Source organism: Sarcophilus harrisii, chromosome 6, assembly GCF_902635505.1.
Source record: "Sarcophilus harrisii chromosome 6, mSarHar1.11, whole genome shotgun sequence".
Taxonomy (NCBI): domain Eukaryota; kingdom Metazoa; phylum Chordata; class Mammalia; order Dasyuromorphia; family Dasyuridae; genus Sarcophilus; species Sarcophilus harrisii.
Window position 1 is genome coordinate 244,527,182 of NC_045431.1, and position 68,308 is coordinate 244,595,489.

At 59.3% G+C, this 68,308-nt stretch overlaps 1 protein-coding gene across 1 annotated transcript; it reads right to left on the reverse strand.

Annotated features, from left to right (window-relative positions):
* Positions 1 to 9,401: 9,401 nt before the first annotated feature.
* Positions 9,402 to 44,316, reverse strand: DAGLA (diacylglycerol lipase alpha). The gene is made up of 20 exons (XM_031943656.1): positions 35,607 to 44,316; positions 35,067 to 35,278; positions 34,859 to 34,960; positions 34,380 to 34,518; positions 32,435 to 32,522; positions 31,771 to 31,905; positions 31,090 to 31,167; positions 29,521 to 29,614; positions 27,041 to 27,187; positions 26,497 to 26,777; positions 25,437 to 25,520; positions 25,088 to 25,165; positions 24,879 to 24,959; positions 24,615 to 24,757; positions 23,422 to 23,490; positions 23,073 to 23,145; positions 21,733 to 21,929; positions 21,445 to 21,574; positions 13,652 to 13,839; positions 9,402 to 13,337 (listed from the first exon to the last, which is right to left on the reverse strand). Exons 1-20 carry the CDS (start codon positions 35,699 to 35,701, stop codon positions 12,416 to 12,418), a joined length of 3,336 nt encoding a protein of 1,111 aa, XP_031799516.1. The 5' UTR covers positions 35,702 to 44,316; the 3' UTR covers positions 9,402 to 12,415.
* Positions 44,317 to 68,308: the final 23,992 nt, after the last annotated feature.

The window sequence follows — 68,308 nt, forward strand, 5'->3', positions numbered from 1 at the left end:
TAAGAATGGCTCTGGTTTGGGACCCGTTTTTTCTTTCCCTGGAGGAAGGGAATCCCGAAATTGGGGCAGGGGTTGTGTGGAAAAGCCAAGTTCTTTTTTCCATTTGAATTTAAGGGCGATTTCCCCACCCAGCCAGGGAGGGGGAGGGGTTGGATGTGGGGGGGGGTTGCTAGTTTCCCAAGGAGGAGGGGAGTTGGGGGGGGGGTTGGTAAGGGAAGTTTCCCAGAGGGTTTGGGAAGGGTTTGTTTTTGGGGGCTTGTTTTTCAAAAGGGAGGGAGGGTTGTTAGGTTTCCCTTTGCCCGGGTGGGAGGGGTTTTTCAAAAATTTTTAGGGCCCTTTTTTTCCCGGGATGAGGGTGGGGTGGCTATGGGTTAGCAAGGGCTTTGCCCTTGGCCCAGGCGGGGTGGGAGGTTTGTGTTTGGGGGGAGGAGGAGGCCTTTTATATGGGGGGTTTTGGCCGGGCCCATTTTTTTCCGGTTGTTTATGGGTTTTTATTCCCCTTTCCTGCTTCCTCAGGAAGGGAGGGGTTTGGTTTGGGAGATTTTCCCAGATGAGAGGGTTTTGTTTTCCTTTCTGGTTTAAATGGGGTTTTGGGGATTGTGTTTTGGGGCCGGGGGGCAAGAGTTTGGGTTGGGGTGTTTTCCCTTCCTTAGATGGGTTGTGAGAGGGAACTTTTCCTCAGGGAGGGAGAAAGAGAAAAGGGGGGGGGGTTTTGGAAGGGGGGATTGGGGGGGATTTAAAGAAAAGGTTTTGGCCCTCCTGGGCCCAGCAATTGGTACTGGGTATTTTGGGAGGAAAGTTTTGGGGAGGGGCGGGGGTTGCCTTCTTGGGGGTTTCCTTTTCCTTTCTCCTTGGGGTTTCCCCTCAAGGGGGGAAGTTGGGATTCTGGGTTTGGCTTTGGAAGGTGGGGCCCTGGACGCTTACCTCCCGGTTGGGAACAAGCAGGAGCTCTCCTGGGATGTAGAGGGATAGTACAGGAAGGCAAACGATCTCCGGAGATTTGGGCTAAAATAGGTGGGAAAACTGGGAGGAAAGGGAAGGGAAGAGGAGCCCACTGCCCCTTTTACCCCCACATCTTGCCTCGGAGGGGGCAGGGAAAGCTGGGCCTGAACCCAGGAGTCCCGGGCTCCCACGCAGGTGGGGGCTGAGGCACTGACACTGTTGGGGTGGGGGGTCCCCAGAAGTATGCGTGTGTGAGACCAGGAGGGGAAACAACCTCTAAGTCTCCCAACGACCCCTCCCAACGGGACCCCAAGAGGTGGGGAAGAAGTGGGAACTAGGGAACCAGGCAGGGGGTTGAGGGGGGCCCCAGATTGGGCTGAGAATTGGGGTCCCCCAGGGTCGGGGTTGGACGAGCCCCGGCTGGTTGGCTTCCGGGCACATCTAGTTTCAGAGGTTTAAGGAAGAGAACCTTGGCCTGGGGCCGGGGCAAGGTAGCCGGCATCGGGGAGGGAAGGCCGGGGAGGGGGAGCAAAGCGAGGGGGGCCTGACCCGGCTGATTGAAAGGGCAAGGGGACGAGGGGCCGGGACAGCTCGGGGGGACCCCTGGAGCCTTGGGCCTCGGGCGTTCGGGGGGGAGGGGATTTGGGGGGCAAACGGGTGGGTTGAGGGGGCCGGGAGCGGGGTGCCCCCGGATTCTGAGGAGGGGTGGGAGGGGAAGGGCCAGGCTCTCGGAGGGAAGGGCGGGCAGGCGGGCCGGAGCCTGGGGGAGGCCCGGCACTGGGGGGGCCCCGGCGGGGGCGGGAGGGAAAGGTAAAAGGCCGGGGCGGGCTCGCCGCTCTCACCTTTCGAAAAATTGCAGGCCCTGTCTCATCCACCCCTATTGTCCGGGCCCAAGTCCGGGGGCGGGGGCACCCGGCGCCGGCGGGAGGGCGGCGGCAGCAGCAGCAGCAGGTCCCGGCCCCGGCCCGGCCCGGCGCCCCGGTGCCTCTTGCCTCCCTGCCCTCCGCCGCGGGTGCCCGGGCTGTCCGCGCCCTGGCCCCCCGCCCGCGCCTTCCTGCCTCTCCCTCGGGGCCCGCCCTTCCCCCGTGCGCCCGCCCCTCCCCGTGGGCCCGCCCCCTGGCCCGCCCCGCGTTCGGCCGGGGCAGCCCGGGAGGGGCCCGCGGCCCCGCCGGGTTCCCGAGGGTCCTGCAGGTTTGGACTCCAGCCTTGGGGACCCCCTGGGGCCCACCTCGGGCCCTTGCCAGAGGTTGAAGGTTTCCCCCCCCCCTTTTACAGATGAGGAAACAGCCCCAGAGCTGCCATCAGAAGCCCGCTCTTCCCGGCGGCAGCTCTGGCAGGGGCCCCTTTGGGGCCTTCTTCCTTATCCTCGCTTGCCATCCGAAGGGGGAACACAAAGGCCCCTGCCCAGCCGTCAGGGGGGACCCGGGCCCTGGTCAGGCTTCCCAAAGAAAGGAGGCTGGGCGGCACCCCCTTCCACCTGGGCGTCTAGGAGAAAATGGGGCTGGGGTCTTGTTGGGTTCTCTTGTCCTTGGGGCTGGTTGGGCCCCCCTGCTGGGATTGGGTTCTGGAATCCCAGAGGGGGGTTATTTGGGATTTTTCAGGTTTCAAGGCCTTTTAACCCTTAGGGATGAGGGAGGGGAGGACCTTGCCTTACTGGAGGGTTCTTTGGCCTGTCCCTTGCCATTTTTCCTGGGCCTTTAAGATGGGAAATTGAGGCTTTGCGCTGTCAGGTGGCAGAGGGGAGGCCAGTCCCGCCCTGGCGCGTGGTGCGAGGTTGGGGGATGGAAAGGGGAGCAGGCCCATTCAGATGTGGGACCGGGGGGGAGGGTCAATTGCTGGGCCGGGCCCTGGGGCCGGGGGGGGGGCCGCACCTGGGCCCTATTCTCCCCGAAAGCCGGGCCCCCGAGGTTTGTCCCCCAAGGCCTGCCCGGCCCTTTTTTTTTTTAATTGGAATTTCAGTTTTTGTGCCCCGGTGGCCTGACAATTCTTTCCGGGGGGAAGGGGACAGGGTGGGGGGAGGGGAGGGGACACTAATAGGCCTATTCTTTCCGGGCTGAACAGCCCAGGAGGGCTCTCTTCCTCCGCCGGGACCCTGAGGAAGACAATTGGCATCTCTGCAGCCGCCCTTCCCCCAGGCCCGGCCCCGTAGCCAGGCCCGGCAGCCACCCCTGGGCTTCGGGAAGGGTCCGCTGCCCGCCACGCCCCCCTCTCCTCTCCATCCCCCTCCCCTCCCCAGTCTGCCTTGCCTAGCGTCGGACCGACCCCGTCGGGGAGTCATTTCTTTGGCAAAGCCCGGTCTCCCTCAGGCAGGAGACGCCTCAGGCGGCCGTGGGGACAGAGCCGGATTCGAATCCCGGCCCTCCCCCTGCGGGCCGCCAGGGGGCCCGGACCAGCCCACGCCCCGGGAGCCCTGCCCCCAGCTTCATAAGCCACGTGACAATGGAAGCTAGTTCTGGGGGGACTGGGTGATTAAGAATAGAGTCGCGGGGCCTGAGTTCGGGAGATCCGGAGAGTGCGTGGTTCGCGTTCAAATTCAAGGTCTCCTGCCACAGGAGCCCGGGGAATCCCTAAAAGATCACGGAAACCTGCTTTATCGGGGGCTTCCCAGGATGAAAGGGATGGGGGAGGGGGCGGGGAGACGGAGACGGCCGGCCCAAGTTCCTGGGGAGGGAGGGGAGAGGTTTGATTCCGGGGGGAGGAATTTTGGTCGTTTCCTTTCCTTGCCCGGACGGGTTCCGGACGGAGGAAGGGTGGGGGGGCCCTTCCCTCGGGGGTTTCCCGGCCCTTGGGGTTTGGGGAGGCCTTGGGGAGTGGGAGATTTTCCTGGGCGGGGTTTTGGGGGTTTTCGCCTTGGTTGGAGGTTGGGAAGCTCCGGCCAAAGGGAGGTTCCAGAGGGTTGGGGGGCACAAGGAGGATTTTCCCCGCCCCCCTCCCTTGTTTCTGTTTCTTCTTTCAGGGTTTACACTTTCCCTCCCGCCCAGGGGGGGTTGTGAAAGGTTCAGGCCTTGGGGCCGGGACCCGGATTTTGGAGGGAGGGAGGGGGGGGCCCGCTCCCAAGAGGACCAAGCTTTGGTTTCGAGGAGGGGGGTTTCCCGCTTTTTGTTTGTTTGGAAAGGCCCCCCGTTGATGGGGTTTCCCCGGTATTTTCTTTCAGTCCGGGGAATTTGACTTTGCCCCCTGACCCTTGTTTCGTCTTGGGCCATGGACCCAAGGGAGAAAAGGAAAAATGGGGGAAGGAAGGAAGGGGGTAGGGGTGGGAGGGAGGAAGGAAGGGAGGGAGGAAGGAAGGAAGGAAGGAAGGGAAGGGAGGGAGGAAGGGAAGGAGGAAGGGAGGTAGGGAGGAAGGGAAGGAAGGAAGGGGAAGGAGGGAAGGGAGGGAAAAGGAAAGGAAGGGAGGGAAGGGAGAAGGAGGAAGAAGGGGGGAGGAAAAGTAGGAAAGGGAAGGGAAAGGGAAAGGAAGGAAGGGAGGGGAGGAAAGGTGGAAGGGAAGGGGGAGGGAAAGGGGGGAGGAAAAGTAAGGGAAGGGAGGGGAGGGGAGGAAAGAGGGAAAGGGGGAGGGAAAGGAAGGGGAAGGGAAAGAGGAAGGAAGGAAGGGAGGGAGGAAGGAAGGAAGGAAGGGAGGGAGGAGGAAGGAAGGCAGGGAGGAAGGAAGGGAGGGAGGAAGGGAGGGAGGAAAGTAGGAAGGGAGGGAGGGAGGGAAAGAGGAAGGGGGAGGGGAGGGAAAGAGGGAAGGAAGGAAGGGAGGGAGGGAGGAAAGTAGGAAGAAGGGAAGGAGGGAAAGAAGAAGGGAGGGAGGAAGGAAGGAAGAAAGGGAAGGAGGAGGAAGGAAGGGAGGGAGGAAAGTAGGAAGGAAGGCAGGGAGGAAGGAAAGGAGGGAGGGAGGAAGGCAGGGAGGAAGGAAAGGAGGGAGGAAGGGAGGGAGGGAGGAAGGGAGGGAGAGAGGAAAGTAGGAAGGAAGGGAGGGAGGGAAAGAAGAAGGGAGGGAGGAAAGAAGGAAGAAAGGAAAGAAGGAAGGAAGGGAGGGAGGGAGGATGGTAGGAAGAAAGGAAGGAAGGAAAAAAGAGGAGGAAAGAATGAAAGGAGAGAACAAAGAAGGAAGGCAATACTTATTAAGGGTCTCCTATGTGCCAAGCACCTTATAAATATTATTTCATTTATTCCTTACAAGAGCCTGGGACGGACAGTGCCATTATGATCTCTAGTTTACCCGCGGAGAAAGCAAGCAGAGGACCTGCTCAAGGTGATACAGCCAGTGCCTGAGGCCGGATTTGACTCGTGCTTTCCCCCCTGTACAAGCTAGTTGTCTCTGGCGGAGATGCTGCACGATCCGGGAACCAGAAGGTGGGCTCTCTTTCTTTAGGTTTGAGTGAGAGTTGATGCAAAAGGCCCGGGGCCCGGGGGCGGGGAATCATGGGTAGCCGGGGGCATGTGAGTGTCTGCACATGTGCCGGTGTTTATGTTGGAGTGGGGGGTGGGTGCTGTCTGCCACAGTGGGGAGAGATTCCCCCCCCTCCCCCCCAAGGCTCTGCTAGTGAGGAGCACCCACGATACTCTGGCAACACATGAGCAGTAAGACCCGCCCCTGGCTCAGCACCTTCTTGGACTCCCCTCAAAACCCGCCTTGATCCCTTTCTTCACTGGGCCGTGGCCAGAGAGGCAGCGGGACACACTCCCAAACTCCCTGGCTGGGGTGGTTCCAAGGCAGTCCTGGAGGCTCATGGGAGCTGGGACAAATCATTTAACCTCCTTCCTATCCATTCCCTCATCAATAAAAACATTTTAATTTTAAAATGCTCCATAAGTGCTTCCTGGCCGGGGGACCCACTAAGTCGCTTCTTTGTGACTTGGAGCTGGAAAAATGGGGCTGGGGGGGGGCAGTCCCCAGTGAGACCTGAATCTTGAGGCTTGATGTGGAGCATTTCTAGTTCCCTAACAGACATTCACGGCGGGGCCCCCTTCGATGGAAACATCTAGCCCTCTGACCAACTGTGACTCAATTCTAAAGGAGTCTAAAATGAAGGAAGGGAGGGAGGGAGGGAAGGAAAGAGTAAGGAGGAAGGAGAGAAGGAAGAGATAGAGAGGGAGAGAGACAGAGAGAGGAAGGAAGGAAGGAAGGAAGGAAGGAAGGAAGGAAGGAAAGAGTAAGGAGGAAGGAGGGAAGGAAGAGATAGAGAGGGAGAGAGACAGAGAGAGGAAGGAAGGAAGGAAGGAAGGAAGGAAAGAGGAAGGAGGAAGGAGGGAAGGAAGAGATAGGGAGAGAGACAGAGAGAGGAAGGAAGGAAGGAAGGAAGGAAGGAGGGAGAGAGGGAGACAAACAGACAGATACAGAGTCAGAGAGAGGAAGGACGAAAGGGAGGACCCCAAGTCTAGGGTCTCTTCCATCTCCACCAGTCCAGTTCTCCCTGGATGTGTCAGCGGGGCCGCCCAGGGGTTCTTCGAAGAAGGGACCCCATCCTGTGATTAGGTCAAGCCAAAGGAAGAGTCAAAGTTGCTCTCTGCCACCATGAAGGCTCCCTGAAGGGCCTAGCAGCGCCACCTGCTGTCTGAAAGGAGAACATTCTCCCTCTTTGAATTCTCTGACTCATACATAAATTTAGAGCCAGAAAGAAGAGCAGAACCCAGCCCTCTCACTTAACAGAAGAAGGAAACTGAGGCCCAGAAAATCGAATGACTTCCTCGAGGCGGTGAGCCAGGATCTGATCCTAGTGCTATGCATGGACCTCAGAGGCCATGTTATCCAACTCCCTCATTTTACAGAAAAGTAAACTGAGGCCCAGAAGTTTATAAGTAATTTGTCCAAAGTGCTACAGGTCACAGCCAGGATTCAAACCCAGGTCATCAGAGCCCCAACCTTGCGGATATCCCGTCACACTTTGCTGCCACGTCGGGAGGCATTTTAGGAGTTGTCTGGTTGGGCACAACTGAAACTAAGGGAAAGGTGGCTTCCCTAGGCTCTTAAGCTCTCAAACATGGCAGCCTGGCTGGGACTCACTTTGAAACTGTGGGTATTATAAAGCTAGTTGTAAGGAGGGACTGGAGAATGTTAAAGGGAACCTTAGAGATCCTTGTTCACCCTAATCTTTATTATTGAAAAGGAAACTGAGTTTTCATGATCATCCTATCCCATTGTCCTCTTCTCTGTCCAGTTGATCCTTCTGTCTCCCTGGAAAGATCTCCACCTTCCATCTTTGGTATATGAACCCCAGAGCTCTATTCTGGGCCTTCTCTCCTCTTTTTTCCTTCTCTTCCTCTTCCTCCTTATTCTTGTTCTCTCTCCCCCATCTTCTCTCTTCCTCTATTCTCCCTCCTCTTCTTTTTCTTTCATTCTTCCTTTCTCTCTCTCTCCCGTCTCTCCCTTCCCTCTTCTCTCTCTCCCTCCTCTATCTTCTCTCTCATCAGCTTCCATGGGTTCACCTCTCATTTCCACACAGATAACTCCCAGATTTGACCTCTTTCTCTCTCCCCCAAATTCTCGCTTCTCTTCTAAGCTCTAGTCCCGTCTCCAATTTGACCTCTGCACCCTGCAGCCCCAAAAGCATCCCAGCTTAATATGCCCATGACAGAACTCCTTTCCTTTGGGCCCGAGTTCCTTTTCTCCCTGCTTCCCTGATTCTGGCCAGGAGGCCGCCATTCTTCTAGCCAGCCAGCTTTGCAACTAGGAATTCCCATCAGCTCTTCCCGCTCACGCGTCATCATCCAATCAGTTGGCGAGTCTGACTCCTCAACATGACCCAGACTTGGCTCTTCCTTTCCACTCACCCCACAACCATGTCAGTCCGAGTCACACCCAGGTTATTCCAACAGTCCTACGGGCCTCCCTGCCTCCAGACTCATTCTTCACTTACTGCCACACTGATATCCTTGAAGCCCAAGCACAACTCTGCCGTTTCCTTGTGAAAAAAAAAAAAAAAAATCAGTTGTTTTCCTTAGGCTTTAGGAGAAAATGCAGACTTCTCTGGAATCTCAAGCCCTTGGGATCTGGCTCCAGCTTATCTTTCCAGCCTAATTTATAGCACAAACATTATGGTTGAACCCAAGTTGATATTCTCCATACACAGAATTCATCTCCCACCGCAGTACTTTTACATAGACTATCCCTGATGCCTGTTATGCCATCCTATCTCGCCTTTGCTTCTTGGAATTCCTCACTCCTTTCAAGACTCAAGCCAAAGGTCACTAGGTTGTTTCTTTCTCTGTATACAGAGACGTATGTGTATATGACATTTCGTTAGCTGTGAAAACACAAGTATATTTGGATCGCCAATTCCTAGAAAGAGGAGGAACAAACACTTAAATAGTACCTACTAGGAGCAAGGCATTATGCTAAGCTCTTTTATAAATATTTCATTTGATCCTCACAACCCTGGGAGGTAGATGATATTATAAGCCCCATTTATAGTTGAGGAAACTGAGGCAGAGGTTAAGTGACTTACTTAGGGTCACACGCAAGTATCTGAGACTGGATTTGAACTCGGGTCTTCCTGAATCCTGGCACACAGCACTTTAATAAATGCTGACTGATTGCTGTCCAAGGTCCTCCGATCAGATCCAGAGCTTACTAAGGAGTCTGGTCCCCTCATTTGACATTCAAGCAATCTAAGGCCCAGGGAAGTTTAGTCACACAGGTAGTAAACATCAGGCAGAATCAGATCCCAGACCTTCTGCTGCTTCAGGGTCAGAGGCTTTTCTTTGTACTACACTGTTGCACTGGAATATGGAGCTGAACTAATACTGGAACCCACTTGTGACTCCAAAGCCTGTGCTTCTCTTCCTAAGAGGCTGTCTGCATGGCGGGGATGGTGGGTGCCTGTGGGCATGCTCTGTCCCAAGTTCTGCCCTCTTCTCTCCAGGAAGCCGTTTTCCACTTTCTCTGTATTCGTTACTGTTTAATACAGGATCTGGCACAAAATAATACCCAGTATTTATAAAGCACTTTAAGGTTTGCAAAGTACTTTACAAATCTGTCATTCGAACTCTGGAAAGCAGATGCTGTTGTTGGGTCGTGTCTGATTCTTCGTGATTCCATTTGGGGTTTTCTCGGCAAAAACACCGGAATGATTTGCCATTTTGTTCTCTAGCTCACTTTACAGATGAGGAAACTGAGGCAAACTGTGCCACGTGGCTGTCTTCATTCTATACACAAGGAAGCTTGAGTTTCAGATTTAGTGTCTGAAGCAGGATGAGCTCGGGACCGCCCGCCTCCAAGTCTGGCACCACCCACTGTGCCAACCAGCAACCTGAACAAAGGCTTGATAAATGTTTGTTGCGCCCCCCAACCCCCCCCGCCCCACTTTTGGAAAAGGCCAGTCTGCTGAAATGGGCACAGAATGTAAGCTCTCTGAGTGGAAATGACTTCCTTTTGGTCTTTGATACCGGACCCCAGAACAGCGCTTGACACTGAAAAAAAAGTGTCCCCTCCTGTCCCCAGGGCCTGCTGGGAAAAGTCACTCACACCAAGCCTGCTTCTACAACCAGTTTATACACAGCTCTATACAATATACAGAAACCTCTATATACAGATAGATTTATAGAATAAGCTATATTAATTTGTCTCTCCTTTTTTACAGCATTATTAGTTTGGATCTTTCATACATTAGATACAAAAAAATCAGATGGGAATGGCACGTGGAGTGCGTGACTGTCTGTGGGGGCCACAGCGGGCGGGGAGGGGGGGCCTGGTTGCTTCCTTAGTGATTGCATATGGGGGTTCGGGCGGCCCCTGGAGAATGAAGCAGCACAGGGCCACTGAGGGTGGGGTCGGAGGGCAAAGGGGAGGGGAACTGTGCTAGAGGCGAGGGAGGGGTTAGAGGGAGGAGGTGGCTGCTCCTGGCTCCCTGCTGGTCCAGGGAAGAATGGAGTGACCCCTTACACCTAGAGGTTCTTCTCTGTTGGAGGCAGAGCCCCGGTGTCTCGGAGCTCTCGGGAACCTTCGGGAGAGAACCTGCTCCTCCCCAGCGTAGAGGAGCCTTGGGACCCGGGACCAGCCAACCCGGCCCTGTAACACGGTGTGGCTACAGCCTTTGGGGAGGCGCGGTGGGGAGGCCGAGGGTTCTGGAGCACCCAGCTAGCCCTGCCTCTGGGGCAAGAGTTTGGCGGGCCGAGGCAAGGGGGTGTGGGGGGAGGCGAGCCCATGGAGAAGGCTACCTCCAACAGACACTAAAACCCCCCCAGACGCAAGCTTATGGTGGGAGTGGAACCTTCCAAGCTCCAGCAGCTCCCTTCTGTACAGGGAGGAGGGCCGCAGGTGGGCCGGGGGCGCGGATGGGGCTAAGGACAAGCAGGCGATAGAGCCTCATTCCTCTCCCATAGGAGGCAGCAGCCGCCACGCCGGGCCCCACCCCCAGGCAGGGTCTTCTGCCACGGCCCCCGGCGGTCACTGCTCAGGTGCATCATGGGACGTTCCCTTCCTTTCAAAGTGCTCAGGATGGAAGCCCAGGAAAAACAGGGGCAGGGGGAGGGGGTGAAGGGAGGAAGGCCCCTCCGAGGGCGGCCTTCACTCGCTGGCTTCCTGACGCCTTCTTTGGGAAGAGGCCGGCACCCGAGCCATTCCCAAAGAGAAGCTCCGTGGAAGGGAACCGAGGCAGAGTCGGGAGTAGAGACGGAGATGCTCTACCCCAGCCCGGGCAGGCCGGCAGCCGCACGCCATGGCCGTCACCCCTGGAGCCGGGGAGAAAGGCGAGCAGAGGGAGCGAGGCAGCACCGCCGCCATTTCCTTGGACCCCGGGGGTAGAGGCCGGCGCACACACATGCATGAGCCGCCGGGCCGTACCGGCTGGCGAGGGCCGCGGGGTGAAAGTCTCACCCCTTACCCTCTCCCCAGGCGTCCCCCCAATTCAGCAAGGAAACAGACACCGGGCTTACCCCTGGCCGTGCCCCCGCAGGGGGGTGGCTGCTGGCGGGAGGAGGCTCAGTCTCTGATGGGCACCTCTGTGGGTATGGCAGCATGTGGGAGGCCACAGAACCCTCCTGTGGGGAGGGCCCTCAGACATCCCTTTCTAAGGCAGCCCAAGCAGGCCTTCATGCCCCTTCCTCACAGGGCAGTGAGCGGCGGGGGCCGCCTTCCCTTGCTGCTAACGGGGGCGAGGGCTAGCAGGGGGGATGGACGGGGCCTCCCAGCAGGAGGCGCTCCGGCGTTCCTCTCAAAGGGACTGAGAGCTGCGGCCTGGGAGCAGGTGGCCCGGCCACAGGGCGGGGAGGAGGTAGCAAAGGGTTTCGTTTCAAATACTGGCATCCAAGGTGTCTGGACACTGGGGGGGGGGGGGGAAGCAGGCAAAGACCCTCTCTCCAAAAGCATCCTGAGCTCTGGGAATGCATGCAGTTGGCAGGGAGGCAGGGAGGCAGGGAGGGAGGCCTACGGACAGCCCAGCAAGCAGCACACATGCCCACTTTCCCTCCTCTCTGAAGCGGTACAGCTCACCATGCAGCTGGGGCTCAGCTGGGGGGGTGCAGACGTTGGAGAAAGGGGTGAGGGGAGGGGGCGGCCCCCTGAGAGGGACCGGCGGGCAGCCCCGAGGCCGGAGCCAATGGGCCTATGAGGGAGAGGTCAGTGCAGAGATACCGGGTCCCGGGACCCCCCAGCGTCCCCCCCAGAGCCCATGGGATCCCTCCCCTTCAGAAAGTCCATCTCAAAGCCTCAGGTCAAACTCGTAGGGTCCCTTCAATGGGACATCCCCTTGAAGCAGAACGGGGCACAGGGCAAGTGCAACTAAACGGGGGGTCCCGGGGCTGAGGAGGGAGCTGGGCCCACAAGGCTCCTTCCTCGGAGGAGTGCGGGGGGGAGGGGAGCTGGGATGGGTGCCCCCCGCCCCAGGGAGCCCCCAGCTGCCCAGAGAAGAAAGGTTCCGGCTGAGCCCGTTGGCTTCTGTAAACACATGGTTTGTGACGGCTGCCCGAGCCCCTAGGCTGGCGACCCAGGGACGTGGGGGGTGGGGGAAGAGCCAGCCGATGGGGGCCAGGGAGGAGATGGAACAGTCAGAGAAATCAACTGCTATGACACCCGCCTTCCTACGCCCAGGCTCTGGGCACCAAGATGGGCTGGCAGGGCCCCAGCCTGGCGGGGGCCGGGCGGGGCCCACGGGAAGAGCGAATGACCATTCCTAGGAGCTCTGGACGGGCTGCTCCTGGAGGGGCAAGGGCGGGACGGGAGGCCAAGTGCCGCCCGGCCCTTTCCTGGCCCTTTTCAGACGTGTCGTGGCTTTGGTGGCGCCGGGCAGCTCGCCCCCCGCCCGGCTCATGGGGGACCCCGGGAGCCATCACCGACTGGGGCTGAGGTAGGGAAACGGACCCTGTGATTCCACTCTCCTGCGCCGGCAGCTCGGCCTCTCCCTCCCCAGCTGTGCGGGCGCCCGGGGACTCCGGCCGGCCCTCCGTGACGCTGCCGGCCATCGCCGGTGGTCAGGCGGGGACGGCGACCCCAGGCCCGGGTCTGCCGCATGCTTGGCGCGGTGGGTCCGAGCTCCCCCCACCCCCAGAACTAGAGGGCCGAGATCACGAGGTCCTCCTGCTTGGAGGGGCTGGCCGGGTGCCCAGAGGGAGAAGTCCGGATCTTGTCTGTGGCCAGGCACTCCTGACTGCTCAGGCCCGTGGGGGTCAAGTCCATGAGCTCTCCTGAGGAGCTGAGGGGGAAGGAGGGGGACACCGAGATGCCCGAGGACGGGTCAGTGGAGCCGGCGAAGAGCCGGGGGGGCTTGGGCACCAGGTTCGGCTCGTACTGGGCCCGCAGCAGGATCTCCTGCTCGCTCACCGACTTGGGCAGCGTGCCATAGTCGCCGCTGGGGCTCTCGGAGAGCATCATGCAGTAGAGGTCCTGAAACGAGCTGCTCTTGCTGTCCAGGTTGAAGAGGCTGTCGATGAACTCGGCGAACTCCAGGACCTGGGGGCTCGGCGACTCCCCCAGCCGCCCGTTGTGCAGGGTCAGCTCCCCCCTGGCCGGCGCAGGGGAAGAGCCACCCTCCTCCCCGCTGGAGCGGCGCCGTGGACTCCCCCCGGCGCTGCCGCCGCCCAGCCCGACCTCCAGCGGCTGCGTGTCCTGAGAGTGTTTGGACAGGCTGTCGGCGGCCAGCAGTTCTGTCCTGGAGCTGAGGGAAGGGTTCTCCTCCGGGATGGCCGGGTCGATGTAGAAGCAGTGGCCCTCGTCCCTCTCCATGACCGCGTGAAGGCTCGGGGAGCCCCGGATGCTGCGGAAACCGGAGGAGCGGCGAGAGTCGAAGCTGTAGATGGACTCATTGTCCGACAGGCTCTCCATGGTGGCGAGGGGGGCCCGCCGGTCCTGCAGCTCCACCGACAGGCGCTCCTGGGTGGTGAGCAGCAGCAGCTCCACCGGGTCCTTCCTTGCAGGGGACAAGGCCTTGGTCTCATAGAAACCCTCCAGGCTGATCTCGGACTGGGACTGGCTCCTGCCAATTGGGGTGGAGCGGGGGTGGGGGCAGGGAGGGCCGATTGGTAGGAGGCTCCTGGGCGGCAGTGGGCTCTGCCCCTCAGGAGGGAGGGGGAGGCTAGAGAAGAGAGGGCAGGGGTCTGGGACGGGAGGGGGGAGGGCACCGGGCGGGGCCCGGGTGGGCTCCACAGGAGGGAGGCGTGCTGGTCGGGGGGGTTGCCTGAGGAGGAGCTGTCCCTTTGCTGCCTTAATCTCGGGATGGAAGACTAGAGGGAGGCAACTGCCCCTTCCCCCCATTCGCTCCCCCTTGCCCCCCCCCCCCACGGGACTTACTTGATGCTGCTGCTCCTCTGGGCGGCTGGCGGAGGCTCCAGGGAGTGGATGGTGGTTCCTGGGGGGCCACTGGGCAGGGGCTGCTGCTGGAAGATGAGCTCTGGGGTCAGATCCACCTCGGTGGGACTCACCATGACCTTGGCTGCAGAGAGCAGGGCGGTCTTGCCTTTATTGTAGTTCTCCAGCACCTGGTGGGGAAAGGCCAGGCCTGAATCTCAAGAGGGGCTCTGGAGAGGCCCCTGAAATAAAGGGAGCCCCGGCTCACAGCTGCTGGCAAGCTGAAATCCAAGCCAGGGCCGGGGCCTGGAGTCTGGGCAGAGAGGACGCAGCCTGGGGCCTGAGTTCAAATCTGCCAAAGTTCAAACCCGGCCTCAGAGGCTTACTCCCTGTGAGTCTCTTAACCCCGTTTGCCTCGGTTTCTCATCTGAACATGAGCCGGAAAAGGAAACGGCCACCCCGGCGTTCCAGGGTCTTGAAAGGGCCGAACGACAAACGAGTCTTGGAGGCAGGAGAGAAGCTGGGCCCCGGTCCTGTCCCAGGCTTTTACTCAGAGGCTGATCACCCGCAAGGCACTCTCCTTTTCTGGGCAAGAGTCTCCCAAACGCCAAACCAGGGGCAATGGCACCGGCGTTCTTCTCGGCCCGCCGGATAGGGTCAGATGAGCCGAGGCGCTTTGTAGACCGTCAAGTCCAATCAAAGTCGGTCATTAGTGTTAGCGAATAGCAACTAATCCATACGGTAACATGACATGATACATTTATAACTAATATATTATTATCAACAATACCAACACATAGAGCATTATATATAGTATATGCAATTATAGCTAATATATTACAACAAATAATACCGACTAAGCCTCACTGCCCTTCTAGCCAAGCCCTCCTACTCCCAGTTCTCTATTTGGGCCCGGGCCAGGTCCCACAGAGGCCGAGGCTTCAGATCTAGGCTCAAGGACAGAGAAGAGCCAAGTGAGGAAAGCAGTCCGGCTCTGGAATCGGAGAACGGAGGTGCGAATCCAGGCTCTGCTCCTGACCTGAGTCACTTCCTTGTGCCTCAGTTTCTTCCTCTGCTGAATGAGATTGGACTAGGCCCCCTTGGCAGTCCGACAAAGCCCACGGACCCCTTTTAAGCACACAGTACAGGATTACAAAGGAAACCAATTAAACGAGGCAAGTTATCAAAACATTAAAAAAAGATTTATTAAGTGCTTCTTACCGGCCATGTGAGGAGTTCTCCAGAGGAACAGCCCTGAGACTAGACAATCTAAGGTTTTGTGGCCAACTAGCAGAGTGCACAGAGTAGGGGATTTTTTTTTTTTTTGAAAAATAAAAAGCTTTAATTTAGAAAAAAAAGGGAAAAAAGTAGGGGATTTTTTTTTTTTAAATAAAAAGCTTTAATTTAGAAAAAAAAGGGAAAAAAAAGATGGAGGTTAGCTTAGTCAGATCTTAACCTAGTGTCCACAAACTTGAATGGAAAGAAAGTCTGTCTTTATTTTTCCTAAAATTTAGCTTTTTCTTTCTTTATTTATTATAATAACTTTTTGTTGACATAACTCATGCCAGGGTAATTTTTTACAACACTATCCTTTGCGAGTAGGAGATTTGTAACCTGGGATCTGTGGACATTTAAAAAACTTTTCTGAGAACTGTATTTCAGTATAATTGGTTTCCTTTGTAATCCAACCTTCTGCTTTATGCCTCAGACACTATTTGGCAAAGGGGCCCATGAGCACCCCCAGGCTGCCCAAGAGATCCAGAGCTCACAAAAGGTTAAGACCCCCCCGGACAATATATTTTTCAGTCAAGGGCAACTCCCTGAGATGACCCAAGTTCTAGAGGAGCTTGGCAGATATCGTTACACAAAAAACCAAAATCTCGTGACGGCGGTGGTGTTTTTCATCATGATCTTCAAGAAAAAAAGTGCCCCGATTTCTCAAAGCCGTTCCCAATGGGGTCCAGAGACCCCAGCTCATGCTGCAGTCCCATCACTGCCTGGGAAGGTGTCTTCGACAACTTCCCCTCCCTGAGTTTCTTCACCTCTAGAATGAGGGCCTTTGGTGAGATGATCACTAAGATTCCTTCTAGCCAGAGCCGTAACTATCAGTTTTCACGTCAAGGAAAGAAACGAGCACTAAAACAAATGTTTAAAGAGAAATTCAGGTGGTGAGTGGGGAACCTAGGGCCCCATGAGGTCAGTGCCAGGAGGCCTGTGAGAAAAGCTGAGCTCGGGACGGAGCTCATGTGAGGAGAGAGCGGCTGTTGGGGGAAAGTGGGGGTTACCAAGCCACTGGTAGCTTTCCATTTTAGTGCCAGTCTTGTTGACAACTCCCATTTCTGTGCCTTTGAACTTGTCATCCCTCGTACCCGAAAGGCACTTCCTCTTTCCCTGCATTTGATTTCCTCAGCTGCCTCTTAAAGAACATCCTTCCTACTCCCTCTAGCTGCTAGTACTGCATGCCTTGAAACGGTCCATGCTTTGTATTTCTTTCTCAGAGAAAGCCCCTAGCATCCCCTAGTGAAGCATAAGCAGCTCGAAGACGAGATTTTCTGATTTTGTATCCCCAGGGGCCTATTTCAGTACCTGTCAATTAATCACAGAATTATCAAGTATTTATTAAGCACCTACCTACCATGTGCCAGGCTATGCTGGATGGTGGGGAGATAAAAACCAAAAGACAACAGTCCTGCCTCAAGGAGGTCACTTCCTACTTGGGGACGACCCCACGGACAGGCCCAAATCTTTCTTCTCTTCGCCTTTCCCTTCCTTCTTCAATCTGGCCCCCTTTCTTTTTCTTACCTGACTCCTGACTTCGTTACCACAGAGAAAACTTCCTCTGCCCATGAAACTTAAGAGCCTTAAAGCGTTTTCTGGGACACTCCAAAGTTAAATCACTCGCCCAAGTCATAGAGTAGCGGATCGAGTGAATTTTAGGCACCGGGAAGAGCTGATGCAAGTGCGTGCAGACAGTGTGGTGGAGGAGGCCCGGACCATCCAGCGTGAGGAGGCATGAGGTGGGCCGGAGCCTCGAGGGGGAGAAGGCCTTTCCAAGGCAAACAGAGGCAACAAGAAGCTCAGAGATTCTAATGAGTAAGAAAACGGAACCCTCACATCTGAACTATGGACAGGAGGGAGAAGAGAAGCATGAGAGTTGAGGCAGGGAGGCCAATTAGAAGGCTGAGGGCCTGAACTCTAGTGGAGAATGAGGGGAGAAAAAGGGAGAAATGAATTCAACTGGTACTGAACAGACAGAACAAATGAATATAAAGTGACTGGATAACTGGGGTGAAGGAGAGTGAAGATTCAGGTTGCAAGACTGGCAGAACGATGGTGCCTCAGACGGTACCAGGGGAGTCCGGAAGGAGTGACGGGGGCAGCAGTCTGTTGGCGTCCGAAGCAAAGGCAAGAGCTGTCAGAGCAAAGTACCCCCGGGTACTCCCAAGGGAAGGGGCCCAGGGGCTTGATATGTCGGCATGGGTGCTTCTGAGAAACGGACGGGGTCGGCAAGGGAATGCCTTCTGGGAAGGTGATGGAAGTGGGTGATGATAACGATGATAATAACAATAATGATGAGGATGAAGAAGATAATGGTAACGATGATGAAAACTGATGAAAGTGACAATCATGATAATAATGATTACACTAATGAAGATAATAACAATAATCTTAATGATGTTCATAATGATGATGGCTATGATAACAATGTTAATGAAAATGATAATGTACTATCAATATTAATAATGATAACTGTTAATAATGATGATGATAATGATAACAATGTTAATAATGATGATGAAAATGGTAACAATGTTAATAATGATGATGATAATGTTAATGAAGATGATAATTGTAACAATAATATTCATAATGATAATTGTTAGTAATGAGGATGATAATGGTAACAATGTTAATGAAAATGATAATGGTAACAATAATAATAATGATAACAATGTTAATAATGATGATGATATTGATAATAATATTAATAATGATGAAAATGATAACAATATTAATGATGATGCTGAAAATGGTAACAACATTAATAATGATGATAATGATAACAATGTTAATGAAAATGATAATGGTAACAATAATATTCGTAATGATAACTGTTAATAATGAGGATGATAATGGTAACAATGTTAATGAAGATGATAATGGTAACAATAATAATAATGATAACAATGTTAATAATAATGATGATAATGGTAACAATGTTAGTAATGATGATGATATTGATAATAATAATAATGAGAACTGTTAATAATGATGAAAATGATAACAATGTTAATAATGATGATTATAATGGAATAACTGTGTTAATAATAATGATAATGGTAATGATGTTAATAATGGTGATGATAATGGTAGCAATGTTAGTAATGAGAAAGGAAAAAAGGATGACAAAGGAAATGTTAAAAGATAAGGAACAAGCCAAGAAAAGAAAGGAACAATTAAAAAATGAAAGTTAGAATGAGAGAATGATTAAAATTTAAAAAGAGAACCAAAAGAAAAAGATAAGTTAATAAATGAGATAAAACTTAAAAAAAGAAAAGAAAAAGAGTTAATAAGGGAGATAAGGAGCAAGTTAAAAAGATGAAAGGCAAACAAGTTGATGAGAAGGTTAATGTTAATGAAGAAAGGAACAAAAGAATGAAAATGATAATGGTAACAATAATAATAATGATAATGTTAGTAATGATGATGATATTGATAATAATATTAATAATGAGAACTGTTAATAATGATGAAAATGATAATGTTAATAATGATGATGATAATGGTAACAATAATATTAATAAGTGTGTTAATAATAATGATAATGGTAATGATGTTAATAATGGTGATGATAATGATAAGTGTTAATAATGATGATAATGGTAACAGTAATATTAATAATGGTAACAATGTTAATAATAATGATGACAATGGTAACAATGTTAATAATGATGAGGGTAATGATAACAATGTTAATAACTGTAAAGTCCAGACTAGTTCCCTGGAGGCCTCAGCATCAGCCGGAGTCAGGATAAGCAAAAAGTCCTTGGTCCTTAGGGGGAGAAGTGAAGGGGATGGACAAGACTGCCACAAGCTCTCCCCGACCTCCCTTCTCCTCGTCCACCTCCAAAGGGACTCGGGTTCCTCTCTCTCCACCCCCTAATCCCTCCTTACAATTCTCCTAACCCCAAGCATTGAGAAGAGAAATTCCAAACATGCTAATAGAGTTATTGTCCGATAGGTAAGTAGCCTTAAGTGCTCGCTTGTCTGATCCGAGTGCACCTAGTCAGAGTTTCAGCCCTTTACAAATAATGAGGAAAATGGCAACACTGTTAATGATGAGGAGGGTGATGGTAACAATGTTAATAACGATGGTGAAAATGGCCACACTTAATAATGATAATGGTAACTAACTGTTAATAATGATGAGGATAATGGTAACAATGTTGTTAATAACATGAGGATGATGGTAACAATGTTAATAATGATGGTGAAAATGGCAACACTTAATAATGATAATGGTAACTAACTGTTAATAATGATGAGGATAATGGTAACAATGCTGTTAATAACATGAGGGTAATGGTAACAACGTTTAATAATGATGGTGAAAATGGCAACACTGTTAATAACGATGATCATTATGATGAAAATGACGCTCCCAACAATGATCATGCTACCGATAATGTTGACAATGATGATGACGAAGATACAACAAAAATGATATGATGATGTAAATGATGATTACAATGCTCATGATACTGGCGATAACGAAGATGACAATGATGAAGGCGATAATGATAATTCTGACAAAAATGACGACGATAACAATTACTAACAGCGATCGTGATATTGATAACAAAAATGATCATGATGATAATGAATGACAATAATGGTAGCCATCATGACGATGGCGATGACGCTATATCAGTGAGTACTTCTGCAGGGCCAGAAGGTTTACAAAGTGCTTCATGGGCATCGTCTCCTTTGAGGCTCCCGACTGTCCCTGGAGTCGGATGCAATTGTTGTTTCGGTCGGGTCCAGCTCTCCATGACTCTATTGGGGTTTTCTTGGCATGTTTGCCATTTCTTCCTTCAGTCCGTTTCACAGATGAGGAAACTGAGGTAACTGGGGTGAAATGACTTGCACAGGGTCACCCAGCTAGGAAGTCTGAGGCCAGATTTGAGTTCAGAGAAATGAACTCAGGGTCTAAATCTAGACCCAGCACTCTATGCCCTGCTATTTTGCAGACAAAAACACTGGCGAAGCCCGGGGGTTTGGGGACTGGTCTGAGGTTCCACTAGGAAGTGCTTGGGGCCAAATCCTGGCCGTGCTCTCATCTGGGTTCTCAAGGAAGGCCCCTAGGGAGGAGCCTGGGATCCCTTACCCTGCAGAAGATGCTGAGGGCATTCTGAGGCAACCCTGCCCATTCACTCCAAGTAGGTCAATCAAGGACTCCCAACTGTCTGGGGCTGAGCTTTCCACTTCTCTCCTCTGACCCATAATCTCCTGCCCAAAGGAGGCCTGGGGGCAGGAGAAGGAAAGAGAAGGAAAGAGAAGGACGAGTCCCTCTGTGGATGCTCCTTGGCTGCCCTGGTTCAAAGACCGGGCAGAGGGGGCGGATGAAACCCACTGAAAGTTTGGCCCAGAGAGGGCCGGTCAGTGGGATTCTGGGGAAGGAGGGGTCTGGGCCCTTGGGGATCTTCCTCGATTTTCCTCTCGGTTGTCCAGGCCTCAGGTTCCACCTCTATAGAATGAGTCGTGTCTCCTGGGGCCTTTCCGAGGCCTCGGAAGGAAACATGTTCGTGTAGGGGCTCAGGATCCCTCGGGCCAAAGAGCCCAGAACTTCGCCACGTTTGTGGGACATAGAGGGAATTAGCACAATTAAGAACAAGAGCAGCTCCCTAAGAGATCATTGGTCAAAGTCACCTTTCAAAAGAAGAAATGCCAACCGTCAGCACCCGGGTAAAGGAAGGCGCCAAATCAGTGCTGGGGAAATCAAAGGGGCTGCAAGGTTCCCGCTCAGCTCCCTCGGAGAGGCTGCGGGGACAGAGGGGAATGGAAGCCGGGGAGGGCTGGGCTGGGAGCTGTGACCTCACATTCTAGGCCAGGAGAGTCGCTAAGACGTATAGATTCTGCCAAACCACTGCGGTCCCCCAGCCCCGGCAGGCCGGGGTCTGCTGGGAAAGTCCCACGGGCACCAATGTACTTCCGGGGACCTTTGGTGCACTGGCAAAGAGATGGGGCGGAGAAGGTGCCCACAGGGCGCTCCCACGGACCCGGGGTGGGGGGCCCCAGGGCATCCTGGCCCATATTAAGAGGGGGAGAGTTAGGGTGAAGGACCGGTCAGTCACTGAGCTGTCAGAAATGAGAAATAGGCCCATGGGACCTGTGTGCAGAGCAAAGTGCGCAGAGCTGGGCGGCAGGGGTTTCCATGGAACCACTGGGGCACAGAGTTGGTGCAGGGGGAGTGGAGGGGAGAGGGAGAGGGAGAGTGGTCAGCGAAGGAGGGTGATGGGGAGGAGGAAAAGGAAAAGGGGGAGGGGAGCAGGAAGAAGGTGAGGAAAGGGGGAGGGGGAAGGTGAAGAGGAGGAGGAGAAAAGGAAGCGGGGGGCAGGGGCAGAAGAAAGACTGCTCCTCCATTTACTTTGCTTCACTTGTTCTATTGGGGGAAAGCGAGAGTCAGAAAGAAGGGGTAACAGGGTGGGAAAGGAGAGCGGGAAAGGAAAGTGCCCACCCCCGGGTGTGGGGGCCCCGGGCGGACGCCCTGGCCAGGGCTGAGTGGCTCCCCTTACCTTGTTCAGCCCCTCCATGACCACGTAAGGCAGGTGCTCATGGAGCATGGCCGGAGAGATGATCACTTCATTGAAGGCCTTGTTGTCCCCCCAAATCGCAAAATACGTGGGTTCTTCCTGCTCACAGCAGCTGGGTCAGATAGACATTGACAGGGAAAGGAAGAGGCGGGGATCAGAGCGGCCCTCTGACTGCCCGCTTCTCCCACCCCTCCCCTCGCTCTGGCTCTCATCTCTTTGGCCGGCCCGGGGGGCTCCCCCCTCGGCCCCATGGTGCCCGAGGGTACTTACCAGCAGTGCTCGGCTGGGTGGTTGTGCACCACGTGGATGATGCGGCCGGGGGGGTACAGGGGCGTGCTGGCCGACAGGGCGATGGTCAGGTCGCTGGGGTGGGTCCAGAGGCGGTTGCTGGCCATGGCGGTCACTTCAGCCTCCTCGGGGAGCTCCGACTTGGGGATGCACTTGGTGGCCCCGATGATGATGCGCCACTGGTTTGGGAAGAGGGCAGAGAAAAACAGGAGAGTGGGTGCAGGCGCCGAGATCCCGAGGAAGAGCTGGGGGAGGGTGGCGGGCAAGAGACTTAAGGGAAGGTGGGAAGCCCCCGGAGGGAGGGAGAACACTGCGGCCTCCCGATGCATCGGGCCGGGGCTCCCAGGGGCTGCCTGGTCCACCCATTCAATCCCTTCCTGTGCCTTTATGAAGCACCTACTGTATGGCAGGGATGGCTTTGGGGAGACAGAGATGAAACAGGGGTGGGAGCTTCTAGACTGGAGAGGGGGCATCCTGACCCTCTCTGTGGGTGCCCTGACCCTCTCTGTGGGTACGTGACTCTCTCTGGGGGCATCCTGACCCTTTTTGGGGGCATGTGACCCTCTCTGGGGGCATCCTGACCCTTTTTGGGGGCATGTGACCCTCCCTGGGGGTGCCCTGACCCTCTCTGTGGGCATGTGATTCTCTCTGTGGGAGCCCTGACCCTCTCTGGGGAAAAGCGGAGGCTGCAATGGCCGGCTCCTGGTCTCACAAGTCACAACAGCCTCAGTTCCCGTTTCTGTCCTGCCTGAAGGATTCCCAAGCACTTTCCCTATAACGAGCCTGTGGCCTAAATTGTGCAGAGGGTGTCCCACTGTGCGGATGGAAAGACTGAGACTTGGAGAGGTCACATAGCTCTGGAAGGCCAAGGCAGGATCTGAACCCGAGTTCCTTACTCCCAGAATGCTTGAAGCCCGAGCCCAAGCCCGAGCCCAAGCCCGAACTTCAGGATCTCAGGGTAGGAAGGAGCCCTGGAGGGCCTCTGGCCTCTAGCTTCCAGTATGGGGCCTCCCGGGGGCCTCGCTCGCCACCATCAGCCACGGGGCACCCTCTCTCCCTTAGGCAATCTTGGCTGCTCCCCCCCCCCCCAGGATGCCAAAAGGGAGGATCAGCCTCCAGCCTCTCCCCTAGACTCATGCTGCAGAATGGGGTTACCGGCTCTATCTCCCTCACCAAGTGACCTGTGAGGGGCGGCAGGTGAGTCTTAGTGACAGGGAAAGGGGAGCTCTGAGCCCTGCCCTTCCTCCCCGCCTCCCCATAGATCCCGGGGGGGAGACACAGGGCCCGGCCCTGGCGTGACAGGGCACCGGGGTGCCGCTCACTTTGGGCTTGGTGCTCCGCTGCAGGACGTCCAGGAGCTGCCGTCGGAACCCTTCGAGCTGCGAGAGGCCGATTCTGTGGGGAGAGAATGGAGGCTGAGTGCGGTCTTGGGGGCGGTGAGAGGGGCGGTACCCCAAAGGGAGCCGGTCCTAGGCCGGGCCGGGCAGGGGAGGGCGCTGACATGGTGGAGACTTGCACCGGTGCCCGGGGAAGAGATGGCGGGCATGAGACAGTCACTTCATCTGCTCACCCAGGGCGCGGGGGGTTGAGAAGAGGGCAGGGGGAAGGGGAGAGACACTGGCTGGGAGCCAGTGGGGACAGTGGCGGGGGCCGGGGGGGGGCTGCACTTGCCTGGGGACCAGGTCTTTGCCCAGGACCACGGCCGTCACAAACTCCTTGGAGTACTCCATGGCGTCCTCGCTGAGAAGGAACCCAGAGGCAGGAGTCAAGGGCCTGGAACCTGGGGTCACCGGCACCCCCGCCCCTTTCCAGATCCCTCCTGGGTCCTCCCGACTGGCCCAGACTCCTCCCCCTCACACAGGGAGCCTGGTCTCCCCGAGAGACCAGAGCCCGCCTCGGGTCCCTCTCGGACCCCCCTGGGAGGCAGGTTTCCTCTTGGACTTTTGATTTGTGGGGAGGGAACTTCTGGTATGGAACATCCCTTTGCCCAATGCATCTACAGCCTGGAGCTTCATCCAAGTGCTGCGAAGGCTGTGGGAGGGGAAGGGCGGCTCCCCAGAGCACCAAATCCTGACACTGACCAGCCGTGTGACCCCCGGGGAAGCCCCTCCCCCCGCTGCCTCAGTTTCCTTATCTGTCAAATGAGCTGGAGAAAGAGCTGGCCACGCCCTCTGGGATCTCTGCCAAGAAAAGCCCCAGGAGGCACGGGGGTCCCACGTGTGTATGTGTGTGCGAGTGTGAGTGTGTGAATGTGTGTGTGTGTGGCCCATGTGTCTTACACTCACTCACATACACTCACACACAACTGTTAGCTCCTTGAGGGCAGGGGCCATGGCTCCTTTTCTCCCTTGGTGCCCCTGCACTGGTCCCCATGACCCCTAACCCTGGGTTGCGCCCCTGGGTCCAGGGTCTCTCTTCCAAGCCCAGCCCCATGGGGGGAGGGGTGTGCACCTTCTGCCCTTGAGAGATGGGGAGGCTGAGGCGGGCCCGGCTAAGGGCTCCCCCGGCACGTGGCCTGAGGTTCTCTCGGCTGCACCGTTTCCTGCCTAACTCCTTTGGGGGGCAGCAGTCTGGTGGGGCGGGGGTCCCTGCCCGGGCTCCAGAGGCCGAGCCTCCTCTCCCAAGCTCCCCATCTTCCCCCCCTTGGGATTGGGTGGCGGGTGGTTCTCCAGGGCTCTGCACGTTCCCATTTCCGAGTTCCCCAGAGCTGACTCTGGCCCCGGGGCCCAGCCCCCCCCCCCCGGGTTTTCTGAGCATCGGCCCTCCTCCCTTTGCCAGGTCCAGACCCCCAAAGACGCATCGCAGCCCCCAGCGGCTCCAAGGGCCCAGAGGCCGCCTCGTTCCCGGCCGCGGCGTCCGCCTACCTCAGCAGGCCCCCCGGCGGGGAGTAGGCAAAGCACTTGAGACTTGGGTACTGAGGGCGCAGGAGGAAGGAGAGGATGGCGGCAGTGCCGGCCCCCAAAGAGTGGCCCACCACGATCAGGCCGTAGTGCTTGGTTCCTCTGCCCTGGGGGAGAGAGCAGAGGTCAGATGCCCGGCCACGACCCCGCCGAGCCACGCAGGGCATGGCTGCCCCCCAATCCCCGAGAGGGCATCCCAGGAGTGGCTGGGGCCCGCGGGCCACTCACCAGATCCCGCCCGAAGGCTTGCGAGAGGACCATCTCCTGCTCCAGCTTCTTCTTAATGTATTCGGCAGAGAGGACCATCCCCTATGAAGGGGGAGGGTGGGTCAGGGCGCCCGTTCTTCTCGGGCTCCAGAGAAGGTGACGCCCCCGGGGCCAGCAGAAGGGCAAGGGGTACAGGCAGAGGGCGCTGCAGAAAAGGGCCCGGGGCTTACCTTGTGTCCCAGCCACGTGCCGTGGTGACCCTCCACCGGGAGCCGCTCGGCGTCGCCCGTCAGGTCTGTCAGCGCGTCCTTGGAGGAGAATCCAGAGTTAGAGCCGCAAGAAGCCAGGGAAGGGGAGCTGGCGGGGAAGGGAACTTGGGGTCTCCCCCAAACTGCCACCGCACTGAGATCACTCTCTTTATAACAGCCGCCATCACACGGCTACCCGCCCCGGTCCCACCTCCTCGTTGTCCTCATTCTCCCAGGCCGGCCCCGGGCCTGGCACAGACCAGGGGCTCCCTAGGGCTCGGCTGCTTGCCGGGCAGACGCCCAAGGGGAAGGGGTGGCGAGGGCCACCTACCTTAGGGGACAGGGTGCCCCGGATGCTGATGACCACCTTCTTCTTGTCATGGTCCACAGCCACATAGAAGGGGGTTTCGTAGACCTGGAGAGGAAGCAGAGCCACCGAGTCAGAGAGGAGCGGGCACTGGGCTCCTCTCATGGCAGAGGCCAGTATTAGGGGGAAGCTCCAGAGGCCGCCCCCGAGGCTGGCCGGCTTCCCCAGCAGGCGCTCAAACTCAGCCCGTCACATTGGGCCTGCCCCGCAGCCATCCTCCTTCTCCCATGTCTGCTTGGGCTGTGCTCCCCTCCCTGCACTTGTTTGGGCTGTGGCCCCCCCTCCTTCCCTGTGCTTGCTTACACTGTGTCCCTCCTCCCTGTGCCTGTGTGGGCTGTGCACCCCCAGAATGCCCTGCTCTCTGCCCCCAGACTCATCTAGGCTATTCCTCAAGGCCCGAGCCTCCCCACAGCTGACCAGCCCACTCCCATCTCCCCGTCTCCGACTCCCCCGGGCCTTCTGCTGCGTCCCACACAATTTCACACTCTGCCATCTCCTCTCCCGTCCCGGGCTCCCACGGGCGCCCGCACTGTCTCCCGGCAGCCTGGGCGGCAGGGCCCCGGCTCTTCCTCCCCCCGAGCCCCTCCGTGCCTGCTGCGCTGCTTGGAGACTGCCCTGAGAAAGAGCTTGCTTTCTAGGGCTCCCATGGAAGATGGGGAGGGGGCGGGGGGAGGCGGGGGTGCCACGGCCAGAGAGGGGGGCCCAGGAGGAGGGAGGGGCCCGGGGCGGCGCCCCATCCAGGCTCTCCCACCATCACCTTCCCGGTTCTGGCCCCGGGCCCGCGGGCACCGCCAGCCCAGAGGGTGGGGAGGGGAGCCGGCCACCTCCGCCAGGGGCTCTTCGGGCTCAGTCTGACCCCTCAGCTCTTGGGCCAGAGAGGAGGGTGCAGGGAGGAGTCCTACTTGTTCCCCGGGGCTAGGACAGAGCAGGGCGGTCACTCGCTGCTGGCAGGGCCGGGGGGGCTGGAGGGGCCCGAGGCCCAGGTAGGTGAAGCGGGTCCTGTGTCCCCTGCGCGAGCCCTCACCGCATCGTGGCAGGAGGTGTAGACGATGTCCACCGAGCTCATGTTCTCGTCCAGGAAGTGGCGGCGGATGGCGATGGCGTTGCAGCCGCAGCAGTTGTCCTCCTCGATGGTGACCCCGGGGGCGAAGCGGGGGCGGGAGGGGCAGAGGCAGCACCTGTGGGGGACACGGAGGAGCATGGAGGCTGGGGAGGATGACAGGGCGCAGCTCCACCGCGGGCCACCAGAGGGAGCCAGCAGCCAACCCATGCTCCCCAGGAGCAGCGTCTCTGGCCTGCCCGGCTCTCAGGCAGGAGCCTTATCCAGAGCCCCACCAGAGGCCTGCTCTAGGGCCCCATGGCCAGTGCGAGAAGCAGGAGCCAGCCTAATTCCCCTAAATCCCCCCCAGGGGGCCTAATGACCTTTCCCCCCAGCCTCCCTCACGTTCTGGGGTCCTTGGGAACCCCGGGAGCCTTAAGGCTCATCCCTGGACAGGGAGGCTGGACATTGTCGGTCCCCCCCTGCACTTCCTCCCTCGCTGTGAGCCAGGGCGAGCCCCGCACCTCACCCGCCACATGGGGCAAGTTCCCTAAGCTCCTCGTGAGGAGCCGATAAGCGCCGTGAGCCACCAGGGCCCTGGAATCTGCAGTGACCTCATGGCTCTGGCTGGGGAAGAGGAACCTGCCCCCTCCCCGGGATGGAGGTGGGGCTTGTCCTTCCGGCGGGAAAGGGAGAGACTTAGCCTCTTGCTGACTCAGGGTGGCCAGGCCTCTGACCCTGGCCCGGTGAGGAGCCCGTCTAGACCCCGGGTGATCAGTTCTGCTTCACTCCTGGCTTACTACAAAGGAGGTTCTCTCCCTCTCTCTACTGAGGCATTTGGGGTTAAGTGACTTGCCCAGGGTCACACAGATAGGAAACGTCAAATTTGAACTTGGGTCCTCCTGCTGCCAAGGCTGGTGCTAAAGAAAGGGTCTTAGTGACTCATTGGTAAATGGCAGTAGATTTTTTAAATTTTAAAAAATTTCAAAAAATAGAAAAATCAATAAAACATCAAACAATATTTAGGAACGTGGCGGGGCCGAGCGCACGCTGTGAACCTGTGCTGAAGGATACTCTTTATCAAGGTCAGCCTCCACACCAACATGATCCAATCTGGCTAAAAACCCCCCAAGAAGGGCCTGGGGTTCCACCGCCGGCTACTGGGGCCTCTGTGGGACTCGGAGTTTCAAAAGGAGATAATGAGGTGCTTTATAAACTTGGGAAGAACTGGGGGTGGGGTGTATGTGTGAGTGTGAGAGTGTGTGTGTGTGTGTGTGTGTGTGTGTGTGTGGACATGGCATGGACAGGCCAATCACATTCGAGCTGGATGGGGTCCAAGGGGCCACCTGATCTGAACCTTTCACCCCAGGCCCCCAGCAGAGGAGCAGCCTCTGCTTTGGACGGCAAAGTCTTAAGTGTCTGAATGAGGTCCTGGCTTCCGCCTCCAATTGGGGGACGAAGCAGCAACGAAGGGCCGACCGGCTGTCCCTGAGGGCCGCTCATGGGGCTGGACCGGGACGGAAGGGCGGGGACCCTGGCTTGGGCACACACCCTTCCATCTGAGGGAGGCGGGGGTGCCTGGGACAAAGGGGCTGCTGGAGGCTTCCTTCAGCCTCCAGGGCTTGGCCGCAGAAGCTGAAGGAAAACATCCTCTTTGGGTTCAGAGCTTCCCTCTGGCACTCTGAGGTTTGGAGGCAGCTACAGGGTCAAGGAACGTCCAAGTCGTGGGGCGTGACCTCCAAGAGCATCTCACAAGAAGGAGAGGGGCCCCCTGGGTCAGCCCCGCCATGGCCCCCAGCCCCCGCCCTGCCCAGCCCCAGCCTCTCCCTGCCAGCTGGCATGTGAAGGCCAGGCCCACCAGCCCTGGGACCCAAGGAGGAGGAGGAAGCCTCTATGGGTGAAGGCCCACTTCTTCACCTGCCGAGGCCCAAATGGCCCAGTGCCTGAAACCTCGGGGAACGTGGCGAGCCACCCTCAGGCTGCCCGGCCAGAGCCACTGCTGACCCGGGAGCGGGTTCTGTGGCCTGGGCCTGGCATCTGGCCAGAGCTGGAGGGGAAGCCCCAGGCACCCTCTGAGCTCCCGGGCTGCCTCTAAGCCCAGCTCTGCTGTGGCTCCCACAGTGAATGTCTAAGGTCCCTCCCGGCTCAGTTGTTCCACAATCTGAGCCCCCTCCATCCTCTGCTCTCTGGTCTGGGGTCCTGCTTTAACCTTCTATGTGACAGTTTCTTGACTCCAACCTGAGTGTCCCGGGAAGCCCTCACTTTCTGTGCCGCCCCTGCCAAAGGGCCAGGGAAGGCTTCCTCCGGGGGCCCCGGATGTCCCCTTCTGGGCAGGGGGCAGTGAGCCCAGCGGCTTGGGGCTTCTGCGGCCACCACCGGCTCTGCACGGCCATGCCGTCTGCGGCTGTCACGCCAGCTAGCCCGGCGGCCCGGGGAGCTGTCCTAGTTCAGGGCCCCAGCTGCCACGGGAACAAGCAGTGCCCTCGTGGGGGAGGGCACAGTGTCCTGGCCCACTTAGGAGGGTCTGTCTCTGGAGGGGGAGAAGGAGGGGCAGGTGTGCTAGTGAGGGACGGCAAGGAGACAGGAGTAGGTCAAGGATGCGGGCGTCCGTGGGACACTCCGCTCTTCCAACCCGGATGTGATGCTCTGAAGTGGGTCAGGTGAGGGATGAGGGATGAAGATGTTTCATGGAGCCTCCCTCAGGGCCTGGGGAAAGGTGCCAGGGCTGGGGGCTCTGCTGGAAAAGGGCATCAGATCCGCACTTTTACTGTTGGTTTGCTTGGGGAAGAAAGGGAGGGAGGGAAGGAGGAAGAAAAGAAGGGAAGAAAGAGGAAGGAAGGGAAGGAAAGAAAGGAGGAAGGAGAGAAGGGAGGAAGGAAGGAAGGAAACGAAGAAAAGGAAGGGAGGGAGGGAGGGAGGAAGAGAGAGACAGAGGGAGGAGGAAGGGAGGAAGGAGGGAGGAAGGAGGAGGGAGGGAGGAAAGGAGGAAGAGGAAGAGGACAGGCTTACGAAAAGGGCCCGGGACCGGGTACATGGGCCAACCATAGGCAGCCAGGGCAAAGAGCATGTAATAACAGACCTCTTTGTAGCGAAGCATCTCATGCTGAAAGAGAGGAGGGGGCAGCGTCAGGCCCGGCCCAGGGGCAGCGTCAAGCCGGGTGGGAGCGGCCCCTCTCAGGGGCCCCGGCGACGGCCACCTCGAGGGCCGAGGTAACGGGAAGGACTTGAGCTGTCGTACGGCAGGAGGCCTGGGGGGGGGGGGGGGGGGGGGGGGGGGGGGGGGGGGGGGGGGGGGGGGGGGGGGCCAGAGGAGACAGTAATTGCATTTCTCTAATTATCTCTGTGCAAGGAGGTTGTGAATCCTACAGAGACCCGTCCTATTGCGTCAATCTCAGGATTAATGACTTGGGGACGAGGCCTTGGCACGGCATCCGGTTGGGGCCCGTCCCGAGGAGAGCCAGGCAGCCAGAACACGTCCCGGGTGAGTCCGAGGAGCCCAACTCCCGCCCCAGCAGCCGCTGACGGGGGGGGGTGTGTGGGTCCTAAGCCCCGGAGCGAGGCATCCAAGCCCAGGGGGAGGTGAGGAAGGCCACCGGTCCCCCCCAGGAGAAGGAGCCCCGCCCCTGTCCCCTTCCAAGCCCTGGGATAGGTGCAGAGGCCAGGGTGGGGGGACCCTGGGGGTCCCCGGGCCAGGCTCGCTCCGTGCTCCCCCAGAAGCCAGAGGCTCCGCCACCTCCGTGTGCCCGGGAGTCCCAGGTGAGGGGAGAGCAGGCGCGTCTCCTGAAAGGGGATTAGTCACCTTGTAAAAAGTTAAAAAGAGGTTATTAGTCATCTTGTAAAGTTAAATAGGTAGCTCCTTAATCAGGGCCCAGAGGGGCGGAAACATCCCTGTCTTCTCAGTCTGCTCTTCAGGAACAAGGGTAGGGAAGGCAATTATCTTGTGTGGAAGGAAGCTCCCGCCCTGGGACGGCTGCTGGACGCCCGCTGCCTCTGATGGGCCCTGAGGGCCGAGGCTCCCTGGGAGAAGGGTCCGGGGGGGACGAGGGATGGCGCCCCCTATGCTGGGCGGGGGGAGGGGGGAGGCCGAGACACGTGGGGACGGCGGCTTCGCGGTGGCGAGGCGCGGGAGGGAGGCGGGTGGCGGCCACGCAGATGGGAGCGGAGCATCCTTGGGGCCTGGTGGTGCCTACTCGGTCTCCCCGGCCCCGGATAGCGCTTAGCCCACACCAAGGGCTTAATAAGTTCTTGCCGACTGACTGAGCAAAGCCTTGGGGGGGAGGCCGGGATGGCATCTCCTCTCGTGGTCATAGTCAGGGTTTGGCCCTGTGGAACGTGCCCCGCGGCCAGGCCCAGGCGGACAGATGCGAGCTCTGAAGAAGGGCTGGGGGGCAGCCTGGTGCAGGAAGAGGGGCCGCGGCGGGGAGGGCGAGGGTGGGACCCGAGCCGCGGAGCAGAGCCGGCGCCGAAGGAGGGGAGCCCATCCTGCATGGGGAGTGAGAGGGAGCATGGAGTGGGCGGGGGCAGGGTGGGCTCGCGGGCCACACGGGCTCCGGCGTCACCGGGACCTTTCGGACTCACCGAGTTTTTGAGGTCCAGATACTTGGTGTTTCGGGTGACGGGCATCCCAGACAGGAAGGCCAAGATGTCGTTGTTGGCCTGTAACGGAGCACGGGGAGGGGCGCAGGTTACAGGGAGGCGCCCCCACCCCGGGCGGGCGTCCAGCGGCCGCTTCCTCTCAGAGCCCCCGACAGTCCTCCGTTCTCATGGGCCTCTCCCACGGCATGATGGGGAACACGGGCTCGTGTCCACCTCAGGCAGGAGCACCTGGGGCCTGTGCTCCCCAACAGCACGGAGCCCATCTGGGACTCAACTGTCCCAGAATCTCATGCTCCCACTGGCCAGGATTCGATCCTGGACCTGGAGGAGGCCCCATTTAGGGAACCCGCCCCCCCCCCCCCGCCCTCCGGGGCCGAGCCCAGGGATCGGAGGGAGCCCTTCAGACTGTCAGGAAGCTCTGCTCAGGCTCAACCTCCCTTGTCCCTGAAGGCAAGGGCACCAGAGCCTGAGGGCCCGGGATGGGGAGAGGCAGCCACAGCCCCCGTGGCTTTGAGCTTGGGGTCTCCTAAGGTCCCCGAACCTTGCTTAGCCTTTGAGAAGTACGCTCCCAAGGGGAAACCTTTGGGAGCGAGAGGAAGCCAGGCCATGAATGGGGGAGGCGGAGGGGACGGGGGCCTGGGAGGGGGAGTGGGGCCCTCGCACCTCGTCCAGCACCGCGTTGCGCTTGGCCCGCTGTCTCTGCCTCAGAAGCACCAGCCCCGCAATGATATCAGACGGCACGATGTCGAGGTCTCGGAAAAACTCCGCAAAGAGGTAGGCGATTTCTGAGTAGGCATCCTGAACATCCGGGGGCCGGTGGGGGTGGGGCCCGGGAGAGGGGGGAGATCCCCATCAGTCAGTCCTCCTCCAGGAAGCCTGCCCTGGGGCCCCCTCTTGCGCCCCATCCCTCGTGTCTCCTCTTCGGCCCCCGCTGAGCTCATCACCCATTCTCGGACGAGTGTGGGGCCTCCAAACTGGGCCCTGCCCTCGGGTCCCTCCCCACTCTGGTCCCCTCCCCACTGCTGCAGCCAGTTCCCCCCAGGGTTCCCTCGGGCATCAAGAGCTCCCTCTCTGGCCCTTCTGTGATCCCGCCACACAGGGCACCTGGTCACTTCTGACCCGGCCTTCACCCCGGCTGTTCCTGATGCTGGGAGTGTTCCCCAGCCCTCCTCCCCAGGCAGGTGGGGCCCTTCTGGCGGGTGATGTGCTGCTGCCAGGCGGGGGCAGTGCCCGCCCCCCCGAGGTTCTGTCACCCCCCTGAGGCTCTGCCCCCCCCCCCGCCCTGAGGCTCTGTGGCGGAACCAGGGAGGGGCGGACGGGCCCTCACCGACTGGGAGTCCTTGGTCCGCGTGCAGCAGAGGAACACTTTGAGCCGGCGTGACCAGCTGGTAGCCTGGCCCTCCTCGAGGCGGTGCCTGTGGGAGTCAGAGCCAGAAGGACCCGTCAGGGGGCCCCGATCAGGCCGGAGGGGCGAGGGGAGGCCCCCGGGAAGGGACCAGCAGCTCAGACCCCAGCCCAGGCCTGTCCAGCCAGGTTCTGAGCCCCCCCCCCGGGAGGCCTCTGTCCCCGGCAGCTCTCCCCACTGGCTGGGCCCGTTCTCTTTTGGAGGAGAAAGAACAGAATCCTCATCTCCTTTCTAAGTCTGAAGGAGACGGAGACCGGCTCTTAGCAGGACACCGGGCTGCTCCGAGAAAAGGGCGTCACTCCCTGCCTTCTCTGCCCCTGGCCTGGCCACACGAGCCACAGAAGAACCACTGAGTGTCCGGGGAGGCCACCGGCCTCTGGCTGCCCTGCCCGGGGTCGATAGGGCCTCCCAGGAGGGAAAGCTAAGGCAGAAAGAGTCCGAGGCTGCTCCTGGAACTCCGGGAGGGCTTGGCCGGAGCCAAGGACTCAGAGGCCCGAGCAAGAGCAAACTGCTCGTCCCCTGGAGCCGCCGGCTGGGCCAGGGCTCTGCTGGACCTGAGAGGGACCGGAGGGAAGAGCTTTCTGCAGGGCCACCTGGGGAGACCAGAGTCAGGCCCTGGGAACCTGCCCAGGCTGGGTCTTAGTGATCGCCCCCCCCAAAGGGCCCCAAGGTCTCGAGTTCCTGGGCTCCTCAACTGGCTGGAAACACTGGGCTCCTCAGAGCCACCTGGGGCTGCCAGGAGTTCCCTATGATCTGGGAGCAAAGGATGCTGGGATGGCTTCCCGGGCCTGCCCAGCACAAAGGCTGGGCCCTTATGCGGGGACCCGGAGCTCTCCAGGGGCAGCTGATGGCACCGGAGTGTTAAGTGACGGCCGGAGGCGGTGGGGACCAGCAGACACCTCTAGGGCCGCCAAATAACTCTTTAATTAAAGCATCTCAACCACAAAGCCCCTGACAGCAAGAGAGCACACTGTGCTTCCGGCCGCAGCCCTGGAGTGGGCAGGGTGGGCAAGAGCCCCTCAGGGAGGAGGAGCAGAGCAAGGAGAAGCCCCTGGGGAGGACGGAGCAGGGCAAGGAGGAGCCCCTCGGGGAAGGAGTTCTGAGCTAACCGGACACTGAGCTCATGGCTGCTGGCCTCAAAGAGACATGGAGGGGGCCCATGGGCAGCCACAGGGCTGATTCCTGAGCGCTGAGACAGCCAAGGAGGGAGCGGCTGGAGAGGCCTCCCTCCCCTTCCCCTCTCCCTGCTCTTCCTCCTCCTCTCTTCCCTTCTCCCTCTCCTCTTTCTCCTCACCCTTCCTCCTCATCTCTCCTCCCCTTCTTCCTCTTCCTCCTCACCCCTGTTCCTTATCCCTCCTGCCCTTATTCCCCTCCCCCTCTCCCCTTTCTCCTCATCTCTTCTTCCCTTCTCCTTCCTCTTCCCCTTCCCCTTCTTCCTCCCCATGCCTCCTTTTCCTCCTCCTCCTCCCCTCCACCCCCCGTGTTTAGAGCACGACCCTTAATTTGCCAGGGCAGAAGGCAGCACTTGGGGCTCACGGCGCCTGGGCCTTAGTACAACTGTGGCCAAACATGGCCGCCTTTGCCTTCTCTGTTAAGTCGGGGCCTTCCTGGGCCAGAGCCCCTTCCTGCCAGGAGCCCTCCCCGCCCGGCTCTCTGGGCATGACCCCCACTATCCGTCTGTGTCCTCATGTACAGTTAATACGTGCTGGGAGGCAGAGGGGGAGAGGCCAGGGAGGGAGGGGGGAGAAGCCGGGGGGGGGGAAGGCCGGGGGGGGGGAGAGGCCGGGGAGGGGGGAGGAGAGCCCCGCGCCGGCGATCCCTCCCTGGGCCCCTTCCCCTGCAGCCCTGGCCCCGGCAGCGAACTGACCGCAGGTTGTACGTCCGCAGGTTCCGCTGCCTCCTCTTGGTGGCCCTCAGCTTGACGAAGGTCCTTCCGGTGGGGTCAAAGACACAGAGGACGGTGATACAGACGCTCAGGATGACCACCCAGTTGCAGACGACCATCCCTGGGGCGTGGGGGTGGGGAGGGAGGAGGGGGCAGTCAGGGCCACCCGAGGCTCTCCTTCCTTCTCCCTCTGTGGGGGGAACGGGAGTCCCCCCCCCCCCCCCCAAGCCGGGGGGGGGGAAGGCCACGCCCTGGACCCAGAACAGCAGGAAGGAGGGAACTGTCTGTGGGTCTCACGGAGCACGTCCTGTAAGGCTCCTGCCCTGTTTTCACCTCTGAGCCTCAGTTTCCCCCTCTGGCTTCTGGGTGCCCTCGAGCTCGGGGTCCCAGACCGTGGAATCCCGGTCATCCCCGGGGTGTTTGGCCCCTCCCCCTTCTGGGCGCCGAGGGCGGGGACCTACCGAGGGTGACGTTCTTGGCAGTGACATCGTTGCAGGAGGTGTAGTAGTGGGTGAGCCAGACGATGCCCACGATGGCGTAGATGAACTCAATGAGCAGGATCGCTGCAAGGAGAGCAGGGCCAGTGTGCAGGGGGGTACATGTGTGCCCAGGGGAGGGTGCCAGGGGGCATGTGCCAGGGGCACTGCCAGGGGGCGCAGGTGGCCTTACCCAGGCGCACGTAGAGCACGTACTGCATGGACTCGCGGGGCTCCGTGTAGAGGATGCCCCCCCGCATGCTCAGCCAGATGATGGCCATCTCGGCGATCATGCAGCTCAGGAGGATGCCCAGGTAGCCGCGACCGTGGTCTACTAGGTTGAGGGAGCAGGCTTCGTTGGGGTTGTAGGCCAGGCCGAAGAGTACCACGGAGAGGATCACAAACCTGCCGGGCGGTCAGTGGTGGCCGGGTGGTCAGCGGCCGTCTGTGGCCCTCTTCCTAGCACCCCGAGGACAAGCCCCGCGGGCAGACAGGCAGCGCGCCCACAGACGCTTCCCTGCTAAGGAGCCCCTCGGGGCCCTGCAATGGCAGGTTAGGCCATGGGCGGGCCCGGCTCGGTGCCTGAGGGGTACTCACAGGGAGGGCGGATTCTGAGAGGAGACGCTAAGGGGGCCTCCGGGGCCTGGGGGGGCAGGGACTCCCGGGGGCCACCCCCCTCCCTGCCCGGGTGCACTAGTGGGAGCTGTCCCTCCCCCCGGGACCCCGCACTCACCAGGTCGTATGGAGGAGGAAGAGGAAGATGGCCGGCAGGACGAGGTCATCGCTGCCCACAGACCAGCGCCGGCGGAACACCACGATTCCGGGCATGGCGAGCGGGTCTGGGGAGGCTCAGCAGGCGCGACGCTCACCTCCTGCGAAGGAGCAGAAGACGTCCCCATGCGCCCGTGGCCCTCTCCGGGCAGGCTGGGCCCTGGGGATGGGGCAGGGGGTGGGCCCGGGGCTGCCCCTCAGTGATTCCTCCTGCCGTCCTGGGCTCAGGGCGGGGGCGGCCTGCTCTGCCCCCCCCCCCCACTAACCCTGCGCCCGGGAGAGGAGGGAAGGACACGGGGCCAGGAGCAAGCGCTGAGTCCCACTGTGGGTTCCCCAGGGATGCTGTGCCTCCTTGGGAAAGGGGCTGCCCCTCTCTGGGTCTCAGGACTCCCCCTGAGACTGTCTTGGGAGCCCAGGCCTGGAGGGCTGGGTGGGCATCCCCAGTCCAAGCACACAGGAGCGCTACTGGCTGGGGCCCGGGGGCCCGGTCCAGCTGCCCCCCACTCTCAGGGGTCTCACAGCTGACAGCCAGCCCTGCCCCTCCAGGGGCTTCTGCAAAGGAAGCCCAGGATGAGGGTAGAGATGAGGAATGATTGGGCCTGACCCGGATCCTGGGCAGAGATGTCCCTGAGCAGCCAGGGGACGCCACAGCATGGTGTGGGGGGGGAGCCAGTGCTTAGGAAGGGCCTGGGGGGGGGGAAGAGTGTGTTTCCTCCAGACTAGAACCCCCCTGACCCAGGTCGGGGGACCCCCATGAAGAAGGAGCTGTGGGCCAGCCCGAGGTGCCCCCTGTCCGAGCCCTGTGTCTATCCATGGGCACTGGTGGGATCCTGGAGGGAAGTGACCAGCGCCTCATTTAGCCAGTGTGGCCCCTGGGTGGGTGAGGGGGCGTGGCAGCGTGGCACAGGCACAGCTGCCTCATCCAGACACCTGGGACTCCTCTGAGTGAGTGGGTGGGTGGGCAAGCTGGGGTCCGGCCTTCTCCCCCTGTTCCCCACCCTCCAGAAGTGATATCATCCCACTCTGAGGAGATGAGTGCGGATTCTGGGAAGAGAGGAGGAGGGAAAGTGAGCAAGCTGGAGTGGGGGTGGGGGGACAGAAGGGCCCGGGGCACGGCCTAGAGATCCCCCTCCTCCTGAAGGCCGGCTCAGAGCAGCTCAGAGCACAAGGCTGCTGATGAAGGCAGGGGCCGCCCTCCAGGGCTCAGAAACAGGAGCCCCCCCAGAGGTGGGCCTGACCCAGCGGGCCCCCACCAGCCCCCTGGGGCTGCAGCCTCCCACTCAGCCCCAGACACTTGTCCCCAAAGGGGCACCGAGCTCCAGACACACACACACACACACACGGGCTTCAGGCCCTTCCAGGCCTGGGGAACAGAAGCCACGCTCTGAGGGGGCCAATGCCTGAAATCCCACCATCAGTTCTGTTCCCTGGAAGGAAAGGCTGCCCCCTTTCTGCCCTCCAGCCTGAGGACTCCTCCCCTGGCCGAGCCCCGATGGAGCCCACCGAACGTCCGCCGCTTCCCTCTGCTCCGGCCCAGCAGCGCCCCCTGGGCTGGCAGCCCCGCCAAGCTCACAGCCCAAATGGGAAAACATCTCGTTTCCTGGCAGGCCCCGGGGCGCCGTCAGAGAGCCGTGACTGCCGAGTCCTCCCCGTTAAGCGCCTGGCACTGCCAGCCCTGGCACTCCCTGCAGGTGAAGGACACAGCCGTGGCCGGGGGCGCTCATCCCTGGCCCCCATGGAGCCCTGGGCATGGAGTCCCGCAGCCCCTTGCCCCAGGGAGCCCAGCCCTCTGCTCTCTGCAGGCAGCCGCCACTGCCGGGGACCCCAAAGGGCACACTTTCTGTGGGCGACCCCCACGCCTCCCAATCCTGGCATCGGTGCGACCGTCTCTGCCCACGTCCCCGGAGAGGTGGGGGACGGAGCCGCCCAAAGGAGCCTCCCTCGAGAAGGGGCCGGGGTCCAGCTCCGCTACACAAAAGGCTGGAGCTCCCGGGACCGCCCCAACACAGACCTGGCTTGGCGGCCCAGGGGCTCCCCCAGACACCTGCCGCCCCATCTTGTGACTCATCTCTTTGGGAGAAGAGCTGCCTTCTCCCATCAGGCGCTCCTGCTTCTGTAATCCCCCACACTCCCTCCTCTCCAAGTCGGGCTGTGACTAGATCCTCTTCCTGCCTACCGTGAGGGAGAAGGGTGACACGGAGGTCAGGAGGAGGCTGGGAAAGAAGCCCAGCCCAACCCAGGGAGCCCAGGGAGCTTGAAGCCTGGAGGCCCAAACCCAGGCTAGGGGGCTCCAGGGCAGTCACTGGATGCAGAGGGTGACCCTCGAGGGGCTGACCTGCAGCCCACCAGTCACTGGGAGCTCCTGGGACAGAGGGAGGAGCTGGAAAGGGGAAGCAGAGGCCCAAAGTGGCTCATCCTCCGGGGCCCCAGCTTCCTCTTGGGACTTGGGGCAGGGGGCTCCTTTCTAGGTCAGAGCAGCATCTCCAAAACCATTGGAGCCCAATGGGCTCAAATCCCTTTCTCCAGGGTCCCATAGAGGGGGCCTGACTTCCCCAGACCACTGGGATCTGGCTCCGGGGGGGCCTTTGTCACCCAGACTCCGTCAGAGGTAAATGGGAAGGAGAGTCCAGGTGAATCTAGGGAACTCTGGGGAGGGGGAGGGGTATCAGGGAGGTGCAAAGCCCACGAGGGAGCCAGGGGCTCGAAGAGGCAGGAGAGGAGGAGGTGCCCGAGAGACGAGGCAGAGACAGAAGGGGACCCACTCAGAGGTGGCCCACGAAGAAGCTGATCCCGCAGGCAGCGGAGAGGAGCTCGAGGATCCCGAGCATCAGGAGTGACTTGGTCAGGCCTGCCCTGAGGAGTGGCGTGCTGGGCACTGGGTGCTAGGCGCTGGGCGCGGGGCTGAGAGGCCGGTGAGAGGTGCCCCTGGTACTGCAGAGCACAAGGGCCGGCACTGGGCATCCCAGGCTGGCGGCTCCCAAACAGGGCCTCGAGGCACGTGCTGAGCCGACTGCCCGGCAGGGCCCACCTCCCCTGCTCCCGAGGCCCTCCCTGGGCCCCGCCAACGTCTGTGGTTCGCAGAACAGCACCTCCCCAGGAGAGCCTTTGGGACTCGGGGCAGAGGGCTTCCTTTCTAGGTCACCTTCAAGGAGGTTACAGCACGAAGGGGCTTGACAGCGGGGAAGCTGGCTCGCTTGGCCGGCTCCCGGGAGCTGGGAATTCAGGGCAGAGTGAGCTCGGAGCCCCCGAAGAGATGGATGGTGGGGAGAGACTCCTCGCCCTTCCCTTGGCCCCGCTCCGGCCTGCGTGGACTCCTGCCCAGGCTGGCTGAGCTCTCTGGGGGAGGCTGGGCTGGAGGGGAGGCTGGCCAGCGGGGTACAGAATCAGACCCAAATGGAGGCTCTCTCTTTGGCCTTCGTTACCAGGGAGGGCAGAGGGAGCAGAGGCTGCAGGCCTGGCCCAGACAATTGCCATGGCGGGGGGGGGGGGGGGGGGCTCAGATCTTCGGGCCATAAACCGAGGGTCACAGACCCCATGACAGGGAACTGAGAGGACCTGAGCCAACTCCTGCATCTTACATTTGAAGAAACTGAGACACACAGAGGGAAAGAGGCACCAGGGCTGCCAGCAGCTGCCCCAGCCCGGGGCCCAGTCTCTTACGGCAGCTCCCTCTTCTCACCGAACTTCTCCCCATCCCTCCCTGGCTCGGCAACTGGGTCACTCACCCCTTGGGAGGGGCGGCCGTCTAACACATAAGCAGGGAGACCCTGGTGGGACCGTCTGCTTCACATGGAAGGATCAAGCCTTTCTCTCCTAAGTCTTCAAAGCCTGAGGGAGCTCCCGCGCTGTCGATACATCGGGAAGGTTCTGGGGCAGCGGCTGCACGCTCCCCTCCCCCACCCCCATCTGCTTAACCAAGGGTCCCTCATTGGCACGTGCCGTGGCCCGCTCTCGGCTCTCGTCCCTCACCGGGTTGCTGCATCCAGTGCTGCCAACCGTCCTCCTCCTAACCCTCTCTCCTTCTAGCTGCTCCTCAGTCTCTCTGGCCCAGCATCCCGGCCCACTGCAAAGCTCTGGGCGCTCCCCCCGGCCCGTCCTCTCCCTTGCTCACTTGCTGTCCAGCTCCCGTCTCTGTGCCGATGGCCCCCGGCTTGGCTCTCCAGGCCCAGTGCCTCCCCTGGGCTCTGGGCCTGCTTCTCCAAGGGCCTGCCGGCTGTTTCCAGCTGGCTGTGCTCCATCTTTGACCCCACACGGCCAGAACAGAATTCACTGCCCTTCCCCTCAAAGTCACTCCTTGCAAACTCCCCTATTTCTCTGGGGGTCCCCATGCTCCCGGCCCCCTGGGTTCTGGCCCAGTTCTGCTCTGGCTCCTTCACTGCTCACTCCCCTCAGCTCCACCTTGACAACAGCTATCTGGGCCAGGTCCCTTCTCCTTGTCCAGCCTCCACGCCCACTCAGGCCCTCACTGCTCCTTACACACAGTGACTGATAACTGCTCTCCCTGCTCCAGCTCACAGAATCCCACTTTTCTGTCAAGACTCATGTCGAGACCCCGTTTCCCCCTGCAGCCTGTGGTTGTCCTGAGCTCGCAGGCTCCTCTCTCCTCCTTCTGTATGTATGGGCACTGGTCCCCATTACAGGTAACTGCAAACAGAGATCCACGTGCTCACAGCGCCCACCTTCCCCATTAGAACAGAAGCTCCTCCAGAAGGAAATAGGAACCCTTCCTATTCCCTGTCTCTGCACCCCCAGACCTCAGCAATGGAGCCTCGCCCAGATGTCGTGAGGCCCGTCCCGGAGACGTCCCCCACGGGGAACAGAGCGAGCCCACCAGCCAGCGGGCGGCCCTGGGATGTGGCCACTCTCTCAAGATGCTGGGAGGCGCCGTGATCCCGAGAACTCACCCCCCAAAACTCCGGGAGAGCCTGGGAGGTCCAGTGGACAGAGAACCAGCCCTGACGGAGGAAGACCAGGCCATACTGTGGGCAGCGAAGTGGCAAGGAGCTGGATGGTCCCAAGAGGGGGAGTTTCTTCACCTGCCAATGGAGCAGGTCACTCTCCCAAAGCTCTGGGATGGGAGCTGTGGCCCAGGGAGGGCTCTGGGAGCTCTTCCCACCCCAGGAAGGGCCAGAGTCACTTGGCTACATTCTTTCTGCATAAATGGCAAGAGTAAGGGAAGGGAAGGCAGGGAAGCTGAGTGCAGCACAATCTCTTCCTGCCCTGGAGCATTAATTCTTCCATGCGGACAGGGTCTTCCTTCCCCTCCCTGGGTCCTTCATGAACATCCCTTCATCCTAGTCTCACAAGCGTTTTTCCTCATTTTGTGGAGGAGGAAACGCGGGCAGAGTTCCCCAGCCGGCCCACAGTGACATGACAGTCAGCATCAGAGCTGGGGCAGGAGCCCAGGCCGGCTGCCTCCCAGCCCAGCCCTTCCACTTGTCTCACTGCCTCCTGTGCTACTATCACCACGATGATTTTTAACGCACCTCGAGTCCTCAGCACTCACTCTAAAATGCCCCAGAAGCCCCCAGGGAAATGCCATTAAGCAGCCCCAAGAGCCTTTTTCTGCCTTTCTCCTTCTCTCTTGCTCTACCTCCCCGAGGTGTCTCAGAGCCCGCTGGGGGGAGCCCGGCAGTGAAGCCGGGGTCTGAAAGACACCGGCCGGCACAAAGAAGGAGGGGGGGGGGGAGAGAGCAAGCTCGCGTGGGTTTGGGGCCGGGTGTGTTCAACCCAAGCTGGAGGCCCGAAAGCTGCCGATTTTCACACATCAGATGGGCTGGAGCAGAAGCAGCGTGATCTTGCCCCGGGCTGGGTCCAGATTCAGCACAAGAGGGGCCTTTTTACAGAGTTTCTCCAACATCAGCCGGTGGAGTCAAGGAGTGGGACGGTCTGGGACACGGGGTCTACCTCGGAGAGCTCCAAGTCACCCCGAGTTGGCGGCTCCTTTCCCTGGGGAGGCCTGGGAGGAGGAACCCCTTGCCAGGGGCCTTGGGTCACCAGCTCTTCTGCCTCCAACCCCATCCTCCAAACAGGGAATTTCAGGGCTGGGTGGGGGTGAATCGGGGGGCAGAGGGCTCCTGTTCGGGGCAACCCTCTGGGAGGGCCAGGGGCCAGGCGGTGGCCACGGCTCCTCCGCTCCTCTTCCTCACCACAGTTCCATCTAGTCCCCGGCTTCTTGTTCTCACGCTAATTATTTTCCATTTGTCTACACTGAACTCAATGTGCCATCTGCTGCTGGCCCAGTCATCGACACCAGCCAACTCTGTTGGAATCTGGTGCTTTTGTTTCCTGGGATTTGTCCGGGAAATGAGGAACATATTGCAGAGAAATAAGAGGGGTCTTTAGAGGTCCTCCGGCCCCTCCCCCGGAGGCCCTTTTCTCTCCTCTTCTAGCTTATGTTCCAGGCTTGTGGCCCAGTTGGTTTCAAAAGTTCAAGTGTTTTCCGCGAGGGGCCGTTCTGGTTCTGACAGCCGGCCGGCTTGTTTTCCATCAGAAACGTGCTCTCATCCCTTTTGGCCTCTTCCTCCCGCCGCGGGGCCCATCGGCGGCCAGTTGCTGGGTGGATCTGAACTAACCAGGCAACCGGGCGTCAGGGGCAGCGCCTACATCCCTCCCTGAGGCCGATCTGACATTGGGGACCTCCAGAGTGCCCAGACCACTCCCCGGTCACCAGGCGGGCCGAGAATGAAGGAGGCCAGAGATGAGGCTCTAAACTCCAAAGGGCCTTGGAGAAGGCCCCCAGAGCCTCCCGTAACTATGATGAGAGGCTGGTTTTTGTGAAACTCGACAACCGTGTGTGATGAGCTGGACTGCACTGGGGGGGGAGGGGGCTCTGTTCTTCCCCAGAAGGAGGGAGAGGACGGTGATAATGTGAACAAAGCGCCCCGAATCCCACATTCCACAAGGTGGCCTCTCACCTGGCTCCGAGTGAGCTCTGAACGAGCTCCTTCCAAAGATGTGGGGCCAAGAGACGCTGAAAATTCTGGGGCCATTTTGGAAGCAGCACCAAGTGGCCTCCAGGGAAAGGGGGATCGTGGGCTGGGCAAGCCCAGGGCTAGAAGGCCCCCAGGGCTGGGGAGCTTTAGTTACGGGGCCTTACCGCCTCACCGTGCCGCTTATGGCCAAATGTGTCTGATCTAAAAGCTCTAAAAGATGGACTCATGCTCTGAAGCGTGAGAAAGAGGGAGAGAAGAGGAGGGAATGGGCCGGTCTGTAAAGCATGAGGAACACCTCCAAGCCACCATTTCCCAGAGGACACCAGGGGGTCTGAAGGAGGCCTCCAGAAAGGCTCGAGGTGGCAGAGATGGGAGGCAGAAGGCCCAGGAGGCCGGGGGCCTCCACCAGGTCCAGAGATCAGGGGAAGTTAGTGCAGGTCAGGTCAGAAAACTTATCTCTCATTTAAATCATTCATGTGGCAAACAGACAGAGGCCGCTTCCTCCTGTCCTTGATGAAGACAGAAGGCGCTCGCTCCAAACTTCCTTAATTTAAAAAGGACGGCGAGCCTCTCAGCCCCTCGTGGGGCTCCACGCCAAGCCGCAACAACCGGTTCCTTCGGCTTTCTCTCAGGCAGCTTCCCCATCTCTGAGTCACCGAACTCGTACCTGCAAGTTCTTTCCTTGACCTCAGATCCCACTCTGGAGGCCCCAAACCCAGGCAGTCGGGTCTCTCAGGGCCTCTGAGAGCAGCGGGCTGCAGTGGGACTCTCGCCTAGCGCCGACTCCCCAAGGAAGGTAGGAAGCGGGCAGCGCCAGCCCTGCCTGCCCTCCCCCTTCCTCCACACTGCCCCATTGCTCACAGTCCTCTCGGACCTTCCCTCTGTCTAAAGGACCCTGACTCTTGCCTATGAATCCCCTGCGTGAGCGAGAGCCTGGAGCCGCTCTGTCTCACACCCAGCCCAGGGGTGGAACGAGCCTGCAAGAGGACGCGTCCCTGGCGCCTCCTCGCCAGCCCGTGCCCAAGGCTCCCGCTCGGATTTCACTTGAACCTTCTCCCTGGGCCACATGGCAGTGGGGATCAGGTGTCCGTAACAGGAGCTCTTCTACTGGCAGGCTGGTCGCAGTCACGTGGGAGGAGAGGACACACGTGTCACGTCCCTGCCTCTGGAAGGGGCCCGCAGGCCCGGAACCCCGAGAGCGGCCCGGGCATCCTCGGAGATCAGAGTGCCAGCCCAGGTGTCCTCAAGCCCTCGGCCCCTGCTCTTGGGGCCTCTCTGAAGGCCAACCGGGCCCTGGCAGAACAAACCCCGCCAGGTCGCTTATCTTCTCACCGGTTTAAGCCATGTTATCCCCTGTGGAGAGCCCCTTCTTCCAAAGGCCCAGGAGCCTCTAGAGGAAGCTCCCTGGTAGCTGCCGAGGCCCCAGCTCCAGAGCCTGAGGACACCAGCCCCTCTTGGGCTGAGCAAACCCAGGTCCCCAAACTCGGACGGCAAGGGGGCCTTGTCCCAGTCGAGCAGTTCCCTGCCACAGACCTTTAAGGGCCTTGAAGCTGCCCCCCCCCCTCCAGGCCCAGGGGGAGCAGAACCAGGGGCCTTCCCCAGCCTCTCCTCAGCCTCCCTTGAGGCTGGCCTCCGCCCAGTACAGCGATCAAAGCTTCTCAGATCACATTAAAAGGCCTGATGATGGGCTGCGAGGCTCACGCCTGTTGGCCACACACACACTCACTCTCTCTCCCCCCTGCCCCCCCCCCTTCATCTTCACTAAGCTCAGACCAGGCAAAAACCCTTCTCTTGCCTCACACCTGCCTGCCCCCCCCCCGACTGACCTAAAGATCCCCCAAGGCCCAGACTGGGGCGGCCGACAGGTGCCAGGCCTGGGTGAGCTCGGTTACCAGGCTGGGGAGGGGCCTTGAGGGCGGGTCCCCAGCCCCCCAGGATGGGCTGAAGGAGCCTCGGGGCGAGCGTGAGGGCACCTGTTCTGGGAGTGAAGAGTGGACAAGGGCCAGCCCAGGAGGCAGGCAGTGCTCCATCCATAGAGACCCCCTGGAGGTGGTGATCCCCCCAGTGATCACTGGGGAGCAGCCATCACAAAGTCCCCTCCAGAGGCAGCCATCACAGAGACGTCTCGGTGGCAGCTGGCTGGCCTTTTGGGCAGCCTTGGGACCCCTGAGGGAGGCGGGACCCTGCAGGCCACCCAGAGAACCAGAGCAGCCCCTTCCCTGCAGGAGCGCTCTCTCGCTCCCTCTCCCTCCAAACAAACAGGAGTTCCTGACCCAGATTTTCTCGGGGCCATCCTGGATCCCGAGAATAGGGCGTGGGCTTGTCCCCGGTGTTCTCGGGTTGTCCTTCCCAAGGACAAACACAGTCTCCCTTCCGTTTGATTCCTGACAGTTCCTTCATACACTGCGCGCCCCACAGACATCAAACGATTTCCCAGGAGCCTCAGGAGACCTTTCCCAAGGCGGACAAACTGAGGCTTGCAGCGAGTCCGGCGCTGGGCCCACGGCCGGCAGGCAGCCTGTGCTTCTGGGGCCTTCGCCAGCCCTGCTGCCATCTGGGGGCTCTGCCCTCGGCCGGGGCTTCCGCGGCTGTATCGGGAACAGTCCGGCCCCGGGGGGCAGCAGATGCCATTCAGCACAGAAACGACCTCACAGGCCTGACACCGGCCTCCCTGGGGCTGCCCCGTCCGCACGTTAAGCGCCGCAGACACCAAGGAAGAGGCTGAGATGCCTGGAGAGCGCTCGCAGGGGCTCCCGCTAAGCCACAGGCGATGGCCCTTTTAAGGGACACGCTCCCAGAGTGGGGAGAAATCGGGGCCAGGCCCCAGGGCTGCTAATGGGCTCCCTGCCTGGGAGCCTGGGACTGGGGGGAGGGGGGAGAACGATGCTGCTTTGGACACAAGCCCCGACCCCCCAGGCTTGGCTCCTCGGCTAGTTCCGAGCCTTCCAGGGAACCTCAGGAACAAGGGCAGGAAAATCACGTGGAGAAATCAGGGGAGGGAGAACTAGGGGCTGTGGCTGGGGTCTGCTGGGGTCACGGCCGCCCAGAAGGCAGCAGGCCAGAAAGCTCTGAGCAATCTGTCGCTGCAGGCAGTGGCCTGGGATGGGGGCTTGGAGGTCTCCTGGGCGCCCCCTCCTCCGAGCCCCCCCCCGGTGCCATCTCAGCGTGATGCTGACCCTCTGTGGGTCTGGCCCCCAATGGGTGCACCCGGCCCTCAGCACTGCCCTGGGAACAGCGAGCAGGGGAGCGGAGGCAAATGCTGCCCCAGCTAACAAGAGCTTCCTCAGCCACCCCAAGGGCAACGGGCTGCCCGGGGCTCTCCCCGCTGCCGTCTCCGTAAGAGGCCGAGGGGCTGGGCAGGGACGCTGTGTGAGGGCCTGGCTCCGACCGGAGGAGGCCGGGAGCCTGGATGCAGGCACCGAGGGCGCGGGTGGGGAGCGCGGGCGGGGAGTGGAGCCCTGGCCTCCCGGGCGTCTCAGGAAAACTTCACCCGGCAGTCCTTCCTGCCAGCCGTGGGCAAGCAGGCTCAGAGCACAACGGGCACAGTTGTCCTGCCCCCTCAGCTCGGATGTGGGCTCAGGGGCTCAGTGGAAGGAGCTCGAAGACGCGGGTCTAGCCTCGTCCTCTGAGAGCACTAGGCTTAGGTGGGCAAGCTGCTCCTCCCCACAATCCTTTCCTCTCCACAATGGGGGGCTGGGGGACCCCCAGCTTCTGCCTTGGCTTTATTTTGCTGATTCTGCCTGGCCAAGGTCGGCCATAACTGGTCAGAATCCCCCATCACTCTCAGGTCCCTGATTCTTCCTTGACTCACCTGACCTCTGACCTCTGACCCTCATTTGAAATCCGTCATCCCTGGAACCCAAGCAGCAGAAAACGCCGTGGCCACGAGGGGCCTGGGGAGGGGGGGGGGGGACGCCTGCCCCAGCTTTCCTGTTGCAGCTCTCGCCTCTAAACGGCCTAGCCGCGATCAGGCAGAGCTGCCCCTGGAGCCCTCCCCCACCATGAGGGGCGCATGCTGCAGCGATCCCCAATCCCTCAGCCCCCCGAGGAGGTGGCTCTTGTCCCTGGCCAAGCTCTGTGCGGGAGCACAGTCCCACTGCCTCCCTAGGGAAACTGAGGCCCGGAAGGAGCCGGCTCCCCCACGCCCAGGAGCTGACCCCCACGTGGCCTCCCTGGCGTGACCGGAATTTGCCCCCTGCCAACCTCCCAGGGCCTTGTGAGAACATCAGGAGACAACAGAGGCTCCTTAGAGAGAAAGCCCCATCCCTTTATGGCGAGCCAGCCTTGGGGCAGACGGGGCCTTGGGGAAGGGGGGCCTTGGGAGAGGGGGCCGGGGTCGACTGCAGCTGGATTGTTCCTTTTTTCTCTTTTCTGCTCTGGAAGCTGCAGTGGGACCTGGGGCCCAGCTCGTCCCGGGGGGGGGGGGAGGGGCGGGATCCGGTGCCCGCTGCTCAGCCCCCTCGCCCACGGCTCCTCGCTGTCTCCCGGGGTCCGATGCAGAGCTTCCTTGCTGGCCTCAGTTTCCCAGTCTGGGAAGGGAGGGCACCGGAGCCTGGGGCGGCCGCACCGAGCTCCTTGGGGGGGCAAAGGTCTCTCTGAGGGTCCGGATTGTGGCTTCATGCTGCCAGGGGAGAAGGGGCTGGGGGAGGGGAAGGGGGCGCCCCCCGGCCCACCATGTGCTCCCTGGCCCTACTGAGGGGTGGAGTCCTGGGGGCCAAGCATCTCCCCCCTTTGTGGCCCCCCCGGCCTGACTGCCGCCGAGAGGCCCCGGGGGGCACCGTGCGCAGGCCCGCCCGCTGCCGGGGAGCCGGGTTTCTCAGTGCCTGAGACAGTGGGCCTTTCTTTGCAGCTGGGCCCTGCTGGGCCTTGGTGCTCTGGCCGCTCCTCCCCCCGCCGGCTCTGGAATGGTCGGGGTCACGGGGACAGCAGAGCCACAAGCAGAACAAGGCTTGGAGCTCCCCTAGCAGGAAACCAGCAAGATGGGGTCCTGGGCCCCCCCCACTTCGCACAGAGCTCTCATTCCCCCCCCCCCCATTCACGGTGTCCAAGGGGCCAGAGCTCCCCGGGGACATCCTCCCCCCTCCTCAGGCCATGGGCCCCCCTTTCAGGGCCCCTTGGGGAATAAGGGAGACGGGCAGTTCCCGGGCCCCACCCCCGGCCCCCTAGGCCCCTTACCTTTTGGGGAAGGCATTTCTGCCCAGTGGTTTCCTTCTCTTTAAGACCTGGGGCCCAGTTTCTGGGGAAAGGGGGCGGAAGGGGCCTGGCTTGGGAAGGCTTCGTGCTGGTTCCCCAGAAGGGTTTGTTTTCCCCAATTTAGCCCAGGACAGGCCGGGACCCACAGGCCAAAAGGGAGGCGAATGAGAAGGGAAAAGGGGTTAGGGTGACCGGTCCCCTGGCCAAGATCCTGGGGAAAACCCCCCTAGGGTCCCCGGAATGGCGGGGCCGGGGAAGGGAGGCCCGGACCCAAACCCTGTCCCCGGCCTGAGATAAAGTCCCCGGGCCCTCCCGAGCCGGCCCTCTCCCCGCCCGCCGAAGGCGGGACGGGGCGGCCCGGGGCAAAAACTGGGAGCAAGGGCAGCATGGGCTGGGCCCCCCAGGCGACCCCTCATCTGTAAAAAGCTTTGGGCTGGGCCCCTGAAGCGGGCCCGAGGCGCGGGGCAGGGAGGGCTCCCGGAAGGGCCCAAAGGGTGGGGGGGGAAAAATCCCCCCAAAGGTGACAGGACAATACCACCCCAACCAACACCCTCTCTCCTCGCCCCTTCTCAGCCCGCCCTGTCACTGTCCCCAAAGCCCCTCCCGGTTGGTGTCACCCAACTGTTTAGGTCCCCTCCCTCCCTCCCGGACTGGGGCCCTCTGGTCCCTTTTAGTTCCTATCCCCCGGGCCTTTGGGGAATTTTGCGGACCCCTTTGGATGCCCCAACCCTGGGAGGGCCCAGATCAGCCAGCCCCATTCAACCCCGGGGGGGCCCCCCCGCCCCTTCCCCCGCCCCGTTTACCCCAGCCCTCCTCCCCCAGAGGGCCCCTTTGGGCTCCTCTCTTTAAATGAAAAGGGTCAATGACAGACCCCAGGGTTTGGCAACGGTGCCCCTCCGCCTCCGGGCCCCCCTGGGGGGCCGAGCCCCGGCCCTCCAGGACCCCCCGGGCCCCCCCCCCCGGGGGCCCCCTTTTCCCCCCTTTCTTGCCCCTCCCACCAAGGGGGTTGCCCCCCCCTTTGGGCCCTTAGCCCGAGCTGGGGCCCAAGGAAGCCTCATTGACCCCAAGGTCAAGGCCTAGATGGCTAGGGGATGGTGACCTCCGAGGGAAAATTGCCCTCAGTCCCGGGTTCGGTGGGGCCCAGCCCCCTCCCTCGCCCCTCCCACCGGGAACCCAGGGCCAGGGCCCTTGGGGAAGAGAGGACCGGGCCTCTGATGGACAAAAGCAATGCTGTTTTCCTGCATCCCCGGGGGGTATTTGGGCCCGGGCCGGGCACCCCGGCAGGAAAGGACCAGGATAAAGAGCAAAGGGGGTGCCCAGCCTGATCCGCCCTCGTGGGGGGCCCCAGGCCAGTGTGGGGCCCCTGAGGGGGTAACTGTGGGCCTCCCAGCCCCTTTGGTGTCCCCTGGGCCAACCCATGAGGGCTGGGGCTGGACTGTGAGGACACAAGAGGCCCCTGGGGTGGGCACAAGGCGGGGCCACGGGGAGGGCGCATGGTGGGGACCGCCAGGCGGCCGCCTCCCAGGGAAGCCAGCTGGGGGAGGGGTGGGGGGAAGAAGCCCGAAGACCGATGACTTGGGAATGCCCCAACCAGGGAAAACAGTTTTCGGTCCAACACCAAACTGCTTTCTCCTCCCGGGTTTCCCCCAAGCCTACACGGTTGGGCGGGAAGCTGGCGAATCCAAACAACCTGGGGCAGAAGATTCCCCTCTCCGGGAAAGGGGCTCGGACTGGGGCCTTTTCCCCCTCTGCCGTGGAAGCCCCTAGGGCCCCTTGAGGAACCCCCTATTCTCCTTGCTGTCGGCCTTCCCGTGTCCCGCCCAGGATCCTCTCCCCCGGCCCTCCCCCCGTTCCCACCCCGGCCCACCCCCAGCACCCTGCCCCTCCCGATGAACCCTCCCTGTGGGGGCTTTCTTTGGGGAAAAATGAGAGAAAATGGGGGAAAACCTGGCAATTTGGGGTTTGGTGCCCCACCCCAGATGGGCAAAGGGGCCCCGCCCCTCCGCTCTGCAGGGCCCAGTCTGGGTAGGCCCTGGGCCCTTCCTTTCCCCTTCCCCCGGCAAGGAGCGGGGCCGTGATGAGCCCTGGTCTGGGCCCGGGCCCCAAGGGCCCCCAGGGTTTGGCACCCCTTCCGGCTGGACCGGCCAGGGGTTACTAGAAATGCCCCGCCCAGTCTTGCCCAGGGCCCTCTCCTTCTATGGCCCACACCCGCCAGCCGGGGGGAAGAGGGCGCCCCACCCCAAACACCTGGGCCTTCCCCATTCCCCGCTGGTTATTTTCCCCTGCACCGGCAGCCCAAGACCCAAGGGCCACCCTGACTTCCCATGTGCTCACTTCTCCAGGGGGACTCCCCCAAAAAGCTGCCCAGCCCGGTCCCCTCAAGGCTTTTGGAGGGCTTTTCCCTGTTGGTCTGGTCCCGCCCCCCCCACCGGAGGGGGAGGCCAAATGGGGAAAGCTCCTTCGGGCCAGGGCCGGGGAAGAAAACACGGGCCGTTTGGGGAGTGGGGGGAGCCGGGGTTCCAGCGGGCGGGGTTGCGCAACAGGGGAAAGTCTGCCACCCAGGCCGGGGACCCCCACCCAAGGCCAGGGGGGGAAGGGAGATTGAACAAAAAGTGGGGCAGAAGGGGTTCGAAGGGGCACAGGTGGCGGGGGGAAAGCCTTCCCCCCGAGTCACTGGGCGGCATCCAAACCAGTGCCGGGCCCGGTCTCCCCAAGGAGGGCCCCCGGAGGGCCCAAGGGCTGCCTGGGCTGGCCCCCTGCCACCCCCAAGAATGCCCGGGATGAGGGGAGGGGTGCTTTGGGCCATAGTTTATATTCTCCACATGGAGGGCTCCCTGCCCCAAGCTATAAAGCCCCCCCCCTCCCTCCTTCCTTTGAAAGGAGTCCGGGAAGACGGTGGGGTGGGGGGACCGCCTTTCCCTTCCCCCAACGGGCCCCAACCGCCCCCAAGGGGAGGCTGAGAAGGGCCCGACCGAGCCGTGGATCGGGGCAGGGGAAGTGAGGGGCCCCTCCCCAGGGTTAACCGCCAGGCTGTCCGCGGGGCCAACAAAACGGGTTCCCCGCGTAGGGGCAAATTCCCCCCAGGGCGGGCAGACCTGGGGCCGCCTCCGGGCCCTCCCCTCAGGCGGCCCCCCCACCCCTCGCCAGCCAGCCCTCCCTCCTCCCTCCGTGTGCCCCAGGTGGAGGGAAGGCCAAATGTTTCCCTCCCCCGGCCAGTGGCCGGGAGGCTGCCGGCCATTACCCCCCTGCCCGAGCCTCCCAGCCCGGGGCCCCCCCAGGGGAGACAGGAGGCCCCACGCCAGGGCAGTTCCCGGGCCGGGGAAGTTCCTCCCGGGCCCCCGCGCAACGTCCGGGAGGCCCCGGTCAAGGGCGGAGAGGCCCAGGGGAGGCCGGGCCCCGGGCTTTCTTTCCCAGTTCCCCTTGGGCGGGTGGGGGGGGGAAAGCGGCCCCTAAAGGGAAGGGGGGGTAGCCCCCCCCAGCCCAACTCGGAAGGGAGCTATGGGGAAACACAGGTCCCAAAGGGAGCCTATTCCCCCACGAGCCCCCCAGGGGCGAGGCCCGCAAACAGGGTCAGGGGGCGGAAGGCCAAGCCTGGGGCCCGGACCCCCAAGGGCATGGGGCCCGGGGGACCCTCCTGCAGGGGCAAGTAAACAGAATTCCTAACCCTAGCAGGGGTTAGGGACCGGGGAATCCCATGCTGGGGGCCCCCGGGCCCCTCCAACACCCCAGCCTGGGGCCCCCCCCCTGGAGGGAAGGGGAGGGAGGGAGGACCCAGGACTCCCTCCCCCCCCCGGCCCAGGCCCCCCCCCGGCCCACAAGGAGGGAGGCTGTCCCCAGCCCAATCCAGGGCGGGCCTTCCCTCTGCCTCTTGGGACCCGGGCAAGGTCACTTCCCCACCCGGGCCCCAACGCCCCCTCCAACCCCCCCTACCCCTGGGCCTCTGGCCCGGGAGACAGACTCTGCCCCACCGGGCCTCCTCCCCTCAGCCCTCCCCCCCAGTTTGGCGGGCCCCTTGGGAAAGGCCTGCTCCCCAGGGAACCTGGGGCCATGGGGGCCCTGCCTGAAAGGGAGCCCCCCAAAGGGGAAGAGAGGGAAGGGGGGCCCCAAAGGGGAAAGGGCCCTTGGAAAGGGCCAAGCCGGGGGAACAGGCCCCCCCAGGGCGCTCCCCGCCCCACCCCCCTTCCCAGGACCCTTACCCAGAACCCTTTTGGGGGGGCACCGGGACCCCCTGCCTTGGGGGGCCCCGGCCCTACCCCCGCCCGGGGGCCCCCCGGGCGGGAGAGAGGGGAAGGGCCCCAGCACCCGGCCCCCGGGGTCACCCTCCGCCCCGGGGCCGCCCGCCAACGAGCCCCCCCGCTCATTCCCCCGCCCCCCTCCCCGGGCGCCACCCCAGGGCCTTTCCACCCAGGCCTTCCCTTGGAATCCCCAGCCCCGAAAGCCCCGTCCCACCCGCCTCCCTCCCCAGCCCCTTTTTCCCCCCCTGGCTCCCTCCCTCCCCAGCCCCCGTCCCCCCCCAACCCGGCCGTCTTGTTTACTGAACCCGGGGAGGGGTGAGGGGAACCCCCGCCCCCCAAAGGGGACCCGTTGGGTTTGGGAGCAGGTTCCCCGCCCCTGGCCCCAGGCCCCCTTCTGAGGAAAACCCCAACACCAACTGGGTCCAAAGTGGGGCCCCCACCTCTGGGGGTCCCCGATCTTTGGATTTGCCGCCAGGGGTTGCCCTGGGAAAGGGTTCCCCAAGCTCCTGGGGCCAGGACAGGAGAGGGGCGGGCCCCCCCCTCCCCCAGGGCCGCCAAACAAGGCTCGCCTTTTGGGGGCCTCCCCCCCTGGGGGGCTATAGGGCCCTGGCTAGGCCCTTAATCTGCTAAGCTCTTTTCCTCCCGGGGCCCCAGCCTCCCTCCTTGGCTACTTTCCCAGGGTCCGCCCCCCAAATTAACTGCCAGGGAAGAAATAAAGGGGGGCCCGGAGGGGAGGGCTTTAAAAACCTGGTTGGGGATGGCCCAAGCCGGGGCCCGGGGATTCCGCCGGGGCCCCTCCGGGGAGTTTCCCAAGAGAATGGGGATAAAAGCCATCCCCTCCCCCCTGTGGTGGCCAGAGAGGGCCTGTTTGGAGAACCCGCCCCCTTTGAAAAGAAACTGGGCCCCCTTCCTCCTCCCCCCTGGGCCAGGGAAAGCTTGGCCGGGGGGGCCCCAAGCCCCTTTAACCTGGGTGGGCTCTGGCCACCGCCCTATTCCCCCATCCCCACCCCATTTGCAAAGGAATAAAAGAGGCCAGGGGAATTGTTCACGGAAGGAAAAAGGGTTTGGAGCGGCAGGAGGTAGGTTCGACCCTGGGCCCCATTTTCCGATGGCCTGGGAACCAAGGGTTCTCCGCCCTCAGTCCCTCCCCGGGGCGGGGGCCGAGGGGAAATCAGCCGTCTGGATCCTGGGGGGGGGCCAATTCCCCGGGAGGCCCGGCTTCCCGTGCCCTCCCCGGCCCAGGGCCAAAGCCCGGCCTTTTGCTGGGCCTGAAAGTGGGCCGGCTGGGTCACTTGAGGCCTGTCCCCATTTGGAGCTGCCGGGGGGCCCTGTAATTTACATCCCAGGCCCTTGGCTGATGAGGGGTCCATGACACCTGATGTTAAACCTTTTGGAAGGTCGGCGGGGGGGCAGTGGTTCCTACCAGGGGAAAGTTGCAGGGTCGGGGAGAGGGGTGAGTTCTTTGGAGGATTTCCAGGCCCTGGAAGGGCAGGAGCCACCCGGGATGGACAGTCCACGGGGGTCTAGGAACAGACAGACGCTGCCAGAAGGCCACCCACGGCCCCCCCTCATTGTTTGGGGGAGGGCAGGGTTTGGTGGGCGTGTTAAAAGGCAAGAATGAGCCAGGGGACTGTTTAAAAAGGGGCGGGCCACTGGCCCCAACAAAAAAATTTGGAGAAGCAAAACGGGGACCCGTGGAGGGGGCCCCAGGGCCCCCTTTACGCTTATGACTTCAGAAGGGTGGCCTGAACTGGGGAAGGGAAGAAGGGAGCCCTGCACTGCCCCATGTCTGAGAAAAGAGCCAGAGACAGTCCGGAGGAGACTTTCTCCTTGAAGGGGTTTCAGAGAGCGTTTTGGGGCCCCCTCGTCAGTCAATCCCGAGACAAAGCCCCGACGGCCCAGTCTTAGGCCAGCTCCTCCTCTCTCAGGCTGTTTAAGGAGAGGTAAAACATACTGCTCCCCCTCCCCAGCCCCCCAAACCAGAGCAGCCTTTGGGAATAAGTCGGTCGGACCCACAACTATGGCTGCCGGCTTTATCTCATCTGAAGGCAGGCAGGAAGCTTCCAGGGCTTTCCTCCATTGTCCCTGAAATGGATTATCTATGGTTGGAGCTTCTCCATTCAAGGCTGGGAGGGGCAGCTGTTCCTTCCGAGGCCGCACCCTGCCCCCCCTCCAAGAAGCCAGAACCAGGGGCATCCAGTGCTGTCTAATTACTGCGGAGCCGGAGGGCTGGCCAGCCAAGGCTGTAACCCTCGGGCTCCCACAATGCAGGGCGCTGTCCGAGGGTGGGAGAGGGTGGCCCTGAGCTCTGGGCATGGGGGGGGGGAGGAGGAGGAAGAAGCCGGTCCCACGGGGGACAAAGAGGAGGCAGATGGCTGGGAGAGGCCCCGGAGGGAGAGGAATAAAGGGGGAATGGAGGGCAGGGGGTGGAGGAAAGACAGGATGTGAGCTGGGAGCCAGGGCGGGAAGTGACTGGCTTTAGAGACAGCCTGAGGAAAGGTCAGCCCCCCCCCCCCCCTCCCAGGCTCCGGCAGCCAAGGGGAGTCTCAGCCAGAACAAGGGCCAGACTTGTATCATGAGACTTGGGGAGTGTCGGATCAGCACATTCAAGGGGAGGGAGAGAAGGGGAACCCTTGGTGCCAAGGGGACCGTGGCAATAAGGAATGCTGCCGGCGTTCCAGGCAGAAAGGCGGCGAGGGGGAGCCGGGGGAGGGAGGCGGCCGGAGAGCCAGGAGCGGGGCGCCGGGCCCGGGGGATGGGCTCGCCGGCCGGCCCGGGGCCCGGCAGACCGGGAGCGCACACTGGCTGTGCTAGCCAGAGCAGACTGATGTCATCCCCGGCTGCAAGCTGACAGGAAGTGAAATCACAAGTCCCCCCTGGGCGAGTCAGCCCAGGTGGAGGGGCCGGAGGGGAGTGGGGACTCCGGGGTTCTCCTCTCACCCAGAGGCCTTGGCCAACAGCAGCCGGGAGCCCCGGGGGACTGGGCTGGAGCCAGAAAGCCCTTCCACCTTCAGGCACTCAGCCGGGTGACCCTGGGCAGCCGTGTGAGCACTGTCTGGTCCCACTTCTCAGAATGGGGGCGATAACGGTACCCACCTCCCCAGGCTGTTGTGAGCCCCAAAGGAAATGACATCTGGGAAGCTGTTAGCACAGGGCCTGGCACACAGTAGGTGCCCCTTCCCTTCCGCCAGGACGGAGCCAGTGCCTCAGCACTCTAGGCCATCTTTGGGGAGAGAATGGCCAAACCCGGAGGGCTTGATGGGGCAAGAAACTGGGATGGCCTGGGGCCCAATGGCCCCCCGTCACCCTTTCCACCCCCGCCAGAGCTTTCCCCGGCCTTGCCCCACTCATGGGGCTCCAGCCTTTCTCCCCACAGGGAACCTTTGGGGCACCCAGACAGAGGTGGGGAAGCTTCCAGGGGGCCCCGCCTCAGCTGGCACTGACCTCAGGCTCCCTGTGGCAAATATGACCTCACTTAATCCCAGAGACCCAAGGGACTGGTGTCCCTTAGTTAAGAAGAGGCAACTGAGGCTGACCCAGGAGCCATCGCCGCTAACGTTTCCTGACTCTACGGCTAGACACAAACCAAATGTCCCACACATCCCAGAACCCGGACGGACCCAGGCCCCATAACACGAGGGTGTCGATGAGATGTCCCTTCCTCTGGAAGTGTTTTGATGGCCCAATAACAAGAAGACCCAAGGGGTTGCCCCCTTTGGGGCCCCTTCCAGACCGGATGCCACCCAAAACCACCCCCTCGTGGGTTCCCCGCACCCCCGTTGGGCCCTGTACCAGGAGCCCCCGGGCAGAAATGGCCCCCCCCCAGCAGGGCCTCCTACTTTGTCCCAGGCAGGGACAGCCATGGATTACGACCCCTGGCATCGGAATTCAGAGGGAGCCCCTCGGACCCCTTCCCTGATTCCTTTTCTCTGAAGTTTTCCCCCATCCCAATTTAGCCTTATGGTTTTATAGGATTGAGCAGGGGCCCCTTCCCGGACCCAGATTTTTTTCTCCTGGCACCCAGGGGTCCCTAATAAAAGGAATAAAACAATTCCCCAATTTTTAAATAAAAATAAAAAAAAAAAAAAATTCTATAAATGGTTTCCTTCTTAGTCCACTATCTTTTATTGCATGCATGTATAAACATGACTTTGAGAGGGGGGCCATCAGCTCCTAAGAGGGGCCACCAGCTCCTGAGAGGGGGCATCATCTTTTCAGGGGGGTCATCAGCTCCTGAAAGGGGCATCAGCTTCCTCAGTCAGCCTCCTTTCTCCCCCTGCCCACCCCTTCCAGGACACAGAGAAAGGGAAGCCCATCTACAGCGCAGTTTGCAAACCCCTTTCTCTGCATGACTTCAATTCTCCCAAGGATCCTGGTATCCCAGGGCTCTCATTACCCCCATTTTACAGAGGCGAAGTGACTTGCCCAGTGCTGGGAAGTGTCTGAGGCCCGTCCCGAAGCCAGCTCTCGCTGCCTCTGCATCCAGGACTTTAGCCAGGGAAGCACTTACTGCAACATTTCGCTGGCACTCGGTGCCTTTCCAATGCTTTCCAATCTGCTGGCTCATTGGTTCCATGTCAACAACCCTATCCAGGAGGTGTTTCCATCATCCTTAGTTTAAAGAAGGGGAAACTGAGGCCTCAAGACGTTAAATGTGCCCTTCCTCAGATCACAGACTATCCGAGCTAGAAGAGACTTTACAAATTGTCCCGTTCGGGGGCTCTGACAGTTGACAGAGTTAAGGCCAAACCACTCCCTCAGCCTCCCTCGTGAGCCTTCCCTGATTTGGGAACTCTGTCTCCACAAAAGGGATTCTGAATTCAGCAAAGCTCTTAAGTGACTATCAATAGTAGTTCACCTCACTCTTCACCACAACCCTGCAGGGCAGGTGCAGTTATGACCTCCATTTCCCACAGATCGGTTAAGTGACTTATCCAAGGTCCCATGGCCGAGGCGTAGCGCAGCTAGGATTTCAAGCCTCCAAGCCCAGAGCCCTATTATCTGCACGCCAAATTATCTGATCACAAGAACATCCATGTACCCTTGAAAAAGACTAATGAATATAGAGACACTGTTTTCAGAAGGTTTCATTTATTATCGGTCTTTTTAATGAGATGGGAAGCTTTTTTGAAATCTCCAGTCTGAAATCCAGGAACGAGGAGGCTTCCCTTCTAAGCAACGGGACCCAGAATATAAATCACAAAGGCCGGGCCCCCCCTCCCAAACCAAAAATTTTCTCCCCCTATTCCACCCAGGGGAAAAACGGCCGTTTTGGGGAAAGGGGCCCCTAAAAAGGGGGGGGGGAAAAAGGGGTCAAAATTTATGGATAAAATCCCTGGCCACAAAGGGTTTTGGAAAATGGTGGGGAACCAGGCCGGCCCGGGGCTGGGCGGAAAAGGGGTAGGGGGGGGGCACCCTTTTAAGTTTTTTTTCCCAAGAAGGGATTCCGAGGGGGGCGGAGGAGGGAAGTTAAAACCCCCGCTTTTCCAAAAAAAGTTTCACAAAAGGTTGTTGGGTTTTCCTTGTTTTGGGGGGCCAAATTTGGGTTTCCCTGGGGGTCTTTAAAAGCTTTTTCAAAGGATTAACCCCAAAACAAAAGGGGGAGGGAAGAAAACCCCCCCAACAAAAATGCTAAAGCACCCAAAACTTTGGGTACAGGGAAGGAAAGGGAGGAGGAGGGGAAGGAAAGAAACTCCAAGGAAAAAAAATTTTTAATTCAAGAAGGAAAAAAAGGGGGGGAAAATGGGGGGGGCCCAAAATAAAACCACAAAAAAGTAACAAAAAAAAAAAAAAAAGTTTCAAAGGGAAAAAAAGAGTTTATTTATAAGGGGGGTGTGGGTTTTAAAACCCCCCCAAACCAAACCATAAGGAAGGGAAAAACTTCCCTAAAAAGCCAAAGTGGATTAAAAAAGGGGAAAAGCCCCGCCCAAAGAAAAACGGAGGACTTCCCGCCAAAATACCGATTTAAAGGAAAAGGAGGGGAAAAATTAAAAAAATTTTTTAACCAAACGAAAGAAACCTTTTGGCAAAATAAATTACCCTGTTTGGGTAAAAACTGCCCAAAATTTGGACCGGGATTAAAAAAACCCCAAAACCCCAACAGAAAACGAACAAACCCCAAAAAACTAGCCCCAAAAAAAAAAAAAAAAAAAGAAGGGAAAAAACCCCAAAAAGGGGGAAAACAAACCCCACCCAAAAAATTTCCCAAAAACCCTGAAAGGGTTAAAACAGGGCCCCCAAAAAGGGAGGACCGGGAAAAAAACCAAAGTGACAAAAAACAAGATACCCCCAAAAGGGAACAGGGAAAAAAAGAAGGCAAGTCCGCCGTAAATTTAAAGAAAAACCCCCGTTTACCCCAATTTGAAAAAAACCTTAAGAAAGACAAACCCATTTAAGGCGGAGCTGAAACCCAAAAGAAAGGAAGAAGGCCGGAAACCCCCATCCCCAAATTCAGGGCCACCGGCGGGCCCCTGGGCCCACCCCCAAGATTGAGAAACAAGGGAAATTGGCGGGTGGGAAACCCCAAAGCCGGGAAAAAAAATAGGGGAAAACCGTGGGCCCGAACAAAAGAAAAGAAACCCTATCCCAACCCCCACCCAAAAAGCCGAAAAAACAAAATTAAAGGGCTAGTACCAACCCAGAAGGAGGGAACCCCCAAAAATTTCCCCGGACCCTGGCGGACAAACCCTTTTCCTTGGGTGACACGCAACAGACGGGGAAGGGGGGTGAGGTCAGTTTACCTTGATTTCAAAACCCCCCCACCCCCTCCCCATCCTTACCTTAAGACGCCCAGAAAAAGGGTTTTACCAGCAAGATCCCACCTTGAACCAAGACCAAATGCCGGACTTGATCCACTGAATGCCCCGCTCTCTCCCCGCTGGAACCATTCCCAAGCCAAACAAAATCAACACCCACAAAACCGCGGAGGATCCAATTTCCCGCAGAACAACCCCAAAAACCCCAATAATAGGAAACGGAAAACCACATTTTCCCGTCCAAAGGTCAAGAAACGGGCGCAAAACTCCCCAAAGACCCCCTTGCGCCCAAATAAACCCCCCCGCGCCAAAAGCAAACAGGTTCCAAACCCCGGGGCACGGAACAAATTCCAGAGTTCATGGTCCACCCCCATCCCCGCCAGGCCACCGGGAGTCCTTACCCCAGACCAACCTAAGGATTGCGCAGAAGTCCAGAGGATGGAAACCGGTAAAACCCTGACCTGCCTTTTTAACTAAATTAGGTGAAAGACCTGGGGAAAAGGGGCCCTTTGGATGGAAAGGCTGGCAGCGAAAGTCCTGAGTCTGCTAGGATGAAAAAATCCCCATCCCTGCAGCTGTTCTCAGGTGGAATGGCCACCACCACCACGGAAGGGCACGGGGCTCCTCAGGAGAGGGCCTTACCCACCACCTGGGGGTCATCCTCACCTGAAGGGTGAGAAGCAGGGCCAGGAGTCAGACCTTTGACCCGACCGGCTGGGATCACTGGCCCCGGCCCCGACTGCCCCGGGCTGCCCCCAGGCCCCCTGCCCCCCCCTCCCCCCCTCCAAGGAGGCCCTGGCGGCCCCCGGGTTGGGTGGCCCCCACCCAGAAAAAGCCCAACCCATCCGATAAAGGGAAAGGGCCCATCCCTCTGTTGAAAACCCGGAGGGGAAACCACAAAGTTTGTCCCCCCCACATACGAGGAAAGAAAAGTAAGTGCCCCAAACCAAGGGTCCCTTTGGGCCCTGCAACAGGGGGGATGCTGGGTTGTGGAGGATGTTTTTTAAATGAAGGACACAAATAAATTAACCTCAAGTAAGTAAAGGAACATCAATCATAAATTAATTAAATGATTCTAGGAGGAACACCTGGGGCTTGTACCCGAAATTTTAAGAGCTTTGCCCTTAAAAGAAAAGTACCCACGAAAAAATACACCCCACCCTTTACAACAAACCATTTTTTTAATAAACACTAACACTTGCTCCATACTCAACACATCCATCCAAGGAAAAATATAACAAATAATCCGGCACATATAAGTATACACATTTGTACACATATACATATATATACATTAAAAAATATATGATACATAAATACCTTTTTGGTTTGAAAGCCCTTCCACCCCCCTTTTCTAAATTAAATTCCAAATAAAAAATTGCAAACCTTCACACGGATCCAAAAAAAAAACAAAACCACACACATAAGATACACACATTTTGGCCCAGAAAGTGTGCACAAAGCTCCTGATTCTCCCAGCCCCCCCTCCCCCCAGACCCAGGGTGCCTCCCTGCCTTTCTGCCTCTCCAGTGATTCTCCTCCCACCCCCAACATGAGCTCAGAGCCCGGAGCTGGAAAGGGCTTTGATGGAGCCTCCTGGAATCATCACCTCTTGGGCTGCTCAGAGATTTCAAAGGGTAATTTGGTGAGAAGTGATTAAAAGGCTGGATTAAGCAGAAGGGGCCCCATTAATACGCCTGATAAGGTGGGGAGGGGGAGGAGCTGCCAGTTGGGCCGAGCCAGTTCCCCAGAGCTGTAGCTCCAAGGCTCTCGTTCTGTTCAGGGCCACATTTCAGCACCTCTTGCTTGGGCCCTTTCCCGGTTTTGGGTCCCCCCGCCTCCCCCCCCAAACCCCTAGCAAAGGCCCCCTTCCCTGCTCAAGAAATTCGGGGCTCCCTTAAACTCTGGCCCTGGTTTCCCCCTTGGGTCTCTTTCAAGCCCAAAAGTTTACGGTATAGGGTCCCCCCGGCTTTTTCCCCCACACGGTCTGGGTTTTTTCCCTTTTCCACCCAACCCGGGCCCCTAACCCTTTCCAACCCCTCGACCTTTTTCCCCCTTCCCTCTGCCCCCCTGATAAACCCATTTTTTCAACCGCCCCCTCAGAAAGTATTTTCCTCCGGGGGCCCAGATGGAGGAGGGCTCCCAGGGAGGGCAAACTGTACGGAAAAGGCCTCTGAAGGGCCTTTGGGTGGCCAGGGAGTGGGCCAGGGGGATTTTTAAAAGCAAACCCCGGGGGGGATGGGGTTTTTGCCTTCCCTTTCGGGGTATTGGCTGGAGGTGCGGTGTGGGTTTTGGGGGTGGGGTGGGTGAGGAAGTAGGTTTTGTGGGTTTTAAAGGGGGGAAAAAGGGGAGGGGGCCGGGGCTCCTCCTTTCCCCCCGGGGGGGGGGGCTTTGTGGGGGGTTTTTTTGGGGAGAAGGGGGGGTTTTTGGGTGGGTTAAGGGGGCTGGGAGGGGGGCGGGAACCCCTTTATGTGTGGGTTGGAAAAGGTGTTTAAAACCAAGGGTTTTGGAAAAAGGGCTTTTTGGGGGCCCGAGGGTTTGGGGAGGGGTGGGGCGGGAGGCCCGGGGCCCCAGATTTTGGCCCCCGGGAGAGGAAAAACCCCCCATAAAAATTTTTTGGTTTTTTGGGGGCCCCCCCCCCGGGGGGGGGCCCCCCATGGCCTCCCGGGGGGGGTTTTTTTCCCGTCGGGGGGTTTTCAAAAACCCCCCCTCCCCGGGGGGTGGCCCCCCCCCGGGGGGGGTGGGGGCGCCCCCCCAAGGGGCAATTTTATTTTTTTGCCCGGGAGGGGGGAAGGGGGGGGCAGGCCCCGGAAAGGTGTGGAGTGGGGCCCTTTTTTTGGTTAAATTTTTTTTTGCTTTGGGGCCCCCGGGGGTTTGTCCCCGAAGGCGGGGGGGAAAAAAGGGGGTTTGGTGGGGTTAGGGGGGGGGTAAAAGGGGAGGGGGGGGGGGGGGGAAAAAGGGGAAGGGGAGGGAGTTTTGGTTTTAGGGTGTTTTCAAAGGGTTTGGGGTTTGGGGGAGGGGGGAGGAGCCTTTTGTCAAGGGGGGGGAAAGTTTGGGGGGCCACGAAGGGGGGCCGGGAGGCCCCACTCCCCCTTTGCCTAAAGGGGAGGGTTTAGGGGGGAAACAGAGGGCCTCCAATGGGGGGGGGCGGGGCGGGCCCAGGGAAAAATGAGGAGGAAATTCGGGGAAAAGGGCCCCTTTCCCCTTCCAACCCCCTCCCCTTTAAAGGGCGTGGAAGCCCAACAGCCCCAGGGGTCAGGGACCAGGGGGCCGGACCCGGGGGCAGGAGGCCACGGGGGGGGGACCCAGGGGTGCAGGGGGCCAAGGGGGGCACCGGGGTAAGGGAGGCCCCGGGGAGGGGCTGGGGCCCCCCAAACCCCCCAAAACCCCAGAAGGGGGGTTTTGCCCAAAGGGCCGGGCCCCCCTCCCTCCCCCAAACTGGAAAAAACCCCCCTGGGACAGGGAACCCAGCCCCTGCCCCACGGGAAACCAGGCGGCGGCCCTTCCCCTTCCCGGGCCGCCCCCCCCCTTAAGGAAAGGGGAAACTGAGGGGGGCAGGGGAAAACACTTTTCCCCCGGGGTGGGGGCCCAGGGGCAGGGCGGGGCCCCGGAGGGCCGGGCTAAGCCCCCCCCAACCCCAGAGGCCCTTTGGGGGGCCAGGCAATGAACAGGGGCCCTACTTTGGGGGGCCCCGCTCCAATAAGAACGTCGGGGCCCCCCTTGGGGCCCCCACCCCCCCTCCCCCCCCCCCCCCCCCCCCCCCCTTACCCCCCCCCACCAAACCCTCCCCCCCCCCCAAACCCTCCTTGGCCCCCCCCGGGCTCTCCCCTGCCTTGGGCCCCTCCCCCTCTTCTGTAAACGGGGGCCCCCCTTCCCTCGCCCCCTCATTTCCCTTTTGGGGGGGCCCGGGCCCCAGTCCCCCAAACCTCACAAGGGGCCCCCCCCTTTTCGCGGGCCCCCCCTCCACCCTCTCCCCCGGCCCCCCATCCCCATCCCCCCCTCCCCCCCCCGGGCCCCCCCCCCCTGCCCCCCCCCCCGGGCCGGGCAAAATTTCAAAAAACAAACTTTCCCAACCCGCCCCCCAAGCCCCTTCCCCCTCAAGGGGCCCCCTCGCCCCCTGCTCCCCGGGGTCCCCCCAACCCCGGGCCCCCCCCCCCGGGCCCCCCCGGCCGGTTCCCCTCCCCCGGGCCTTCCCCCCCCCCGGTTTTTAGGGTCCCCCTTTGGGTTTCCCCTTTCCCCGGGGTTTCCCCCCCCTTTTTTTACCCGGGGGTTTTTTTCCCCCCCCCGGGAAATTTTTTTTTAGGTTTTTTTTTGCCCCCCCGGGGGGAAACCCCCGGGCCCCCCCCCCTTTGGCGCTTTCCCTGGCCCCTTTTCCCCCCTTCCCCCTACGGGGGTTTTTTGGGGCCCGCTGCCCCCTCCCCGGGCCCCCCTCTTTACCTCCCACCCGGGCCCCCTTCCCGTGCCCCCCCCCCTCCCCCCCCCGCCCCCCCCCTGGGGCTCCCCCCCGCCCTTCCCCGGGCTAAAACCCCCCCTCCCCCCCCCCTCCCCCCCGGGGGCCCCCCTTGGGGCCCCCGGCCCCCCCCCCCCTGGGCCCCCTTTCCCCCCCCCCCCCCCTTTGGGGGGCCCGCGCCCCCCCAAACCCCTCTGGCCCCCCCGGGGCCCAAAGGGGTCTGCCTCCCTCCCGGGCCCCTCCCCCTTCCCCTCCGGGTCCCCCCCCTTTGGGCCCCCCCCCCCCGCCCCCCCCCCCCGGGGCCCCGGGGCCCGGGGCCCCCCTTGGCCTCCTTTCCCCTGGGGGGCCCCCCCCCCCTCCGGGGCCCCCTGCCCTTCCCCGGGCCCCTTTCCCCCCCCTTTCGGGGCCGGGGTTTCCCTCCCCCCCCCCCCCTTGGGCGGGCCCCCGGCCCGGGGCCCCCCCCCCGGGGGGGGGGGGGGGGGCAGCGGGGGGGGGGGGAAGGGGGGGCCGGGCCCGGGGGGGCCCCCCCCCAAAGGCCGGGGGGGCCCCCCCCCAAACCCCGGGGGGGTCCCAGGGGGCCCCCGGGGCCCCCCACCGCCCGGGCCCCCCCGGCCCGGGGAAGGGGGGGCGGGGGGTTTGGGGGCCCGGGGGGGGTGGGGGGGGGCCCCGGCGGGGGGGGCCCCGGCCCCCCCCCGGGGCCCCGAGGGCCCGGGGCCCCACCCGGGGTCCGGCCGGGGCCCCCTTTCCCCCAAACCGGGAGGTTTTCCCTGGGCCCTGGGGCGTAAGGCCCCGGCCGGCCCAGCCCCGGGGGCGCCCGGGGGGGCCCCCGGGGGCCCGCGGGGGGGGGCCCCCCCGGGGGGCCCCCCCCCCCCCCCAAAACCCCCCCCCCCCCCCCCGGGCGGGCCCCCCCCGTTGGGTCCCCCCGGGGGCCGGCCCGGGCCCCGCCCCCCCTCCACCCCCCCTGGAAAACCGCCCCCGGAAAACCCCCGGGCCCGGGGTTGCCCCTTTCGGGCCCCTCCCACCCGGGGGCCCCTTTTGGGGGGGGAAAAGGGGGGGCCAGAAAAGGGAGGGCCGGGGGGCCCCCAGGGGGGGGAGGGCCGGGGGGGAAAGGGGGAAAGGGGAGGGGAAAAAGGGAAAGGTTAGCCCCGGGGGGGCCCCAAGGGGGGTTTTCCTCAAAAGGGCCCGGCTGCCCCCTAAAAAACCCCCCCGGGAAGCCCTGGGACCCCCCGCTTTGGGCCCTTGGGACCCCCCTCCCCTTTTTTTATTTTTTTTTCCCCCCCCCCCGGGGGGGTTTTTCGGGGGAAGCCCAGGGAAATTTTTTCCCCCGAAAGGGGAACCGGGGTTCCCCCCTTTTTCCCCTCCCTTGGGCTCGCCAAAATTTTCCCCGGGGGCCCTTTTCCCCTTTAAATTTGGGGAATGGGGGGGGCCCGGGGGGAAAACCCCGGGCCTTTTTTTTAAAAGGGTAAAACCCCCAAAATCCCCCCTGGTCGGCCCCCCGGTTTTCCCCCGCTCCCCCCCGCTGGGAACCCCCTTCCCTTTCCCCCCCCTCCTCTTTCCCCCCCCTTTTCCCTCCCCCTTTCCCCTTTGGGGGTTTTCCCCCAAAAAAGGGTTTAAAAGTGGGGAAATTTCCCCAAAGGGAGGGGTCCCTGGAAAGGAATTGGGGGGTTTTCGGGGATCCCCTTGGTTAAAGGTTTTTCCAAAAAGGGGGGGGAGGCCCCTCCCTTTAAAACCCAAGATTTCCTTTTTGGGGGGGAAAAAAAATTGGGGGAAAAATTTGCCAAAAAAAAATGAAAACCCCCTTTCCAAAAATTTTTTAAAATGGGAAAGGGGTTTTGAAACCTTTAAGGGAAAAAATTAGAAAAGGGGGTTTCCCCGGGGAAGGAACCCTGGGGGAAAATTTCCTCGGGCCCCATTTTTTTAAAAGGGAAGAAAACCCTTTCTTTGGGGGAAATCTTTTCCCGGGCCCCTTTTATTTGCTAAAAAGGAGGGGGAAAATTAAATTTTTAAAAAAAAGGGAGGTTTAAACCCAAAACCCAGGGGGAGGGAAAAATTTTTGGGCTTTAGGGTTTTTTTTTTTTTTTTTTTTCCCCCCTTTTTTTAAAAACCCCCTTTTTTGGCCCAAAAAAGGGGGGGATTTAAGGAAAAGGGGGTTTTTTTTGGGGAAACCCGGGGGGGGTTTTTTTGGGGGGGGGGGTTTTTTTTCCCGGGGTTTTTTTTTAAAAAAAAAGGAAATTTTTTTTTTTTTTTTTTTTAAACCCTCCCCCCTTTGGCCCCCCGGGAAAGTTTCCCCTTTTTTTTTTTTTTTTTAAAAAAATTTTTGGGAATTTTCCTGATAAAGGGTTTCTGGAAGTTTGGTTTTTTTTTTTGGGTTTGGGAAGGGGGTTATGGTAAAAATTGGGTTTTTAAATTGTTTGTGGGGTTTTGGGTGGTGTTAGGGTGGGGGGGAATTTGTAAAAATAGGGGAAAACTTTTGAATGGGGGGGAAAGGGGGAATGTCAGTTTGTATTTTTAAATTTTTTTTTTGGGGTGAGGGGAATTTTGGTTTTTTGGCCCACGGCAAGATTTGGGGAAGATGAGGGTTTTTGTTTTCCCTTTAAGGTTTTCTTGGAAGGGGAAAAAAAAAATTTTTGGGGGTTTAAAAACCCTTTTTTAAAAAGGTTTTAAAGTTGGGTTCTTACAAACTGACGAAATAAATGGCTTTTTTTTTTTTATGGTCTCTTAAAAAATTGTGGGAGAAGTTTATTGTTTGAAAATTTTTAGAGAAAAAAAATTTTTTTTCCCTCAAATGTTTTAGGTCCTCAATTTTTTTTCCCCAAATCTTTTTGGCTGAAAAGGAGGAAAATTTTGGGAATGGTAAAGAGAATGAGGGGGGAAAAAAAATTAAAAAGGAATAATTTTTGGGTTTTATTTTTTTTTTTTTTTTTTAAAAAAGGGAAAATTTTCAAAAAAATAGGGGATTGCGAATTTTTCATTTTAGTTTTTTTGGATTGTTGGTTTTTGTTAAATTTTTTTTGAAATTTTTTTCGAAAGATATTGTTTTTTTTTTTTTCCAAATTGAAGAGGGGAAAATGGGTAAAATGGGGTTGGAAAATTTTAAATTTTTTTAATTTTTTAGGGTTTGAATTTTTTCTATTTGTTTTCTTTCCCAAATTTTTTTTTTTTTTTTTTTTTTTAAATGTTTTTTGTGGTTTTTCCCTTTTTGTACTTTTTTTCCTTAATTTTTTTAAAAGGGGGGTGGAAAAATTTAAACATAAAAAGGGAAAAAAACCCTTTCGCCCCAAATTTTTTTTGTTTTTAAATATAAAATTTTTTTCCCCTTGGAAAAATTTTTTATAATTAAAATTTTTTTTTTTTTTTTTTTTTTTTTTTTTTTTTGCCCGACTTGGGGTTTTGGTTTGCCCAGGGTCACCCTTTGGGGGGTTCAGTATTTGTGGGTTTTGTTTTTAGGGGGTTGGGCCCCATCCCCTTTTTTTTTTAAAGTTATTTTTTATAAATTTTTAGTTTTCTTTGGGAAAGATAAGGTTTTGAAATTTTGGAAATTTGGGTATTTTTCCCATGTTCCTAGAAAAGGCTTTTTTTTTTTGGTTTTTCTTTTATTTATTTTTTGTTTTTTCCCCCAAATTTTGGAAAAGGGTTTTGGAAATTTTTTTTTTTTTTTAAAATTTTTGGTTTTTAAAATTTTTTTTTTAAAAAAGGGGGAATTAAAAGGTTTTAAAATTTTTTTTTTTTTTTTTTAAAAAATTTTGGGGAAAATTTTTTTCCCCTTTTCCCCCTTTTCTTTTAAATATGCCCTTTTTTTTTCCACTTTAAAATTGGGAAAAAACCCCATTAAGGGATTGCTTTAAATTTTTTTGAAATTTTTTTCCCTTTTGTTGTTTAAGTTCCTTTCAAAAAAATTTGCCGGCCTTTTGTATTCCAAAATTTCTTGATTTTGTTTCCAAATTTTGAAAAGGCTTTTGTTATTAAAAATATTTTCCTTTGAAGGAAAAGCTTTTTAAAAAGATTTTATTCCCCTTTTGTTTCTTGGTATTTATTAAGTCTCTTTTCCTTTCCCTTTTCCCTTTATTGGAAGTTTTTAACCCCCAGGGCTTAAATTTTAATCACTTTGGGAATTTGGAATTTTTATTTGGGTTTTTTTTGGAGAGAAAAATTTTTATTTTTTGGGCCCAATTAAGGAGGGAAAACTTAAGATTTTTTAAAAAATTTCGGAAAACAGAGAGAATCGGAAATTATTTCCCTTGAACTTTCGGAAAATTTTAAATAACCAAATTTAAATTTTTTTTTTATTTTTTTTCCCCCCAAACTTTATTTTGAATTAGGGGGGGCCCCTTGAATTTTTCTTTGAAAATTTTGTATTCCCGGGTCCCTTTTCCCTTTGGGGTTCCCTTTTCCTTTAAAATTTACTCTTTTTAGGGGTCTTTTTAGCATTTTGCCCCTTTTTTTCAAAAAAAAAAGGATTACCCCAATTCAGTAAAATGGTTTCAACACAAATTTTACAAAAATTTTTTTCCCGCCTTCCACTTTTCCCCCCCGCCAAAAAAACCCCCCCCCAAAAAATAAAATTTAAAAAAATTAATATTAAAAAAAAAAAAAAGGGGAAAATTTAAAAAATTTAAAAAAAGGGGCCCCTTTCACCTAATTTTCCCGGGAAAAATCCATTCCCCGGGCCCCAACCTCCTTCCAAAAAACCCCGTCTTTGGAATTGGGCTAATTTTAACTCTCCGGGCACCAGGGGGGACTTGAGTAGGCTGGGCCCGGTGGGAAACGTGCCAACAATCTTTTTTCCCCCCCCCCCCATCGGGCCATTTTAACAGGGTAAGGGTCTGCCCTGTTTATTAAACCAAAGGCCTGAATTTTTTTTGGGTTGGGAGGCACTTGGGCTTCCAGGTGGGGAATTGGTGAGGGTACTTTTTTTTCTAACTCCTTTTTTTTGGGGTTTTAAATTAAAATATTTTTTCAAAATTTTTCAAAAGTTTCCCAAACAAGATTTTTTTTTTCTCAAGATCCCCCGGCCAAAATGAAGGGTTTTAAACCACCCGCCCCTCCATTTCCCCAAAATACAAACATGGGGAAAAGGGCCTGGATCGGGGGCAACC

Coding starts and splice junctions, on each gene's coding strand:
- DAGLA (XM_031943656.1), bottom strand. CDS start 35,701: ATGCCCGGAATCGTGGTGTTCCGCCGGCGCTGGTCTGTGGGCAGCGAT. Junction 27,188..29,520: donor CCCGGTCCCGGGCCCTTTTC/GTAAGCCTGTCC, acceptor TCCCGCCGGAAG/GACAAGCCCCACCTCCATCC. Junction 25,521..26,496: donor ACACCTCCTGCCACGATGCG/GTGAGGGCTCGC, acceptor CTTCCTCTCCAG/GTCTACGAAACCCCCTTCTA.